The sequence below is a fragment of the Oryza sativa genome, chromosome 2, assembly GCF_034140825.1.
Source record: "Oryza sativa Japonica Group chromosome 2, ASM3414082v1".
Lineage (NCBI taxonomy): Eukaryota > Viridiplantae > Streptophyta > Magnoliopsida > Poales > Poaceae > Oryza > Oryza sativa.
Genome location: NC_089036.1, coordinates 19,785,489 through 19,854,970, shown reverse-complemented (window position 1 = coordinate 19,854,970; position 69,482 = coordinate 19,785,489). Strand labels below are relative to the sequence as shown.

General features: G+C 44.0%; 7 protein-coding genes and 1 non-coding gene across 21 annotated transcripts in view; 6 read left to right on the top strand and 2 right to left on the bottom strand.

The window, feature by feature from the left end:
- Positions 1-563, bottom strand: part of LOC9271525 (replication protein A 70 kDa DNA-binding subunit B) — a 9,378-nt gene extending 8,815 nt beyond the window's left edge. For all 10 annotated transcript variants that reach the window (XM_066307797.1, XM_026023581.2, XM_066307798.1 and 7 more), the window contains exons 1-4: positions 475-563; positions 300-389; positions 144-213; positions 13-63 (exon numbers count right to left, since the gene is read on the bottom strand). The gene's annotated coding sequence lies outside the window, so the exon portion shown is untranslated. The remainder of the gene's footprint in view (positions 1-12; positions 64-143; positions 214-299; positions 390-474) is intronic.
- Positions 564-9,640: 9,077 nt separating this feature from the next.
- On the top strand, positions 9,641-21,264 carry LOC4329532 (1,4-alpha-glucan-branching enzyme 2, chloroplastic/amyloplastic). Its single transcript, XM_015772017.3, has 22 exons — positions 9,641-10,222; positions 10,377-10,504; positions 10,904-11,115; positions 11,842-11,940; positions 12,028-12,070; positions 12,271-12,330; positions 12,946-13,026; positions 13,111-13,227; positions 13,420-13,503; positions 13,987-14,108; positions 14,434-14,553; positions 15,605-15,734; positions 15,832-15,942; positions 16,083-16,211; positions 17,562-17,665; positions 18,152-18,296; positions 18,751-18,898; positions 19,040-19,140; positions 19,375-19,452; positions 19,954-20,109; positions 20,735-20,809; positions 20,888-21,264. Exons 1-22 carry the CDS (start codon positions 10,072-10,074, stop codon positions 20,969-20,971), a joined length of 2,478 nt encoding a protein of 825 aa, XP_015627503.1. The 5' UTR covers positions 9,641-10,071; the 3' UTR covers positions 20,972-21,264.
- A 908-nt stretch (positions 21,265-22,172) lies between these two features.
- LOC4329531 (uncharacterized) lies at positions 22,173-24,463 on the top strand. The gene is made up of 4 exons (XM_015769249.3): positions 22,173-22,567; positions 22,660-22,770; positions 22,914-22,994; positions 24,172-24,463. Exons 1-4 carry the CDS (start codon positions 22,310-22,312, stop codon positions 24,244-24,246), a joined length of 525 nt encoding a protein of 174 aa, XP_015624735.1. The 5' UTR covers positions 22,173-22,309; the 3' UTR covers positions 24,247-24,463.
- Positions 24,464-25,580: 1,117 nt separating this feature from the next.
- LOC9270933 (RING-H2 finger protein ATL80) lies at positions 25,581-30,270 on the top strand. The gene is made up of 3 exons (XM_015770321.3): positions 25,581-26,043; positions 26,139-26,251; positions 29,551-30,270. Exons 1-3 carry the CDS (start codon positions 25,840-25,842, stop codon positions 30,008-30,010), a joined length of 777 nt encoding a protein of 258 aa, XP_015625807.1. The 5' UTR covers positions 25,581-25,839; the 3' UTR covers positions 30,011-30,270.
- A 1,667-nt stretch (positions 30,271-31,937) lies between these two features.
- LOC112938062 (U1 spliceosomal RNA) lies at positions 31,938-32,097 on the top strand. Its single transcript, XR_003241112.2, has one exon. It is a non-coding gene; the product is annotated as a U1 spliceosomal RNA (small nuclear RNA).
- Positions 32,098-33,024: 927 nt separating this feature from the next.
- Positions 33,025-35,261, bottom strand: LOC4329529 (PAN domain-containing protein At5g03700). Its single transcript, XM_015770319.3, has one exon. The coding sequence runs from the start codon at positions 34,904-34,906 to the stop codon at positions 33,338-33,340; it is 1,569 nt and encodes a 522-aa protein (XP_015625805.1). The 5' UTR covers positions 34,907-35,261; the 3' UTR covers positions 33,025-33,337.
- Positions 35,262-44,943: 9,682 nt separating this feature from the next.
- LOC4329527 (serine/threonine-protein kinase CTR1) lies at positions 44,944-52,989 on the top strand. Of its 5 annotated transcripts, none has more exons than XR_010739362.1 (17): positions 44,944-45,624; positions 45,707-46,005; positions 46,087-46,234; positions 46,554-46,657; positions 46,994-47,202; positions 47,772-47,922; positions 48,010-48,125; positions 48,793-48,833; positions 49,106-49,174; positions 49,478-49,578; positions 49,682-49,766; positions 49,917-50,015; positions 50,463-50,531; positions 50,619-50,750; positions 50,838-50,932; positions 51,015-51,164; positions 52,469-52,989. XR_010739362.1 is itself a non-coding variant. In XM_015770883.3 (16 exons), exons 1-16 carry the CDS (start codon positions 45,091-45,093, stop codon positions 51,106-51,108), a joined length of 2,346 nt encoding a protein of 781 aa, XP_015626369.1. In that variant the 5' UTR covers positions 44,944-45,090; the 3' UTR covers positions 51,109-51,427. The 5 variants fall into 5 exon arrangements, 2 of the variants coding, with proteins under 2 accessions (XP_015626369.1, XP_015626368.1); XR_010739361.1 differs by having other exon boundaries at positions 47,766-47,922; positions 52,477-52,989; XR_003241054.2 differs by having other exon boundaries at positions 47,766-47,922.
- An 11,035-nt stretch (positions 52,990-64,024) lies between these two features.
- LOC4329526 (heat stress transcription factor A-3-like) lies at positions 64,025-67,480 on the top strand. Its single transcript, NM_001416632.1, has 2 exons — positions 64,025-64,671; positions 65,970-67,480. The coding sequence occupies exons 1-2, from the start codon at positions 64,294-64,296 to the stop codon at positions 67,086-67,088; spliced, it is 1,497 nt and encodes a 498-aa protein (NP_001403561.1). The 5' UTR covers positions 64,025-64,293; the 3' UTR covers positions 67,089-67,480.
- Positions 67,481-69,482: the final 2,002 nt, after the last annotated feature.

Here is a 69,482-nt window from a genome sequence, read left to right as displayed (position 1 = left end):
CAATGTCTTTACCTTGTAGCGCAGCCTAGCCGACAGCGTGAAATCCCTTCGAAGAAATGTGAGCTGCAAAACAAACCAAAGAAATAAACCAAGAAGCTATAAGCAGGCTACGAATGTAGAACCTCAGAAGCAACAAACCTCACCTTCAAAGACAGAAGCAGCACAGCAAGGAGCAAAGAAGAGGTTGCGGGATGTGGAACCAATAGAGAAAATCTATCCAATACAACCAAAAACCGAATAAGATCAAGAATCGTAACAACAACCGAAGTGAACTAAAAGAATCACATCCAGCGACATACCTGGTCTAGAGCATGCAAGATCCTGTCAGCTAACTCAGGCGGACAAATCAAGCAGCAAGAACCACACCAACACAACAAAACCGAAAACCCCTACAGAGTAGAGAAGACAGAGATGAGCACATTCCAAAGAACACATCGTAGCAAGAAACATTTAGCAAAAGGCGTCAGCACACACCAAACGATGGCCATTTTTCGCGGAAGATGGCTAGCGCAAGGGATCGGCAAGGAGAACACACAAGCAGCTGGCAAATTAAGAAGAGCTCTGGCTCCCTTCTCACCCACACCACGGCTGCTAAAAGCACACGAAAGCAACAAATCCATCACTTTTAGCTGTATAAACCTTGTCTACAGCATAGCCGCCTCAAGACACATGCACATGGCCCACCTGTCATGGAAACCAATGCTGTGAACCGAGCTCACAACGCCGAGCGCACCACAAGCCTTCCACAGTACAAACAGCCATGGGTACCAATGTGTTGTCTCATGGTTGGCTGTGTGCACGATCTCCCTCTTCACCCGGTCCAGAACCCACGTCTCAATGCAAGAACCGGATGCATGGTCACGGTGCATCTAGCGCAGCCCATAGAGCCATAACTGGACCCACATGTCAGCGGCAGAGAACCACGGACTGGTCCATGGATGCTCCGCACGTAACGAGGCAGTGGCGTACACCCCCGTTCACTGCTTTTGATACACCCGTGGATTTCTAGGCGTCGAGTAATTGCACACCTGGCTCACGAAGATAGATGATGCGTGGACCCACTCGTCATACGCCGTGCACCCTACGGCAGCGCATGCACCGTGCCCACGCACGCACACTCTTCTAGACCGTCACGCAACACGCTGAAATTTTAGGCCACTACCCTACTCCACAGCCCTGCATACACTCGTTGCACAGCACCCAAACACACAGGGCCCACATGGCATGGACTAATGCAAACCACACAGGGTGCAGCAACCAACCAGCAGTTGTAGGGGCCTAGGCTCACGTGTCGACCAATCGTTGGGACACTGCCTAATGCCTAACATAACATACCAGCACATCACAGCGTTTCGCGCGCGATCCGACGGCCGAGAGCAGCGTGAAATTGGAGCTTGGGCAGGCCGTCTGGCTGGTGGCGCGTAGCGACGTGGATAGCAGCGGAATCGAACACGCAGCCTCAAAACGCTCTCAGCGCGGCAACTCCAGGGAGGTTTTAATCTAGCCGATGTGATATTGTTGGAGCATGTCCTCTACAAGGAAACCATCATTGTGATGCGCGATAGCGTCCGATTTGTGCAACAGCCACGAGATGGCTCTCACCATGGCTAGGCTTATCCTGCATCATCCCCCTATATATGAGGGTCAAACCATGGACAAATTGGGGGCGATACAGTACTTTGTTCACCCCGACGGCATCAACCCCTCGAATAGGAGTTGGTCACAGCGCCACAATTCATGATGGGGTCACCGACTCACCGCTCGCTTGATTCGGTGATACGAGAAGAGATACAAAGAGAGGGCCTTGGAGGGAGAGAACATTCGAGAAGAGGGAGCTGGTCAGCATGAGGTACAAGGTAACAATAACTAGCCTAAACTGAATCAACTGGTAAAGATGTGTGGTTTAAAGTGAAAATGTTTGTTTTTCCCCGGTCCAAATTGCAACAATGGCAAGAAAAAGTGGTCTAAGGTGTAATTTACTCTTTTTTTTATTAATGCCCAAACACCCCATGCAACACCCTATATAATACCCGATGTGACACGCCAAACATTTACACCAATCAAACGTAACGATACAGGTTAACAGAGAAGAAAGTAAATAACTTGGACTCATTTGGATCCAACATTGAGCAATTCAAAACTTCTATCGATGCATTTCAGTGGCTTTCTTGCGACTAATCGAGATATTTTTTGATGTACAGGGTAAAATCGTTGTTTGAGAACCTATTTTAATCTCTCAAGGAATGTCCATTTATTTACTCACATGCTATCTAAATAGTTTTGAAAATTTGTTAAAAATTAACAACAATAGTACATACGCATATCTCCCGTCACAAAATGTTAGTATTTTTTAAGTTAGGCACAAACATTAAAAAAATATGTGAAAATTAGAAAGTAGTGATTAGTTGATAATAGAAAGTAGATAAAAAATTAAAAGAAGAATGATTGTGATTGATCGAGATAAGGGACATGAGCTTTATTTTAGAACACAAATAGTTAATTGTAGACGAATGGAGCAGTAACCTATTACTTTCTTCATCTCAAAATATAAGAGATTTGAGTTGGATGTGACACATACTAATACTATGAATATGGACTAGGATCCCTTGTATTTTGAGACGGAGGGAGTACAATACTATTTTTGAATGGAATAAGTGTATTTTAGGTCCCTTAACTTGAAAGCGAGTTCAATTTTCATCCTTCAACCGAAATACCAGATACAACGAGTCCTTCAAGCGTCAAAACCGGTGTAATATAGGTCCCATGGCAACATAGTGGGGTGGTTTTGTCCCATGTGGCAATTTGACCCAAGTCAAAAGCAATGATTCAATGTGGGCCCACATGTTAGACCTCTTCAGCTCTATCTCTTCACCCCTCTCTCTTTCTTCCTGCTTTGCCTCTGTTCCCATCTCAGTGGCGGCTGATGAGGAGGACGGCAGCCGGCGTAAGGTGGTGAGGAGGACGGCGGCGGTCTAGAGCAGAGGCCGGAGGAGGGCCCCTAGTCATGAAGAATCTAGGCCCCCGTGGTTAATTTTGGTAATTAATAACAAGCGCTAATTGTGGACTAACCGTTCTATTGAGTTATATATTTTGAGTTAGGACCACGTGATATGTGTGCATGGATGATTACCAAAGGATTAAAATTTGATGGTGCAAAGCAAAGGAAAGAAGACGGTAAACTAGTGTTTTAAATTTTAAATTGATCGAGAAGTTGGGCGATCAAAATTGTGCTAGTTTATTTATAGCTTTGCCGTACTATTAAGAGGGGTAATGACCTAGACAAAGAGATGATCAAAATGCCACATTAGGTCATTTGCATTTAGACTTGCTAAATTTATATTCATTTGAGACTTTCTGACCAGGGCCGGTCTGACCGAGGCACAAATGCCGGTCTGACTGACGGGTAGTGGCCGGTCTGACCGTCGGGTGAGCCCCGGTCTGACCGGCTGTTGACGGTCGTTAGCGATCAGTTTCGGCCATCAATATTATCAAAATAGAGGAGAACTAGTTATGTTTGCAATGCATATTTGAGTTAGAATAATAATATTCCACTAGTATTAGATTTACTAACCTTTTGCAGAGAATAACCATAAAGTGGAGGGGAATCGACATCAAATTAGACGATCGATCAATCGGACGATGTCGAGAATCAGACTTATGTATGAATGGGCCAAGAACTCAGAATTGAAACGACGAATTGGGACAAAATTCACAAGTCTGAAGTGAGCAACGGAGGAGGAGGCCGCCAGCCGAAAATGGGATAGATTGGGCCAGCCCATGGTTCGGCCGAACCCCCCTCAGCGCCGTTGGATGCAGGACTTCTTCTGGACGGTGTGGATTGCCTTCCTATGGCGGTTGGACGGTATTACCGACCTTAGCAACCGCCATAACCATCATTACCTGCCTGTTTAAGGAGCCCACTCTCTCCATTTCTACACACACTTCAAGCAAAAGCTTTCTCATATTCTCTCAAGTTTAGTTTAGTATTCGCAAGCTAGTGGAGTAGGAATAGAATAGAAATCGGAGTCCAGAAGTCTTTGGAAGAGTTCGGGTATGGATCTAGTATCTCTCCTTTCCTATTTTGTAAGCTTTGTACTTTATTTACAATATTCTTCTTTATACATTTTTTGTATTGAAATACTTTCCGAGTATATAAATGCCAATTTTACTTTATGTTCATGTTATACTGATTATATTGCTAGCTTATCTGGGAGATGCATAGGTACGGGTATAATGTTTGCTTATGCAATTATTCTATGTCATGACGATTTAGAGTAGTATCTGGTAGTTTAGGCGTGGTGTCTAGATTATTAGATATCATTATTTGGGGTTATATGTTGCGGATGAGAGGTAGGCCGCTGTTGGTGACAGCTCAACACGGTATTCCTCTACGCGTGTATATACTCCTAAGTTACTTTCCTGGAGAGGGTACTCCTCCGTATTTAGCCCTGTTTGTATGGTCATGACGGGCTGTCGTGAGGAACTCGACAGTAAGGGATGGCTTCTCGAAGTACTAGGAGGGCATCGGAAAAAGGGTATTAGCTAGTTAATCATATAACTAGAATGTGTGTATACTATGTATATTAGAAGTATAGGAATAGATTCTTTTCTACTTTCTTTCCACTTAGCTTAGACAATTTAGTATGAGAATAAGTAGTTCTATGCTTGTGTGTCATTCTACCTTATGGATTATATTAACCCCTGCTTAGACTATGATTATTACAAGTAATATATAAGTTATTAGTATGGTTCTCTCTACTATAATCTTCCCACGGGATTAAATAAATACGATACCCTTGGAATACTCTCGGGTGAAATGCTACAATGGTATATCCGTGCGCTTGCGGATAAATTCTGTAACCATAATATACTAGGAGTATTTCTGCGCCATTGCTGGGAATTATACTTTTAGTAATGTCATTAAGAAATACCAATACCGGCCCCCTGGAGGCTGGCAGCTATGCTCTAGGGTAGCCAATCCAGAGCCGCAACTGGTCAGACCGAGCCGATGTCGGTCTGACCGAGGCGTGGCCGATCTGACCGGCCGCAGTACTGCGGTCTGACCGGCCTATTCAGAATTGCTCATTGATTGCCCTGTAATGGCTAAAAAACTAGCCGTTACATAGTAGTCCGGTCTGACTGGCCACACAATGGCAGTCTGACCGGCAGTACACTGAGTTAGGGGATTTCGCCCCCAACGACTAGTTTTAGTTGGTGGGAGTGTAAATACTCCCCCACCAGCAGCAAGGGAACTCTCTTGGTACTTGCTTCACTTACATACACCCCTTGCACACTCTCTCACACTCTCTAGTTCTTGTGTTCATCCATTAGGTGTGATTGAGGGTTAATTAGCCAAGAGTCGAGTGCATTTGCTTCATTGTAGAGCTAGTGTGGCACTTGATCATCTCCGAGCCGGGTCATCTCTTATTACTATTGGAGGTTGCCGTCTCCTAGACGGCTTGTGGAGGTGTTGCCCGGTGACCTCTCCGAGGAGATTGTGCAGGAGGCCCGGCGCCGGTTGTGAGTGGTTTGGAGTTCACCACCTTCGAAGTGAAGGAAGAACTACCCCTAGTGATTGAGGTTTGGGTAGTCCTCTCCGTGGATCGGCTCCCACCTTGCCCACCCCTTGACGAAGGGGGTGTGCGGTGGCTTCGTGGTTGAGAGGTGGAGTTGGGCTCGCCTCAACAGGGATTAGGAAACCGGCGAGTTTCCGAACCTCGGTGAAAAACTCCTTGTCTCTTGTCTCATTTATTTGTTGCATTTACATTTGTGCAATTTACATTCATAGAGACATATTTGAGTCCATATCACCCTAGGATTGCAAAAACTTAACTTAGGTGTGTGATTTACTTTCCTAGAGATATACTTGAGCCACTATCACCCCAGGATTGCAAAACATAACATAGTTGCTTAGTTAGACTTGTCCCTCACTGAGCCTAGCAACTTATGTTAGTTTTGATTAGGTGTCATTTAGTTTTTAAATCGCCTATTCACCCCCTCCCCATCTAGTCGACATCTCGATCCTACAAGCCGCCGGAGTTGGCAAGGGCAGTGGCCGCGACATAGGCGGCGTGAGGAGAGTTGTCGTGGAGTAGCTCGTCGTCATTTGCTGTCTACGCTGCGACGCCATGAGGAAGGAGATGACGAGCTCCACCCGCATCCATGTCAGCTCGTCAACCCATTACCATCTCTAGCAGCAGCGATGGCGGCGGGGAAGGAAGGGACTGTAAATAGTGAAATTTGGTAAGCCCTGAAGTCATCATTGGCATAAAGTCAATATCAGCTTCAGAGTTCTGGAATCGGCCGATGGGAATTATCAAGTCGTCACTATATTCGGTTAAGGAAATTAATCAATTAAACGAAGTTTATATATAAAATATCGAGTTCAAGGAGGATGTGGCATGATAATTTATCTATTAATTAGAAAGCATTTGTAGTTTCCTTTATCTTTAGGAAAGTGTGTTTAGTGTCCTATAAGGAGTTTATGTTTTCCTTTTATCTTTAGGAAAGTTTATTTCTTATCCAACAAGGACTAGTATCTACCCATGGGTATAAATATGTACACCCGGGGTCATTGTAAACTATCTTCACAATCAATACAATTTCGGCGCATCGCCACTCTTTTACTTTTCTACTTTTTCGATGAGTTTATACTTGTCATGGTTGCTTGCATCGGCGGGGCTAGGGCTTCAACACTCTGATCTTGTCCATGTAAGCACCTATCTATCATATATCTTAGTTAATCTAGTTTGATAGTTCGATTTACTTTTATCGGTTGAGATTCATTTTAGAGTTTATGCCGATATCGGCTAAATCGCTTTACCAGATTAGATTAGCTAAGGTATCTACCACCCTGAAAATCAATCAAGGGCTTGATTGTCTAGATATTATGTTTCTTTTCATACTTAGTGCTGCATCAGTTAAGTTCGATCTACTAAGTCGTGCTTCAAACCATAATCCCTAGCTTGCTTTTTGATTGCCAATAAGGGTTTCATCAGGGTTTCAGCCGATGAGTTATCTGGACGTTGCATTGGCTTACAAGGATTGCACATAAGTTGGATTTAGCGGACGGCAACAGACGTTTCACTGTTTATCTAATCTTGTGGATTTTATGACATCGGACTTCTAAGCCGATGTATGCTTTAACCTTTGGATCAGTGCTTATTATATCATATCATTATTAGCCGATTAGTTTCTATTGGATTAAATTGTTGTTTTCATCAGCTGATTGTCTTTATTTACATCAAGTGTCAGATTCTACATCAAACATATAGCTGATAGCTCAAAACCTTATCGCTATAGGCTAGTATCGGCATCGGCTGGAATTATTCCATCGGCTTGTCAGCCGATTGGCTCATTGATCTGCTATTTGTATATCTTGTCAGTTGCAGGAACAAACTGATAGGCACACCTGCATCTCATCAACTTTTGGACCTGCACTGGAGCTAATTAGATCTCCCTGGCCGTTGTGTTCGTTGACTTAGTTCGCGCCAACACAGACTCGGCACCATCGGCCGAGCGCGGTTTTTTCGTCAGCAGGGACCAACCGAGGCTGGCTAGTCGACGTGGCGGGGGTGGTGGATGAGGAAGCTAAGGAGGTGCAGGCCGTGGAAGCGGCGAAAGCAGTAGAGGAAGGCAGCGTTACGGGAGTGGTCGGGCTGGTGAAGGAGCTGGTGGTGTCGAGGTTTTCAGCTGTCGGGGTCAGGTCGACGAGTGCGGTGAAGTTGTCGTCGTTGGTCAGCACGGTGGCTGGCAGGAGAGGAGCAGCAAGTGACGGTGTTCGGGGGTGGAGCGGCTGGTCCGAGCGAGCGGAAAGGGAGGAGGCAGGAAGGCCTGCGAGCAGGGCGGGGACGCTGGTGAGCGCACACGGAAAGGGAGGCGGCGAGGAGGCCAGCGAGTGTCGCTCCCTTCCTCTCCTCCGTCGCCGCACCCCGCGCCGCTCCTCTCCCCCGCCGAGCATGCCCCCCTCCTCCCTCTCTCTGCGCGCTCGCTAGCATCCCCGCCCTGCACGCCGGCCTTGCTGCCTCCTCCCTCTCCGCGTGCTCGTTGACCTCCTCGCCACCTCCCTCTCCGCGCGCGCTTGCCGTCATCGCCGGCCTCACATGTCACCAGCTCCACGATGATGAGGAAAGGGGATAGAGAAATAGGGGAGAGAAGAGGGAAAAGAAAGGGTTGGCCGTGGGTTCCAATATCATTCTTTTAGTTTTTAACCAAACGCTCGATGGCATGAGGGTCCAACATTTTTTTGTTTTAATTTTTAATTTTCAAATTTTGCTTCCAGTGCCACGTCACCGCTACGTAGGATGAGGACCAAGTCAAACTTACCACGTAGATGCCACATAAGCCGAAATCACCATCCAAACCGTCTTAGGACCTTACTTGCACCGGTTTTGTCAGTTGAGAGACCCGTTGTATCTGGTTAGGGGTGGGCAGAAAAGACCAAACCGAAAAGACCAAGACCGAGAAATTCGGCCCTAGGTAGTGAAAGACCGAATTTTGTTCGGTCAATTCGGTTAGTCTCCTCGGTTAACCGAATAGACCGAAAAAACCGAATTATCAAAAAAACGTCTAAATGCAACCTACAACCCACTATGTTTAATAGGATTAAACTCTAATTTTCACATCCCTACTTCTTCTAGGTATGCAACCTAATAAGAGTCTTTACTCATAAGTGCTTACGAAATTTTTTTTGTGATTTTTGTGTTGAAAATTTCCATTATTTCTTTGCATATATGAAAATGTTGTTGAATTTCAGTCAAGACCGAGACCGAGACCAAGACCGAATTTATCGGTCCTAATATTTTGCGCTGAAATTCGGTCTTCACTTTTCAAAGACCGAAACCGAAATTTTCGGTTAGACCGAATGCCCACCCCTATATCTTATATTGTGGTTCAGGGAGGATAAACGGATTCGGTGTCAAGTTAAGGGACCTCCAATGAACTTAATCTTTTTTGAATTCTTAAGTACTCAACTCACACGTTTGGTGTGCTTGGTTTCATGGGCTGGCCCAACAGAAAAATCGCTCTGCCCAATCCGCTGGACGCACGCGGAGTCGCCAGTCTGCTAGAGGATGTGCTCCATTTTGGCAGCCCATTGTTCACCGCGAGAAAGGATGATGGACCACAGGCTACTAGGCTAGTCAGGTCACGCTTCGCACGAGTGCTTCTCCCTCACGTGCTCCTCAACGTTTACACAGAGGTGACAGAGCAGAACAGAAAAATGAAACAACAGAGCACCGGTGTTGCGTTCTTCCATTCACTGAGAATTTGTTTCGTGTAAGCCTCCTGGGTCCAGCCCAACTCCCATCTTCCCTTTTGTTGTTTTCCCTGGGTAACAAAAAGCGCGACCAAAGAGGACAAGGAAAAACAAAAAGAAGCACAGGAGTAGCAAGTAGCAGGGAGGGAGACGCGACGCAAGCGGCGTTACGGGTCGAGAGGGAAAGCCTCCCCGCCGTTGGTTTCCTTTTCCTCTCCTCTTCCTCCCCAACCCGCGCCGTGCCGCACGGCCCGCGCCACGCCAACTCGATCGGTGGTGACTCCGCCTGCCTCCCCGCGCGCGCGCGCGCCGCTGCCCTCCACCTTCCACCTGGCAGCAGCGGCTGGCATGGCATGGACGCGCTCCTCTCCTCTCCCTTCCCCCGCAACGCAACGCGACGCCCGGGCGCGCACGGGAAACCGACGCTTTCACCGCGAGGGGGGAGGGGAAAAGCCTCGCCCTCCGCCCTCGCCGCCTGACTCGCGTGCGCCGCGGGTTGGACCGACGCGCAACCGCCTCTTCCGCCCCCGTCCCCCCAGTGCACGCATCGCACACCCACCCTCGGGCGGCCTCGCTGCCACTCTCGCGTGAGGGGTTCGCTCCATCAGGACCAGAGCTCCTCCTCCTCGTCCTCTATATAGCGCGGCGCCCTCCGCTCCTCCTAGCTTCAGCACCAGTGCACCCGCACGCGCGCACACCCACACACCGACCACCAGGCAGCGCCTCCTCGCTTTGGCTCTCGCGTGAGGAGGGTTTAGGTGGAAGCAGAGCGCGGGGGTTGCCGGGGGATCCGATCCGGCTGCGGTGCGGGCGAGATGGCGGCGCCGGCGTCTGCGGTTCCCGGGAGCGCGGCGGGGCTACGGGCGGGGGCCGTGCGGTTCCCCGTGCCAGCCGGGGCCCGGAGCTGGCGTGCGGCGGCGGAGCTCCCGACGTCGCGGTCGCTGCTCTCCGGCCGGAGATTCCCCGGTAATGATCCCGCGCCACCTTGTTGTTCTCGTCCGCCGCGACGCGCCACGCGTGCGCCTCGGCTCGACCAGGTGGCGTGCCGTGTCGCGTCGCGCCGCGGGTGCGGTAAATCGTCGTGATCTTCATTTTGGTTTTGCCTGCGTCTCGTGTCCAGGTGCCGTTCGCGTGGGGGGTTCCGGGGGGCGCGTGGCCGTGCGCGCGGCGGGCGCGTCAGGGGAGGTGATGATCCCCGAGGGCGAGAGCGACGGGATGCCGGTTTCAGCAGGTTCAGACGATCTGCAGGTGCGTGATCATGATTCATCCTGCCTTGACAATACTATTGCTACATATCTAACAGCATTTTGCATGTCATGTTTGAAAATGGAGACATGTTCTTGTGCAGTGCTACCTTACGAGATCATATACATTTCACGCAGTCCACGTCTTGAGACGTGTTGATTTCTGTTTGTGACGGGATTATGATATATTCAGTGATTCAGTCCTTTTTTATGTACTTAGTCCATACTAGTTGTCTGCGTGCATAATGATAATATGATCTAGGTCTAGAGCACCCTATATGAGGCCTCAAAGGGCACACCATATGCGTAGGATTGATCTAGAGTCTTGCTTGTTGTCGCTCATTCCGTTCAGTTGTCATTATGTTTTACTTCTGAACATTTTATCTCTTGTACATTGTTGTAGTTGCCAGCCTTAGATGATGAATTAAGCACGGAGGTTGGAGCTGAAGTTGAGATTGAGTCATCTGGAGCAAGTGACGTTGAAGGCGTGAAGAGAGTGGTTGAAGAATTAGCTGCTGAGCAGAAACCACGAGTTGTCCCACCAACAGGAGATGGGCAAAAAATATTCCAGATGGACTCTATGCTTAATGGCTATAAGTACCATCTTGAATATCGGTATGGCTTTCCGCCCTTCTTTATAGATCACATAGTTTCATTAGGTTATGTTTTTATTATTCTCCATCTGTTCAGTCTTTCACAAGATGTATGCAAATAACTACTTACGTGTCACAGCTGATGAGACTCTTGAAGTTTTATCTTTAGTCCTGCATATATACTCTGATCTGTTCTCAAATGGAAGTTGTTTTAGAAATCATTCAGTCATGCTTTAAAATTTAACAAGAGTCCTAAACTACTAATGTGCGAAAAAAAAATAGATTTACCATTATAAGAATTTTTAAGTCAACATATAGTTAGAAAAAAAAAGTTAATGGTCAAATGAGTATATTGGACATACATAGTAAATAGTACTAATAATACATAGATAGTACTCTTCACAGTGGTTCTGGGTTGGGGCGGTACTGCAAACCAAACAAAAGAGTGATAGGATGGCGTCAGAACTAAGAAATGCAATATTAATTTTGCAAATATTTAATCTGAAAGTTATCTATGATGTAAAATACATAATGGGTTTTAGACCTTGCTGACGTCTGTCAACTGGACAACAACTTTATTTCCTTTCTTTTATATCATTGTTATACTCCCTCTGTCCTAGAAAAAACAACTTTCGTACGTGAACTTGGAAAGTTGATTTATTTTATGATGGAGGGAGCATAGATGAAGTCAATATGCCCATGCTAACTCTACTAGAAACCTGATTATGCTTTAATTGATTGAATACAGATATAGCCTATATAGGAGACTGCGTTCAGACATTGATCAGTATGAAGGAGGACTGGAAACATTTTCTCGCGGTTATGAGAAGTTTGGATTTAATCACAGGTATAGTTTCTTTTACATTGTAACCGCACATCACTTCTCTGGGTGTAACAAAATAACTCAGTGATATTCATCCTTCTTCCCATGTAGTGCTGAAGGTGTCACTTATCGAGAATGGGCTCCCGGGGCACATGTATGTTCTTTTGATAGTCTCACCATTTACCTAAAATGCTACATTATTAGTTCCATATTTCTAGTACATGTAGATATAATTACCATGCCATATATTCTGAGATATTCCAGATTGTATGGAATTTATAATTCTCAGATGAACAACTTGTCAATGTACTTGACTAGACGTTGTTAAGAACTAATTTTTGCTTCCAATTGCAGTCTGCAGCATTAGTAGGTGACTTCAACAATTGGAATCCAAATGCAGACCGCATGAGCAAAGTAAGCCCACAGGCTCACAAATATGCCCTTCCTTTCTTCAAAAATATTTTGTTTACATTTCTTTAACTAATTTATTTGGTTATAGCATTGGTTTCATCTATACTCTAGAGTTGAGCTAGTGATATATCATGCGAACGCATGTATAGCGCAGTGGTAAACCTGACTCGAACCTGGATTTTCGCACAAAAAAAATTAAATCCCTCCTTGCAAATGCTGGCAGAAGCGTGCTCCCCATGTGAGGTTGAGCAATCCCGGTTGTGCGATGCGTTCAGGGGTGGGGTTCTCAACTTAGCTTCATGCTGCGGGCCATCTTAACCCGCCGATTGAGTTTTTATATATATATATCATGCACACTCTTATATGTTATTGACTGTTGCCATGAGTTAACTGTTAGTTATCGGTTTTGATGCTACTGTAGTGGTAGTACATTAATGTTGTGTATGTTACATGTACATTCTTTAGTACCTAGATGTATTTTGCAGTTTTTGTGGACTTGATAGGAGAAGATGAGTAGCTTGAGGTTGTAACTAATAATGCATGGACCTAGTGTTGTAATTCCATATGATTGGTAAGTTGGTAGTTACCGATGCTCATATCTAATGCAACTGTTTCCAGAATGAGTTTGGTGTTTGGGAGATTTTTCTGCCTAACAATGCTGATGGCTCATCTCCTATTCCACATGGCTCACGTGTAAAGGTAATTCCTTATCCTGCTTGGCCAGTGTTTTAGCTCTGGGCCTGTGAGCATCTCCCTGTATCAAGCATGCCTTTTGTCATCTAGGTGCGAATGGAAACTCCATCTGGTATAAAGGATTCTATTCCTGCCTGGATCAAGTACTCTGTGCAGGCCGCAGGAGAAATCCCATACAATGGAATATATTATGATCCTCCTGAAGAGGTACCTCCCCCCCCCCCCCCCAACACGTGCACACGCCATTTGAATATGTTCTTGTTCCTTGAAAAAAGTGCTTCATTTGTACTTGTGAATACTTCTGTAATGTCCTTGGACTCTTGGAAATTTCTCTTTTTGTTGGCATCTTTAGATTGTTCTTTTTATCTAGTTATTAAAATGTTTTATATGACTATGCAGGAGAAGTACATATTCAAGCATCCTCAACCTAAAAGACCAAAGTCATTGCGGATATACGAAACTCATGTTGGAATGAGTAGCACGGTAATGCATCTTTTCTTTTAATTACTAGCCATATACAGTTCAAGTTAACTTACATTCTAGAATTATATTAAAGTGCTGTTAGCCTTAATTTTTATAACTGTCTACTTCTAAGCAGTGATAAGTTGTTACAAGTTTCCTCTGTAATAATATATTAATACAATCAGCACATTTTTTGCACATTCGTCAACAATTAGCCGTTTATATAACCTTTGCTGGATGGTTGATTCAAATATGATGTTTTGAAACAAATTACTGATATTTACACTGATATAATTTTTGATTTATGTTTTCTGCTAACATAGGGTATATTTAATTAATCTATGTTTGTATTTCTTACAAACGGGTACGGTTATTATTACATAATAAAAAATAGCGAATAACACCATGCCTACCATTTGTATACATTTTTTTTTGGGCGTCTGTTGGTAATTTATGATTTTCCTGTACTATGCTGGCTGGTATTAATTTTAATATTGCAATCAGGAGCCAAAGATCAACACGTATGCAAACTTTAGGGATGAGGTGCTTCCAAGAATCAAAAAGCTTGGATACAATGCAGTGCAAATAATGGCAATTCAAGAGCATGCATATTATGGAAGCTTTGGGTGATCAAATTACATATTGCTGGATTTATTTCTTGTCTTTGCAGTTTACATATATATGCTTTTAGACTTTATCTTTCATCTTCCTTGTTCCCTTTGTATAATGTGATAAACTGCTTCATCTTTCTTATCATCTTTATCTTCCTTTTATACTCATGAAACAATGCTGTTACTGACCCCTTTTGTTTCCCCTTTTGTTTTGGTACAATTGAACTGTAACAAATGACATTCGCCACCTTTTGAATGAATGGCTATTGAGATAATTTTCAATTGTCAATTAAGACTTTTATTATGGGTGAGCAATGCAGATTTTTTACTTTTGTTTCAGGTACCATGTCACCAATTTCTTTGCACCAAGTAGTCGTTTCGGGACCCCAGAAGATTTAAAGTCATTGATTGATAAAGCTCATGAGCTTGGTTTAGTTGTGCTCATGGATGTTGTTCACAGGTAATTAATTACTCCCTCTGCTCATTTTTATAAGGCATATTTTAATTTTAGAAAGTATTTATGACTGAAATTTGACAATTAATTTCTCATAAAATATATTTATCATAGCTATAAAACCAATATAATGTGAAAATACTTTGAGGTATGAATCTAGTGGTATATGTTTTATACTCTAAATATACTTGTATATCAACTAATTATTGGTCAAAATCTTTCGAGTTTGACTTTCTGAAATCAAAATATGCGTTATAAAAGTGAACAGAATGAGTATTTGTTAACTGGTCTTTCATATCTAAGTTAGTAAGGCGTGGCCACAGAGATAAAAGAAAGTCCTTATAATATAGAAGAAGGCTGTGGTGGTAAGTCTGCCATTATACCACCACCTCTTGAGTTTGTGGGATCTTCTGTGGATAAATAGATCATTTATGCATGTGGCTAGGCTGTTTGTGGATTAATGTTTGGTTCCAAATTGCTTACAAATTACAATTTTTTTCCTGAGAAGTTCATGCATAGTTCATTTCATTTTTATGATATTTTTTAAAAAAAATCCACTTCTACTCATGGGTATTTAGCTAACGGTATGATTCTCTGTTCTATAAAAAAAAAGTACATCTAGCCCTCATGTTGGTGAACCCTAATTATGACTAATCTACAACCGTAGATCTTCTCTCTTTTATGCAACATGTTTAACTTGAATTATTGCAGTATAAGAGTTTTCACAATTTAAATTGGCTAGCATTCGAGTTTATCTTAGGATGGGAAGAAAATGAATTAAACAGTTTCATTCATATTTTCTATTCAATTATTGAATTTGAGAATTCAAATTAATATTTTATTCGTGACATCTTTTGTTGGCTTTCTGGTGGACAACAACTAGAACTAATTTACATGCCAAAATTTGTCAATCACCATGGCCCAAAGTTTAGCTCATTGGCCTCTGGGTTCTAAGCCCTTTTGGTTTCAAATATTAACCTTTGTGTTGATTTACTAAGTCCCCTTTTAGCTGCATACCTAATAGCTTTACCTTTGCCCCTTTTTTTTCCTTTTGCAGCCATGCGTCAAATAATACCCTAGATGGGTTGAACGGTTTTGATGGTACAGATACGCATTACTTTCATAGTGGTTCACGCGGCCATCATTGGATGTGGGATTCTCGCCTTTTCAACTATGGGAATTGGGAAGTAAGGAACACGTTAATCGCTACTTCCCTTTACAAAGTATCATTATTCATATGCATTAATCTCTATTGTGTTTGCCAACATTTTTATCCTTATACAGGTTCTAAGATTTCTACTATCCAATGCAAGATGGTGGCTCGAGGAGTATAAGTTTGATGGTTTCAGATTTGACGGTGTAACCTCAATGATGTACACTCATCATGGATTACAAGTATATTGCTTCGTTTTCATTACTTTATCTTCACTACCTTCTTAATTATGATGGGGTCAAACCTAGCAGTTGCTATCTGTTACAATTTCATATTTATTTGCGTCATAACCTTTATCTTATGATTCCACCCTCTATTTTAGGTAGCATTTACGGGGAACTACAGTGAATACTTTGGATTTGCCACTGATGCTGATGCAGTAGTTTACTTGATGCTGGTAAATGATTTAATTCATGGACTTTATCCTGAGGCCATAACCATCGGTGAAGATGTAAGTGCTGACTATATTTGTCTTTATGTACTCATTTCTTTAGCATGCATTTATAGCAATATTTTGGCATCTAGACATGCTTAAGTAAGAAGTTGAAAGCTTGCACTGCATATTACGCTAATGTCAGTTTTGCCTTCTCTAGTTCATAATGTTGTATACCCAAAGCTTAGCTTTCCAATCTTAGTGTTACATATTTACTATTAACCCCATCTTGATAGTTGATCAAATTATGTCGCTGGTTCAAGAAATTGTTTTCCTTGGGCTTAGAAAACAGCAAGGAGTAATGATAGTTACCAAAGATTAGTGACCACCTGGTCTCTAGTACAGAAGTTGACCATCAATGTTATACGAGTATGTTAGTAAAGAATTATACAAATGTATTGTTATGAAAAAAATTCGTGACGAATATAATGGCACCATTTGCATGTGAATAACCTGATTGTTTTTATATATTATTCTGAGTTAGAGAAGTTTGAAATATGAACGCGTGCATTCTAAAAATTTACATATTTCTGAACAAAAAGAGTACATTTTTTCTGTAAAAAAAGAGAGTATAATTGTGTCCTCAAAAACAGCTGTGCATGTTCCATGGTGCCATACTGTCATAACCTTTTCTTCTCTTGGGAAATCCAGCCTCCCTGGAAGTTTGTGAAGTACAAAAAGCAAGTTATACAGTAGCTCTGTATGGTCTACATTTTTTTTTGGGAATACGCAAAATGCGTATCTTTTGTATTAAGATCGGGAAAAGTTGTTAGAACAGGCACAGCAACTATGTACAGGGAGAAAGGAAGAAAAATGGGTGTGGGAAACATATAGTAATATCTCGCGGAACAATTTGATGACCAAATGCTCCACCTAGATGCGCGCTCCTGCCTCCCTCCAGGGCGCGGCCTCCGATGCCACTAGCTCCGCTATCTCCTGCATGGTCTTGCATTGACCATTGAAAACCCGGTTTTTCCACTCCTTTTGTATCGTCCAGGCCACCAGGATATGATGATGGTGTCAAACCCTCATCTTTGGGCCGCTATGATTTTGTCTCGGCTGTCGCACCACCATACGAGGAAGGGCTGCTCATTTGATGGGAAGCAATGGGATTGGCCAATGCCGCATAGAACTGTCCACCATAGCTGTAGTGTTTCTGGACATTGGATTAGAAGGTGGTCAATTGACTCCACACTTTGATCACAGAAGACACACTTCTGCAGACCACTTGCTCAGCCTGTCGCCTGTATGGTCTAGAGTTGCAATAGTAGTAACAATACTCTAAATCCCATACGTAAACCTAACTCTATTGCAAAAGATAACTTAATTTCAACTGTTCTGTGGTTAAATGGCATATAACTACTTCAGGTCAGTGGAATGCCTACATTTGCCCTTCCTGTTCAAGATGGTGGGGTTGGTTTTGATTATCGCCTTCATATGGCTGTTCCTGACAAATGGATTGAACTCCTCAAGTAAGTGTTTCAAATTTTGGTTAATAGAAATACTAATTACATATCTAATGAACATAAACTGTTTTCTTGTGTTAAATTCTTTTTTGTATACATTGGTTTCCTTGACCATGATATCTCTATTTCTCTTCTGAAGTTAATTGGCATAACTCCTGCCCTTGATTTTTTTTTAAAAAAAAAAAAGATCACTCATATATAGGGTTATAGGCATTTACCAATGTGATGTGCTGGATTTGGTCATATGAACAGTGGTCGTGTGAGTTCCATTATTAGTATAAAATAAGATGCAACTACCAACTTATAGAGTTTGACTTGGCAACGTTACATTTTTAATGCTCCTTTATTATGTGGTATAAAAATGCCCATGCTCATCGTATCTCACTTTTTTGTCAGCTGTTTAGCTTTTATTTAGAAACTGGGAAAGATTGTTATTTTGTATCCTTTAATTGAAAGATGTGGTGCCAGAGTTTCAATTTTTATTTTACACAGGCAAAGTGATGAATCTTGGAAGATGGGTGATATTGTGCACACACTGACTAACAGAAGGTGGTCAGAGAAGTGTGTTACTTATGCTGAAAGTCATGATCAAGCACTAGTTGGTGACAAAACTATTGCATTCTGGTTGATGGACAAGGTTACCACACATCAATCTCTAGGTTTTAGTGTTTTACTGATTAGGACTGTAACTAATGGCTCTTTAATATATCCTTGATAATTATTTGTACTGATTTTACTCAAATATACTCAATGCATTCATTGTGGATAGTAAGAACGGTATGAAAACCACAGCTAGATCAGTGTTTTAAGTTGGATAGCTTTAGGCTTTCTGCAGTCTACACCCAGTTTTTCTTGTATTAGTTGCAACATGTATTTATGAATTTTCTATTCTTTACTAGTTCTTTGGAAAATGTTATTTCCTTGTTTTAATACTTAAAACATATTTGTGTATCAGTGTATCACCGTACTATTCTTGAGATAATAGAGTTGTTCTTTGAGTTTTAATTGTTGAGAAAATGCATATACATGCAGGATATGTATGAATTTTAATGAATACTGGCATGAGAACCTCACATACTGTACTTATGCAGGATATGTATGATTTTATGGCTCTGGACAGACCGGCAACACCTAGCATTGATCGTGGAATAGCATTGCATAAAATGATTAGACTTATCACAATGGGGTTAGGAGGAGAAGGCTATCTTAACTTTATGGGAAATGAGTTCGGACATCCTGGTGAGATTTAATAACAATCACACACCATGTTTGTTTCTTATTTTATATCAACTTCTCATTTGATGACAATGGTTCTTGTCACCTAGTATTTTCTGGGAAACAATTGGCTTAAAGGCCATTGATCTACCTTTTATTTTGCAGAATGGATTGATTTTCCAAGAGCTCCACAAGTACTTCCAAATGGTAAATTCATCCCAGGGAATAACAACAGTTATGATAAATGCCGTCGAAGATTTGACCTGGTAACTTTCTTTGCTCTGTCACCTGATTATTGATGAAAATAAGTTCTGCATTCCCTGGATTCAATTTAGATATCTTTTTACCCCCTTCTGCAGTGTTTTAATCATGAAGGTCCCATTATGACAATTCATCTAATTCATCAATTCCTTTTTATTCACATTAACATTTGTGCGAGGCCAGCAACATTGAACCATGATTTTGTTATGGATCAGTAAGTTTTTTCATTGCTTTGTCAGGGTGATGCGGACTATCTTAGGTATCGTGGCATGCTAGAGTTTGACCGCGCGATGCAGTCTCTCGAGGAAAAATATGGGGTATGTTGTATTTATCACTTATCTTTTTCTGGGGGTTGCACAAATATGAGCCATTATGCTTATGTCCTGTTACTGATACTTGCTATGTCAACTATTTATCCAAAACCACTTGAAATATATGGTGAAATGACGAGCTGCACTTGTGCATTATGCAATTATGTCCAATACTCTTAGGAATAGCTCCCATTGTCATTATCTAGGTGCATCATTATGTTTTCTCATGTCTTCCAATCATTGCAATAGTAATCAATACTGTTAAATAATGGACAGCTTTGTTCGATGCCAATTAAATTATTTTGTCTTGTTTGCATGGGCTATGTGGACAGTAATTTTATATTTTTATTGATGAATAAATGCATTATCAATAATATAATGCATATATTTCCCTTCATAGAATTTCTTTTTTGTATTTATAGGAAAAACTTTGCAAGTAAAATGATGGTTTTGTTTTAACATTGCTCTGACACTGATGGGGGTTTTCTTATGGCTATGTTATTTCAGTTCATGACATCAGACCACCAGTACATATCTCGAAAGCATGAAGAGGATAAGATGATTATATTTGAGAAGGGAGATCTGGTATTTGTGTTCAACTTCCATTGGAGTAACAGCTATTTTGACTACCGTGTTGGTTGTTTAAAGCCAGGGAAATATAAGGTATGCAGCTATTTGTGCATTGCCCGTGATCAATTATAGTTTTTGTTCACTAGGTAAGGCTTTACCGACCTTACTGTTAACCAAGTAGAAAATGGCAAAATGCCAAAAAAATCGGATTTGTATGATTTCTGCCCAAGAATAAAATAGATTGACAACTATGCTTGCATATGCACCCCGGTGGTCAAGGAGTTGCCTTTGTTAGCGATAGTCCTAGGTCTGGATCCTCAAATTGCAACCATTCATTTTTTTTTCCTATTCAGATTAAAAAATATTGAATGTGGACTAAAAAAATTTCATGTTATGTACGTCTCCAATTGTACTGTAACTAATATTTCTCCCTGGGTCTCTGGGATATGTCAAGTGCCATTATTTATTGATTGGTGTTAAATCAGGAATTACGAGCAAAGAAGTTCTTGGTAATCATCAACACTTCATATTTACCTACACTAGTCGTGCCCATTATGTTGACCCTGCCATAGTTTACTCCTTCCATATATTTGAAAATAACCAGTAAAAATTACTCAAAAGTCCTCTAGTCAGTTTTGCAGCGCGTTCATGCTTCTTACAGACGAACTGGATGTGTTGGTTGCTGAACTGCAAAATAATTTATGTTGCTTTCTATCAGGTGGTCTTGGACTCAGATGCTGGACTCTTTGGTGGATTTGGCAGGATCCATCACACTGCAGAGCACTTCACTGCCGTAAGTCTTGCTCAGATGAAATTGCGTACCGTATATTGTGTGCTCTTTATTAACCTCTGTTGTGCTCATTCCTTGCAGGATTGTTCACATGACAACAGGCCCTACTCGTTCTCAGTTTATTCTCCTAGCAGAACCTGCGTTGTCTATGCTCCAGCGGAATGAGAACACCAAGAGGCAGCATGCAAGTGTGTGCGGCTGCTAGTGCGAAGGAGCAAGAAAAACTAGTTGCCAGCAATCTGTGAACGGCTTTCCTAGGTTCTGCTTCGATGAATGCCGGATAGACTAGACAGCTTGCTTTTGTGCTTTGCGCTCCCAATTTGTAGTTTTAGTTTGTGAGGGAAAGAAACGTTTATTTGTAATTATCTATGGCTGTCGAACGGCGACGAAACCATGAACCCCGTATATTTGTTGGTACCGTTCGAACTGCCAGTTATACATAGTTCTGCACTTCTGTACATCTTGTGATGCTTGAATCTTGATGCTTAGTTAATTAGAATCATGTTTATCCTTTCAAAAAGAAAAGTTAGAATCATGTTCGGGGCTTAGCCATCATTAAGCAAAATGCTTTGAGTTCCAGTGATTTCAAGGTGAGATTTTCTAGTAGTCAAAGTTTGTTGGCCATGTCAGCTTCTAAACAGGTCGTGTGGTCCTACTCTGTTCTGCTTATCCTTGACTGCTACTTCATCTTGAGTACTAGCACAGCTACACAAATGTGTGGGATGCTTCATCACAAAGCACCAGCACTCCCATCCCTGAAGGCTGAAGAGACATCTCAGCTTTCCTCTCCGAGATGTTAACCCAATAACAACGCAAGGACATATCAAAATGGAAGAGGAAAACAACTCTCGAGTCTCTGATGCTGCAAGGCCAAGTCAGAGATGGATACACCTGCAGCAAGCAAAATGAAAATGGAAGCAGCAGGCAGGTTGCAACCTGCAGTGCACATGTAGGCATTGGCTCACATGAGAATGAAACACTTGGGCGGCTTGCGCAGGAGTTACTTCTACTCGACCCCTGACACAGTGGCCTCACCTAACACAGTTTGCTCCCCAGCTCACATCACATGTACGTGAAATCATGCTGTCCTCTCTTCCATCAAATCCCTAGTAGATAGTCTTATGATATCATTGACATGAGCTGCTATGACTGACACATGCATGAAGATATAGTCAGATTAAGCCATTGATAAACTTGTTAATACGCACTGCCGCTGCTTGCTTCAAGGTTGAGACTGCAGGTAGGACACTTGTACTCAACCATTAATCCTCTGCAGCAAAAGAAAAAAAAAAGGTGCATATCAACATGGCCAAGCGGCAGCAGGAAGGAAGATTGAGAAGAGATAAATAGGCTTGGAAGGTAGAGGAGTTGTTAGCTTAGGGTAGCTACTGCTAGTTCCTACACATTGCTCGCTGCGGTAAGGTTAGCATTGGTTGGTGAGAGAGAGAGAGAGAGAGAGAGGTTGCAGCTAGCAGCAGAGAAGCACCTGCAGAGGCGAGAGGCATGGAGTGCGGCGGCGGCGGCAGGGAGCAGCAGATGCAGATCGTGTGCGTGCGGGGCGGCGGCGGCGGCGGCGGCGGCGGCGGCGGCGAGGAGGATGGGTCGTCGGAGTGGGACCAGTCGTCGTCGCGGTCGGCGCTGTCGCTGTTCAAGGAGAAGGAGGAGGAGATCGAGCGGAAGAAGCTGGAGGTGCGGGAGAAGGTGTTCTCCATGCTCGGCCGGGTCGAGGAGGAGACCAAGCGCCTCGCCTTCATCCGCCAGGTCAGTGTTCGACTGTTCGTCCGTGCATGCCTGTGTCCGCCATGGCGATCGATCATCTCTGATCGCAAGCTAAACTGTTGGTTGATTTGCAGGAGCTGGAGGTGATGTCGGATCCGACGCGGCGGGAGGTGGAGACGATACGGAAGCGCATCGACAAGGTGAACCGCCAGCTCAAGCCGCTCGGCAAGAACTGCCTCAAGAAGGTGAGGATGCCATTGTGTTTTTTTTTCTTTTTTGCTGCTTCTTCTTCTTCTTCAGCAATATAGCTGTACATACATGTTTGTTACGACGAATTCAACCGCATGCGCCGGGCGTTAACCCTTTTTTCCCCTCTAAAAACAAACAGGAGAAGGAATACAAGGCGTGCCTAGAGGCTTACAACGAGAAGAGCAACGAGAAAGCAACGCTTGTGAACAGGTTGATGGAGGTGAGTGACAGAAGAGCGGTTTTCAGTGGTTTTTAGCTACCCAGGAAAGATAGCATATATATTCAGTCAAAATAGTTGTAGGACTGACTTGAATTTTGATCAAATTTCATTGAAAAGTTCAAAATTCTTTGAACTATTTGGAGCAAAAAAAAATTGTGATTCCAATTATCTAAATATAAAATGGAAATGTTTGCATAAAAAATATGTAGGAAACTAACAACCGTAGTACCATTTACTCCATCCGTTTTTAAATATATGACTTTGATTTTTCGACATGAGGTTTGATAATATATTTTATTAAAAAAATAGTATAAATATGTAAAAAGATAAGACATGATTAAAATACCTTTATTGATAAAACATATTTAAAAAACCGAAGTAGTTATATGAGAATAGTCCAAGGTAAGGGTGAGAACAAAGAACAGCTAGCTTGATACTACATTCGTACTAAAATATAGTTATTTCTAGTACTTGTCTCAAAATGAATCTATTTCTACACCTTTTTTTTAGGGAAGCTATATTTTTACACCTACCAACTTCTCTTAATCAATTATAACTATTCTCTATTTAATTTTTTTACCTACTTTCTTTTCTCAACCAATCACAAGAATCCTCCAATCATTTTCACCTACCCATGGAGTACCAAATGGAGGTTTCTGTTTTTTTTTTTGCGCCAAAATTGTTTAAAGTTGATGCCTACTTCCATTTCAAGGTCCAGTTATAATTTTCGGGCCTAGCCCAAAATTCCCAAGCAACAAGACAACATCCAGCCTTTGTCTCAAATCTTCATCAACAAGGTTGGGCCTAATGTATATTTGTCCAAAACTTCCTCTAAATGCCTAACCACCGTTAATGGAGCAAGATTCCCACTAGCAGATGATATATGTTAATTAATTAAGTTTTTTTTTTCACCATTTATAGCAAAGATAGACAGTGGAAATACACAATTGTATATCTTAATTTACTCGATGGATAAACACGGAACAACTTGTAAAGTTTAAACTAGACGAATAATATTGTGAAGTGGGTATTATAATACCCATTTCATAATATATTCAGAAGATCATTACTACACGCTGCAGTTCTTATAGTAATGTTTTTTGGTACATTATATATTTATTCTTCTGAATTTATTATGTTATACTCTCATTAAGTATTTCCATATGATCTTGAGCAGCTTGTGGGCGAGAGCGAGCAGCTGCGGATGAAGAAGCTCGAAGAGCTGAACAAAACGGTAGAGTCCCTCTACTAGACTTGGGCTTTTGGGGGCCCATGGCTGCCACCACAAAGAGCTTGTTTGCAGTGTGCAATTTCTTCTTTTTTTTTATGACACGAGGATGAGCCAAATTTGTGTGACCTCACATGTGTCGTCGCGTTTGATATAGCTGATGGGATCACGAGTTTATCTATTCTGTATGGTTCAGTTTAATTGCAACGTCATTGTCAAGAGAAATCCTTTTTTTTCCCAATTAGAGGGCTCGAAACAGGATTAATTTGGCAGCAAATGCGTACTAATTGACAGATCGTGTCATCAAGCTCTTTTTTTTTCCTCGGGGCTTTATTCCTGAACTGGATTCTTCAGAGGAAACAGTATCAAATACGTTGACGTATTCCTGACCGATCAGTTTTTATAAGTTTTCCAACCTCGCCTCATCGATCGACAAGTCCCGGGGCAGTTTGTCATACTACGTGTTGTAACCATCATGTTATTCTTGAACACGTACCTGGTACTCAAAAGAACTTTGGCGCTTCGATTAATGAAACCACAGTTAAAAAAAAAAGGACACCGTTTTTCACCCGCGATCCGCCGTGCCGTGCCATCCGCTCGATCCGGTTGTACTTGCCACGTCCGCACTCCGCACACGGATAGCCCACGTCAGCAAGGGCCACCCGTGTCACCGGCCGTGTGTAGGATATATAAGTGGGTTCGTGGGCCACTTACATTTCTACCTGGGTATGTGTAGTGGTGTATCTTTGAATCAATGTGTACATGTGTTCACGCGTGTGTATCTTCTACTCCCTCCGTTTCATAATATAATTTATTCTATTATTTTTTCATATTTATATTGATGTTAATAAATCTAGACATATATATCATTAACATCAATATAAATATAGGAAATGTTAAAATAACTTATATAATAAAACGGAGGAAATATGTAATTATCTAGATAAAAAACGAGGAGAGGAGGAGGCGACGGCGATGGAGGGGAGCGCGTGGACACGGCACGGCGAAGCAGCTAGTCGCTGGGCTAAACGCATCAATCACACACGCAACGTGGACGGGCGCGTGCATGGGCACCACGACCCCGCGAGCGGGGCGGGCCGCGGCCGCGGGGGACGTCTGAAAGCGAGGTCCCACCTAGCAGCAGCAGCAGCTGCTAAGTTCATTAATTAAACTAACCCATCCATTGATTGATTATCAGTGGGCGTAATCATCAGTCTAAACCCCCCCCCCCTTAACAATTGAGGATTATTAGCCTCTCAAGTCTCAACGATGATAGATTAGCGTGCAACTAATCGGCAGACGACCATAGATTATTACCAGTAGCGGAAACAAAACAATTTCCCTAGGCCGAGGCGGGTGCAGGCGAGGCGAGTACACACTCGCTGTTGCCGCTATGCGCTATGCGCTCCGCCCTTCTCATCCTCTTCCACTTTATTACGGCGGGGAGCTGTGGATTGGTCGATTGATTTGATTGATTGCTTGATTGGTTAATTGGTTGATTCTCCGACGGCGAGGAGAGGAGGAGGAGGAGGAGGATACCATCCAATCCAGAGCTAGCTGAGCTCGCGGATTGGGTGGTGGTGGTGGTGGAGCCCGGAGTGAGATGCTGGAGGGCGAATGTCCTCGCCGGCGGAGAAGTCGACGAGCGGCGGCGGCGGCATGAGCATGAACACGGTGACGACGGTGATGGCCTTCTCCGTCAGCGCCTTCTTCGTGCTCTTCATCTTCGTCAGGCTGCTCTGCGCCCGCATCCACCTCAGGGCGGGCCAATCCGCCGCCGCAGCCGCGGCGGCGCACGGCGACGCCTTCCCGGCCTTCAGCGTACGTACGCAGCAACCCCATCCTCTCGTTGATCGTTCGTGCTACGTACGTACGAGCGTGTTTGTGATCGGTTCGCATGGCGCGCGCGCGCGCAGGTGGAGCGCGGGATCCGCGGGCTGGAGCCGGCGGTGGTGACGAGCTTCCCAACGGCCAAGTTCGGCGACGGCGGCTCGCGGCCTCGCGCGGCGGCGGCGCTGGAGGAATCGCAGTTAAGGCACCACCAATTAATCCTTCCCTCTTTTTGTTGGGTTTTAAATTGGCTTTAATCTCACGCGCTCATGCCACGATTATTCGACCAAATTTAATTTCTCGTCGCGGATAATACCAACAACAACTAGCTAGTACAGTAGCTAGCTAGAAATGCATCACGTCAGGCGAGACGAATTCGCTTTGTGCGCGAGCGTATCTAGCGATGGCGTGGCGAAACAAAATTCGTGTGGCCCTTTTCCTTTTACGGCAGCTGGCCGCTTTCTTTTTATTTTTTAGCAGTAGAGAGCTCTTCTTTTTTCTGAATCATTTCTTTTTCTTTACGATCGATCACAACTTGCTGAATTTCGTTGACAATTACAGAAAGCTAGATTAAAAATTGTTTAGAAAAATAATTTTATTAATTCCTTAAAAAAATTGTATTTATGTGGGGGTCTTATTTGTAGTTCTATAAATATAATTAATATAATTATATTGTATATAACTATTTTTAGATAATGAATAAAAATACATGTATATAACCTATATAGATTGATCGATTTTTCAGGTTATAATCTAGATTCAATGCGATAAAATTTTACAAATATTTATGTTTTCCTCATATATTAATTTAGTAATTTCTAAGATCTCGAAACAAATGTGATGGTTCACTATCTTTTCTTAGCAATATACTCCCTCCATCCTAAGGGACGATTGTTCTAGCGAGTCAAAGGTAGATTAAGTAAGAGATTAAAATGTTACTTTGTTATTCATTAATGCGAAGAGAAAATGAGGACGACGAGGAGGGAGCATTGCTGGTTCAATGGCTAAACAAGAAGAAGAATATTGAAGTTGTATTAAAAATGTCTAATGGGTCCACTTAAAAGAAAGTTTTATGAGATAAATCTTTAGACTAAAATGGTAAATATTATTTAAGAACGGAGAGAGTAAAATAGATTGATAAAGAGATAATAGGTACATTGGCTGATAGCTTTCGCCCTGGTATAAATCACATGTTCTCTTAATTTAAATATAGTTTAGAGTGCAACGGTCTTGTTGCGCGGATTTGCTTTTTATTTATAAGAATTTTGCGGATTTAGCTAGCTTTACTTAAGAATCAAGATGATCTGGACTTGGCTTTACTTGAAAAAAAATATAATGTTCTGTAAGATCGAAGTCACAGAAACCTGTTTTTTTGCCATTAGACTGAAGTAGAAGTGCAAAATGGGGAAGATCACCTCGAAACTGGAAACTATATGATGGGTTATGGATATTAGTTAACAGAAGCAAGATAGTTTAGTGGTTCTCTGGGTTCGAACTGCCCTTATCTTACCAATAAAGGCCATGATGGCCTATCAATTTCAGAAATAGTCAATTGTGCATTTGTGCTTGACGTACCAGAGAGACAAAGTCAGATCGAAAGTGGTCACTAATACTATAATTATGGCTTATATTAATAGGGAGGGGGTTGTTTAGTGTACTATGTTGCCCTTTATTGTACTCCTACCAAAAGTTGTTTTGACTTTCAAAGTTAGGAACATATCACTTCTCTATAAAAGTAAATTTTGGGCCATCTTTTATATCGATATTTTGAACCATATTTTAATTAATGTTTCTATTTTAAACTGGATAATTTTACTTTTGTTGTCTTACTTTGAGCGTATGTTACCTTAGTTGCAATAGACATATTTTACTTTGAACTTACGTTACCTTTGTTGCAATATGACACAACCTGTAAAATTGTATTCCGTAAAGTTTTCACTCTCTTAGAGGATATATTAAAATACTGTAGTATTATACTACCAGTATTATTATAGATAAATTAATAATTTACTAATACCATGATTAAGAGTAACTATTACTTCCTCCGTTTCATAATTTAAGTTATTCCACCATTTTCTACATTCATATTGATGTTAATGAATCTAGATAGATATATATGTCTAGATTCATTAACATCAATATGAATGTGGGAAATGATAGAATGACTTACATTGTGAAACGGAGGGAGTATTTATGTATTATTTTTTCTTGGCTAAATCGTTCTATAATCATTCATTGCGATGGCTTTGCTCATATTCTATCGGAAAAGCTAAAAAGGGAGAAAAAAAAGTTTAATCACGGCTAAATGACAATTATACCCCTTTGCATCTTTCTTTTTATAATAATACCCTCCATGTTTCTACTATTGTTGTTTATTGAGGTGGTAGTAATATATCTGAAACCCTCTAATCAAACGAGATCAATGATTCAGATTGTTTTATACCAGTAGATAGTGCACACTACTTTTTCATAATGTAGTTCTTAAAATAATGGTTGAAGTTGTTAAAATAATGGTTGAAGTTGTCTCTTGGCAAATCTAAAGTAGTGAAAGAATTGATCTTTCTTGAATCCTAATTTAGCGACGTAAGCTGCAAATTGTCCACCGTTAGATGCAGGCAGCAAACTGTATGAACCGTTCGATTCGTACTTCAGTACTCAAAAGACGCTAGCAGCTTCCAGTAGAAGCCTCGCGAAGCTGCAAGCACCGCATGTTGGGCGGGCGAGTAAAAAAAATCAACGGCATAGTTACGTTCACACTTGAGTTTCATACCAACTTCACTACATTCATTATCTAATGGTGGAGCCATGGACGTCGCATTCTATTTAGTGTCATGCTTCTCGAGCTACATATGAAATTCTTAAAATATTGTTTTAAATCCATTTTAAATTTTATAATAGTTAATAAATTCGTGTATACTCTTAAATAAGTATCACCAATTATTCAACCATTCAATTTTTTTTTGCATATATCGTTTATATTCCATTCAGCAGAAAAAGGGCCTTAAAAGGAACCTGATATATCGTCATAATAGTTCATTAATTATGTGGTGCTCTAGAGAAGCATTTTATAGTGTCGTATTGTTACTTATATCTTAATTAAATGAATATTTGTATATACTGGTGAATTTATATTGATTGCCAATGAGAAATCAATACAATGAATTAATTAGCTTCCCACGCTTGGTTCCGTTTATCTTAACTCCTCTTTCTCTCGATAAATATGATTATTTTTTAAGTACTACTCATTGCACATATTTTTCACTTCAATATATATTAAATATTTTTTATGGGTGGGTATATGTTCCTTGTCGCACAAAGTGCCGAATTGAATTAAGAATGCCGTGAGCAAATAACAAAACTCTAAATTGTTCTAAAACAATTTATATCCTTTTTTTTATAGAAAAAGCAAGACAATACGGTTTCTGATGTCGGCTTAATTTGCTGTTGGGGGGGGGGGGGGGGGGGGAAAACTGACGTAATCTTGGCGCGCGCGCGCAGGTGCCCGGTGTGCCTGGAGGAGTACGAGGCGAAGGACGTGGTGCGCGTGCTCCCCTCCTGCGGCCACGCCTTCCACGTCGCCTGCATCGACGCCTGGCTCAGGCAGCACTCCACCTGCCCCGTCTGCCGCGCCTCCCTCCGCGCCGCCGCCGCCAACGCCAAGCACCCACCCCCCTCCCCCGCCGCCATGCTGCCGCCGCCCCTCTACTGCCCCCCCGCCGCCGCCAGGCCCTCCACCCCGGCCCCCGCGCGTGCAACCTTCCGGCAGCAGCAGCAGCAGCTCTCCGCCACCGCGTCCTCGTCGTCGGACGCCGACGCGCTCCAACCGGCGGCAGCCGCAGACGACCGGCTGGAGATCGTCGTCTCCGATGAGCAGCCCGCGCCGTCCGCCGCCGCCGGCGGACAGGCAGAAGAACATCCTCATCCTCCTCCTCCTGCCGCTGCCGCGGGCCATCGATGACTACTGTTGCATAGAGAGGCAGCGAAGCAGTGCTGTAGTCTGACACGTGTACCAGCTGTTATACGCCAGATGGATGGTTGGTCGAGAAGGGATTATGATGTGTTTAGGATCACGTAGGGGCCAGTCTTGTTTAATTGTTATTAACATTGTTTTTACAGGCTTCTGATTTCAGTTCTAGTTCGAGCCATGGTAGTTTTTTTTTCCCGCTTCGTAGTATACTTGCATGTACATTCTTGAATCCAATGGACTTGATTTGATCATTTCACATGTTGTCCTTATAAGATTGGAAAAGTTGGTATTTTTACTCGGAATAAGTTCACTTCACGACCCTACAAATGTGATCGAAATCTAATCCATGACCCTAAACTATAGAACCTGATATCTCGACCCTCAAACTTCTAAAACCAGTGCAATTTGACTCTCTGGGCGGTTTTGGGAGGCGGTTTTGCTGACGTGGCGCCACGTGGTGCCTACGTGGCAATATTGACTGGGTCTTTGTTACACGTGGCGTTGACGTGGCACATACGTGGCGGTAGAAATAAAAAATATACGTGGGACCCATTAGTCATTCACACAAAAAGAAATGTGGGCTCACTGACATGTGGGGCCCACATGTCAGTCCTCCTTCCTCCTCCCTCACTCCCTTCTCTCTCTTTCTCACATGTGGCGGCAGCGGGAGCGGCGGCGGCAGTGGGCTCGAGCGGCGGCGGCGAGCGGTGGAAGGCCGGAGCGGCGGCGGTGGCGGGCGCTCGAAGGCCGGAACTTGTGGCCGCCGCCGCCGCCGTCCTGCTCGTCTCGCAGCGGCCCCAAGTGGCCGCCTCCCTCTTCCACGCCAGCACGGCTGCGCCGCTGGCTTCGAGCGCGTGGACCGCCGCCTTCAACCTCCGCCTCCATCTTCAGCCATTGACGACGCCAAGGGCAACCCCCGCCGGTCGACTTCCTCCATGACGCCGACCCCATCTCGTCGATCAGCGCCATGAGCGTGACACTCGCCGGAGAACCGCTCCCCACACCCACAGCTACCACCGCTCCTCTCCGTCTCGTCCCCACGGCCACAGCCGCCGCTCCCCACCGCCACAGCCGTCGCCGCTCCCCTCCGCCTCGTCCCCACCACCATCGCCACTCCTCCTGACCGCCGCTCCCTGCCGTCACTCCCCTCCGCCTCGTCCCCACCACCACAGATGTCACTCCCCACCGCCTCGTCCCCATGGCCACCGACTGCCGCCGCCCCCCACTGCTTCGTCCCCACCGAAACAGCCGCCACTCCCTTCCGCCTCATCCCCACCGCCACAGCTGCCGCTCCCCACCACCTCGTCCCCACCGCCATCGACCATCACCGCCGCTCCCCACACCGAAGAAGGGGAGGAAAGAGAGAGAAGGAGAGAGGGAGGAAGAAGGAAGGAGGATGACATGTGGGGCCCATATGTCAGTGGCCCCCATATTTTTTATGTGTGAAAATGACAAACGGGTCCCACGCATATTTTTTATTTCTACCGCCACGTAGGTGCCACGTCAACGCCACTTGTAATAAAGACTCGGTCAATATTGCCACGTAGGCGCCACGTCAGCAAAACTGCCTCCCAAAACTGCCCAGGGAGTCAAATTGCACCGTTTTTAGGAGATTGGGGGTCGAGATATCCGGTTTTGTAGTTTAGGGTCATGGATTAGATTTCGATCACATTTGAGGGTCATGAAGTGAACTTATTCCTTTTTACTCTCTTCTGCTGCTCTTCGGGGTGTATGTATAAATCTGGCCCAAACGAGAAGGCCTGCACACAATACGGCCCATATGCTGTGTCCGGACTCGAATTCCCCGGCTTCCAAACCGCAGCACGCAGGAGCGTTTTTTTAGTACCACATCGCTTGTTCGAGGAGGCTGGGGCGGGAGAGCACGCTATAAAACCAAGGCCAGGTGCACCGTTGCTCCATACTTACCTGGACGGGGTCTATGGCCGATCATGAAGGGTCATGGCCTAGGCTAGTGGCCCACATTGCACTTGGTGGGTGCGCTGGCTTACCATCTCCCCAAGTGGGAGAGTGGACGTCATAATTTGTGGTAGAGGGGGTACGCGTTCGCGCGGCCCCTGCCAATTCTTCAAATTTAAATTTTGCTCCTTGGATTTTGCAGTTCAGCTCCTCGGCTTTTGCATAAAAGACCACTTTATTTCTTATAAGTTACCCTTATTTTAGCAGTTAGGCCCTTCCGCACTTTGCAGCAAGCACTGCCAATTCTTGAGTTCAAAATTTGCCCAAGTTTAATTAATCAGTCAAGTCCCCTGTGTTAGTTTAATCAGTTAAGCCCCTTGAGTTCAAAATTTGCCGAATTTAATCAGTCAAGCCCCCTGTGTTTTAAGTTCAAAATTGCTCAAGACTAATCAGTTAAGCTCCCTGTGTTTTAACGTTGGTAAGACAAGATTAACAGTTACTCCTTCCGTTCCAAAATATAGGGCACAACTACTTTTTAAAGGTGTTTTATAATATAATGCATGCATGTATGCATAGTAATTAATTAGCATCTCTCCTCTCCTAAATTATTGTTTTTTAAATGTACACTCACAATATGTTTAATTCTATTGGGTTCATGTATTGTATTAGTTGGATTGATTCAAACAAAGAGGCGATAATAATTGTTTTTTAGTCTTTGGGTCAAGGGTGGTTGTGTCTTATATTTTGAAATGGAGGGAGTATCCGTGTAAATTCTGACATTACAATTTTGCATGATGTATAATCTGACGGTAAATTTTGCATAATAATGACTTGATGAGATGGTATAATGGCTCCCATCGGATGGCCTAATCACCTAAAAAAAGCCAAATTTTGAATTTTCAAACTTAATTTTGAGATTGATTTTAAGATATTTTCAACGTAGTTTCTTTTATAACATTGGCTTTTAAGTCACAAACAACACATTTATAAAAGTTTCATCTATAAATTTATTTTTATTTTTTAATAAGTCGTTTTGGCTTATTAGAAATAAGCCAAACGATGGGGACCAATGTGTTCACAAATCACCATAGCATGGAAGAAATTTCCTTTTTTTAGATGGAGGGGCAAATTTGTACAGGAAAGAAAATGGCCCGAGGATAATATGATGGGCCTAACGAAAAGATCAAAACTGGCCGAAATCATACAAGAGACATCCCTCATTCCCTCCAAAAACAGAAGTAGCCCACTAGCCCAAGTCATCGCCACCGTAATTTGGGCCTGCCTCTTCCGATCAGCGGCCGCCGCCGCCGCCCTTTGCCTTGCCTTCTCCGTCCACGGCGTCTGTTTCCCAGCGATCTCATCGATCTAATCAATCACACCACATCTCAGGTGGCTGGCTGGCTACCTCCGGAAGGAGCTGGAGAGCTCGACGGAGCTGAAGGATCCGAGGTTCTTGTACGGGCCCGGCGAGAGCCCCTCGTCGTCGGCGACGACCTGCCGCCTGGCGTCCACGGCCGTCCGGCACCTCCGCTTCCACACCCTGTACGCCCCGAACGCGGCCGCGGCGACCAGCACCGTCACGCCGACGGCAAGCAGCGCCGCCTTGACACCGGCCGCCCTCCCGCCCCCGCTCGCCGCCGCCGCCTCCTCCAGGCTCCTCACCTTGAAGTACCCCACCTTCCTCTCGTCGGCGGCCACCATCATCTGCGCCGGGTAGTCCATGAGGTAGCAGTACCCCGTGCCGTTGCTGTAGACGGCGCCCCAGCAGCTGCAGTTGCGCGCGCACCGCACCTCGCAGTCCGCCGCCGACGGCGAGTGCTCGAACGGCAGGAATTCCTTGTTCGCCGGCTCCACGCGCTGCCTCCGCACCTCCCAGTACAGCCCGCCCACCTCGCCGCCCGTGCGGCCGCAGAGGCCGCCGCCGCCGCCGACGTTTGCGGCGGCGCATCCCGAGCCGTCCGTCGCGTTGGCCAGGCACGCGCACCGGCCGCTGGGCGGCACGCAGACGGCGTAGGCGCCGCAGGTGCTTGGCAGGCCGCACGGATCGGTGATGGCGGTGTAGTCGAGCACCCACCGGGAGCCGGTGCTGTCCCAGTAGTAGGCGCGGAGGTTGCCGTCGGCCTCGAGCGTCATGCGGCGGAGCGCCCGCACGCCATGGTTGAAGGTGTCGAAGGAGAGGACTTCGGCGGGTGGCCCTTCCTTCTGGTACATGGCGAGGTAGCCGTCGGGCTCCACGCGCGCGTACGTCGGGCCGCCGCCGTCCACGATCGCGGCCTTGGCCTGCAGCGCCGTGTGCTTCCAGTACATCGCTGCCGCGACGCCGCCGCCGCCGGACGACGACGCGGGCGGCTCGATGTAGAGCCCGAAGTAGCTGGTCCCCATCCGCATGGAGAAGCGGCGGTCGGAGGTGTAGAGCGCCGCCGCGGAGGTGAGGTTCTGGCCTTGCACGATGGTCTCCGATGGGGCATCGAAGCTCTGCCACACGATACCGGGCGACGAGCCGCCGTCGCCGCCGCCGCCGCCGCTCTGGATTTGGAGGTTGGAGGTGTTGAGGAGCACCACGCGGTCGCCGCCGGCTCCGGCGGCGGCCCCGGCGGACCAGAGGACCTTGTTGGCGGCGGGGTCGGTGAGGACGAGGTCGCCGTCGAAGGAGAGCGAAGCGGGCGCGGACCACTGCGCGGGGCGGTCGGGGATGGAGCTCCAGAGCGGGAACGAGGACGGGAGGTGGACCACGGCGAGGTCGAGCATGGTGGAGTTGACGCGGAGGAAGCCGAGGGCGAAGACGCCGGTGGGGTCGGACAGCACCTGCTCGAACTGCGAGTAGGACCGGTCGTGCGCCGCCGAGAAGCCTCGCCGCATCTCCTGCGCCGCCGCCGCCGCCGCCGCCGCATCAACCGCACCGCCACCCAAAGAAGCCAGCGCCGCCGCCACAGCCACGCACAACACCACAAAACACCTCACCGCTTCCATGGCTGTCCGTCTTACCAACAAACCTCAATCCGAGCTCGGATTTTTCCCAATGAGTGGGCAGCGAGTGAGGAAGAAGAAGAAGAAGAAGAAGAAGAAGAAGAGCAACGAGCTGAGCTTGGCGCCCACCAATGGCGGATTGGGATCGGGAGGAGCAGGAGAAGACAAAGAGCTTGAGGGGGGAATATTTATCTGTCCATTGCAATGGCGGAGTGTGATGCCATCGTCACCATGGTCGTGGCAACGATAGTGAACTCTGCACAAGTCAAAAACGGAGCATTTTCAGTACGGGACAAGGTGATCGGAGGTTTTGGTTGGTCAATCAGCACTGGTCGAGAAGCGAGCACACAGGCCGGACGCTCTGATGGATCGTGTTTTTGCTTGTTTATGTATTCAGTATTCCTTTCGCTCACCTTCCATTCCATGCAATTTTATAATCCTCGCTGCATTTGCCTACTTGCACTTGGAAAAGCATGCGATTTTATTTATAATTCTCACTGCATTTGCTATACTAGTTGCAGTTGGAAAAGTGCGGCGTGATCGCGTGCACGCCGACTAGAAGAAAGGAGATAGGCTACACACGCACGAGGGGCGCGCACTCACCGGGCAGAGCAACCCAATCCTTATGAAGAACGGGAGCAACGTGCTCAGGGCAAAGAGAGCCGTTTTCTACTGGTTCGCGAACCCTCCCCTCCCTCTTTGTTACTATTAATTATAGTTCTCTTTCTGCACAAATCGATAAAGGTTAAAGGATATGGTGTTGGTCACTTGTTAATTTTGGCAATCTCTACAGTCTAAACCACATAGTTTGCATAATAACAAGATAAAGTGGCTTTTCAGCCATGCATCAAGCTGGGTGCTGTAGTAGTCAGGGTTAGCAATCTCAACATTGTGATTTTTGCCGGGGGTGGCCAAAAGAACCAAAATCTCTGAAATTTCGGTACTTTTTTGGCCCCCTTTTTTTTTGAAAATTTGACGAATTTCGAATGAATTTGAATTTTTTTTTGACCAGTTTCAAAAAAAATGGAAAAAAAACCCGAAAATTTCGGGCGAAATATGTGCTTGCTGGCGGGGGATGAAATTTCATTCTGAAATTGCATTCACTGGTAGTATTTGATTATGTAGGGCAAAATGTAATTTTGGTTTGGTCCAAGCACACATCTGGATATTCCAACAAACAATTTGTACTTGTCTTACCTACTAATCTACCATTTCTTCAGTGTAGCAGTGTGCTATTGTAATCATGTTGGCCCAAACAGACAAATGCGATACTGGTTAGTTTGATACCAACCATACATACAGAATACAATATTTGGGTTGACTTGTTTCCCGACATATTGCATTCACTAGCAAATTTGGAAACGGCCCGTTGAGTTTGATAGGTTGTCCTTTTTCTTTCGGAATTGCACTATCGTCTCGAATTTCCACATGTCAAAATACAAAACAAAATCCTTCTGATGGGGAGATCGAACAAACAAGGTTATTGTTTCTTCTTTGGCGTTTGCGATTCAGGCTGCATATGAGCTGTTACAATTTTGCATGTGGCACTGAATTGATGCAAAGTCACGGGCTTTTTTCCCCTCTTTTGTCAAAGTGGTTCAACGCCTGCCATGGTGCTGATTCAGCAAGTCAAAGAAAGCTTGCCTGGTAGTAAGTAGAATCTTATCATCTTAGGGTAGTGACACTGAAACTACAATATTATTTTGGGAGCCCTATTATTTTTTGTGTATAAATGCATTGCTGTTTTGGAACAATCTTCTCGGTTCAGTTTGTTCTATCTGCATAGCTCATATTTTAGTTCACAGTTGAAGGAAACACACTGATCCTCATATTTTTCTTCAATCATGCACTTTATCCTCGACTTTGTCTGACTAATCTGAAGAACCCAACCGTTGGACGTTGGCATTGCCGCTTACCACGCACCGGCTCTCCACGAGTCCATGGACCAAGTAATATTTGTCATGTTATTGAAAGAAATTTGTTTGAAGTTAGTCAACTTCTGGAACTCTACACTTTATCAGTTATCAACACACGCAAAGAGTCCATGCTACTAGTAGCTTGGAGATCTTCTGCCGATCTTGCTGTTGTTAGGTCCAAGATAGATCTCATTTTATAGATGCAGTTGTGTTAATTCAATTGTTTCATACCAGTCTCCGTTGACATTTGCATTATCCAGACTAGCCTGCTCCCCCCTGCAATGCTCACCTGTGTGCAGCTTACCTGTTCTAGGAGTATTTTGCAGATGCAGTTTGCAGCAGCTGTAGCTGCCCCAGTGGGCGAGCTACCAACTGCACGCTCGCCGATTCAACTTCAGTTGACCAATGCTTGGTCGGTTTGCAGACACGCTCAAGTGCCCAACTGGTTTGCCGATCACCAGTTCAAAGGCTGCTGCGATATTCTGAAATTTATTTATGAACATGGTGACTACTGAAAAGCCACTTGCAATCTGCATTGCTGAATCTCTGTCTTTCTTGCTGTGGAACACTTGTCAAACAATGCGCAAGTCATCTGGATGCGTTTGAAGAAGAAGAATACGTCGATAAAGCTAAACTGAAGCGGCGTGTTGGTTATGGTGTTATGGATGTGGTTTGACTTTGTGCGGAGTATGTAAAAGCGACCTCTGCTCAATGTCAAATAATCGTTGTAAGTGTTTAATCACATGTCGGCGGATGCTTTGACTTGCTTTATACTCGCTCCGTTTTAAAATGTTTGGCACCGTTGGCTTTTTAGTACGTGTTTGATCATTCGTCTTATTCAAAAATTTTAAGTAATTATTTATTCTTTTCATATTATTTGATTTATTGTTAAATATAATTTCATGTACACATATAGTTTTACATATTTCACAAATTTTTTTAATAAGACGAACGGTTAAATATGTACTTAAAAAGTCAATGGTGTTAAAACGGAGGGAGTACTGCGGAGTATCTCCTTTCGGCCTTTTTCCTTTTCCAAGCTCAGCTCATCAGTTCGTTACTGATCGAGCGGGTTGCGCAGTAGACATTACGGTGCACCTCAATTTGAACGGATGAGGATTGGAAAGTCGACATTGCGGCTAGTTTACTTAACCAGGAAGTACGAAACTGGCCCACATAATAAACTAGAAAATCGGCGCATGTTAATTATGCCCGTATATAATGCTTTAAGCGTATTAGAAGTACAACATTATTTTAATTTATTTCTCTTATATATGCACGTCACCTAAAAGGTCTACAGATTCAAATATACCATACGCTTCTGGTATAGCTCATAGTTAAAACCATCAACAATAGGTATACCTATTATTGGTGGTTACACGTAGAGATGCAAACGGGCTTACCCACGAACCTACTTATTATCTCTTACTATAAATTTATAAGGAAAAAGTACGAATTATCCCCTAACTATTGCGGTCGACCGAATTACCCCCTGAACCACAAAACCGGACATTTTACACCATCAACTATTTTTACCGGGCAAATAACCCCTCTAATCAATCTGGAGTGGTTTTACGCCTACGTGACAGTCTAGACAGCAATTATTTATTAAAAAAGTCGGTGGGGGCCCACCTGACAGATTCTCTCTCCTCTCTATCTCTTTCCCCTCTCTCTATCTCGCCGCGCTGTGCCGAAGAACTCCTGCATGCGCTCGCCCGTCGGCCATCGGTGGAGCTCAGGGGATGCTGCTGAAGCACGCGGCGGCGGCCAGCCCGTCGAGCTCGCCAGCCGGGCCTCCACCTCCTTGTCGGCATAACATCGCAGCAAGTCGCTACGCGGTAGCGGAAGTACTCCCGCACGGCGGAGCTCGGGCGGCGGCGGCAAGCCCGTCAAGCTCGCCGGCCGGGCGTCCTCCTCCTTGTCGGCACAGCAGCACGTTGTCGGCCGAAGCACTCCTGCATGCGCTCGCCTGGCGGCCAACGGTGGAACTCGGGCGAAAGCGGATGCAACGGCGGCGGAGCCGGAGCTCGCGCGCAGGCAGTGACGAGCCCGCTGCCGCTGTCGTGCTTTCTCACACTTTGTCAGCCACGCCCGGAAAATCCTAACAACCTACTTCTAGCTGCCAACAAACACTCAGAAGATTGGATCAAATCAGTACACGGAGGAAGACGAGATTTTGGTGCCGCGTACTGCTGCTGCTACTTTTCTGGTTTGTTATCAACATAAATAGGAAAACTACATGCAGACTCGCCATCTTCTTGTGGGTGTCGTTCCAAGACGATGAGTCCGGCCGCCGCGCTCGCCATTTTCTCGCGCAAGTCCGGCGCTGGCTGCCGCTCATCGACCATCGCCATCTTCTTGCACAAGTCCGGCGCTGAGGCCCAGCTCGTGAGCTTGACTGGCCGGCGTCCACCGGCGCGCGCCTCATACTCGGCCTCTGCCGCGAGGAGGCTCGCAGCCGCCGGCGCGCCGCTCGTTCTCGGCCTCCGTCGGCGCGTGGATTCCTCGTCGGCCTTCGGCGTGAGAGAGATAGAGAGAGGTGGGAGAGGAAAGAGATAGAGAGGAGATAGAATCTGGCAGGTGGGCCCCACTGACTTTTTTTTAATAAAAAGTATTGCTGATTAGACTGCCACGTAGGCGTAAAACCACTCCGGATTGATTAGGGGGTTATTTGTCCGGTAAAACTAGTTAAGGGTGTAAAATGTCCGGTTTTGTGATTTAGGGGGTAATTTGGTCGACCGCGATAGTTCAGGGGGTAATTCGTATTTTTCCCAATTTATAACCCTGTAATTCTTAAAACTTAAAATTATGATTCTTAAAACTTAAAATTCAAATATGTTACATAATCATCCACTAATAATTAGTAGTATTACAGTTAAGCAATATGCAAGAATGCTATATTATCTATAATTGTATAATTTATTAAATTTTAGAGATTTAAAATGTAAGCATGTAAAATCATCCCACACAATTCATATAATATTTCAATATATCTCTCTATCATTTTTTTATAATATCTTATATACCTATATAGTTCATCCTCACTTAATTAATGTTATTTCTCATTAAGTCATATCGCATTAATTGTTTTTAGTCTTTAGATGATTAATCTATGGTTCAAATTATCTATCATTTTCTTATCTCATTAAGCCATATCATCTCAATTTTTTAAGCCCTTAGATATATGGTCTAAATTATCTTCCTTCTTTTATTCTCTCATAAAGCCACATCATCTTTATTTTTATATTTGAATCATCATTCTATATACAACTTAAATTTAAATCACATCAACTTATGTTGTTTAAGCTATATTACACATTATTTTTATCATAGTAAACTCTCGTAGCAACGCAGGGTTTCACCTAGTATGTAAAATAAGTGGTAACCAGTGGGTTCCACGTCGTGGACCAGCTTGCCGCATCTAGAGATACAAGTGAGTCGACCCATAAACCCATTTATATGTCAAATTAGTAGGGTTACCCACTAATTTTATCTACAAGCGGGTTCGCGGGTTGGTCCGTGCTTCCCTAGTTACCATGGCTAGCATGTCACTTTAAGTTCCAAACCGTCCACAACATCATCCTCATAGTTGGAACTGTTGGAAATATAAACACATGTATATTTAATTTATTTCGTAAATAGATCATGACATTAAACAAGTAAACTAGCATAACCGAATCACGTGATCTAGACATGTATACGAGACATCTACACACGAATAGATCGAATATATAGAACATGGTCGAAACATACCAACAATTCTAGTTCTGCTGCAGAAGAGGATCGGTTTGCCAAGGGTGGGGAGTAACACACACCACATGAACAACGGCGTGGTATAGGATGTTGATGACGACACGCAACATCCGTGTAGATGAAGACGAGCCATCGTGGAAGACTAGCAAGCAGTCGCGCGAAGTGCTTCCTAAAAACCTTATTAGCACCTTATCCCGATGCAGAGCGTCAAAGGTGAAGGTTTCGGAAACCCACTCTCTCGATCGCCAGTGCACGCTGGTGAGCGAGACAGAGTAGACTACGAGCGACGACACAGTACAAAGGAGGAGGCAAACCCTAGACAGTTTTTCACGTGTGTTGTGAGGAGACGACGACTCGGTTTATATAGAGATAACAAGAAGAGTGATCAGGGCGCCTGCATGATCTCCATAATGCGTAACCGAATCAGATAAGTCGCGTGTAACCTATTCGGACTTTACGCCGCTCCACGCATCAGAATATTCAATATGTGTGAAAAACTATATTTCCAAAAAAACAAACACCGAATTTCGTAGCAAAACAAAACTGCAAAAGGAAGCTGCCTCTCCTCAATTTTGGCGAACCATCCATGAGCGTGTCGCGTACGCGTGCTGCCTGACCAGGCAAGGCGAGGCAGCAAGAGCGTGCACGTTCTTCTAGTTCTTTCCACCACACACGTCTCAAGTGTCTAGCAAATCCACCTGTGTGCCCCGAAGGAGGTATATACCCCTCAAAATACAGCTCATTGCAAGCCCAAGAAGCCCAACATGGAGTAATAGTGGGATATAAAAGCTAAAACCTAACTCAGCATCTTAACAACCCTATCATCATAGCCTCCAACCCTCCATGCACTTCTCCTCACAGCCACCGCCATCATATGTGCTCTCCTCTCCTCTCCTCTCCACGACTCTACGCATCCATGGGCACCGACCACCACATGGCCGCTCCCATGGTCCAGCCTCCGGTCTCCCCACGTCGTTGTGCCGGGCGACCAGCGGCCAAGCAAACCAACGACGGTGATGGGCGTAGGCGGGCATCTATGGACTATGGTTCTCGCAGGTGGCAAGCTGGGTGGCATGCCAGCTGCGAGCGGGACGAAGCAGGGCTATGAGCAGGGTGGCGAGCGGGGCGACGCTCAAGCGAGTAGGATGGCCAGCCAGTAGGCGAGTAGGCGCACAAGCGAGCAAAGCATTCATGCACCGAGGAGGTATTTGTCAATTTATATTTCTGAATGTGTTCTTTCATTAGTTGGTAACATCCCCATGACATAGAACATGATTTGGTACTGCACTTGAGGTAGTTTTACATTGTTCGGTACATTTTAGATTCCGAGCAGAACATAAACTTTGTAGCATGGGATATTGAGGTAGTACTTAGAGATATTTATGTTTGATTGATCCATGTTTTGAACATCATTTTTTTGACAAAATGCCGAACCCTGCTGCCACCGAGGAGTCTTTGGCTGCATTGACACCAACTTCTACTCCGTGTTCTACTCCAAACGATGCTCCAAGTATCGAACAACAAGAACAACCTATGGATTCACAAGGTGCATAATTAGAACAAGAATATGAGAATAAGAGGCTGAAATCTATAGCATGGTAAGATTTTGTTAGTAAGAAAATTAATGGTGTATGAAAAACTAAATGGAAATGGTGTCACAACAAGCTTGGATCAGAAAGTAGAACGAGACTAAATTGGTTAGACTACATTAAAACTTGCAAGTCTAGGCTGGCTAGAAAAGGTTTAAATCAATCCAATTTGAAGATAGGAACAAATACGAAAAGGAGGGTTACCATAAGAAAATATGTCTTTGATCAAGTGGTTGCTAGGAAAAAACTTGCACTAATGATATGTCTCCATGATTACCACTTACTATTGTAGACCATGCTAGTTTTCGAAGGCTTCATGGTGCATTGCAACCATTGTCCAAAGTTCTGTCCAAAAACACAGTTAGGAACGATATCATTGAGTTATTTGGGTTAACAAGGTTGCTATCACTAATTATTTATACAAGCCTCAAAGCCGTGTTGCCACTACTACTGATTTATGGACAAAAAATCATCAAAAGAAAGAAGACATGGCAACAGCTGCTCACTTCGTCGATGATGAATGGAATGTGAAAAGTTTTATTTTGAGGTATATTGAATATGTGTTGCACATTATCACTCTGCTCGTGTTCGTAGGGGCGACAGACTCGGCAATGGGGATGCGCATGGGCGGTGGGCTCGATAGTGGGGAGTTGCTAGGACGGCGGGCTTAGCGAGAGGAATGCCAAGCTCCCTCAGACTTGTGTGCCCTGTGACGTCGGGTCCCTTGGCGCCGACGAGACGGTCACCATCAACATCACAATCTATTGGACCCCTTCGCCGACGAGAGAGATCAAGGAAGGAAGAAGCGGATGAATGAAGGAGCAATTTGGTCCTTCAAAAGGATAGAAAATGCAGCGAAAGGGATATGTAATGACATATTTCAAATTCATCTATAATTGTATAATGACATGGTTTTAAATAGATGAATACTACTTCCTCCGTTTCACAATGTAAGTCATTCTAATATTTCCCACATCATATTGATGTTAATGAATCTAGACACATAAATCTATCTAGATTCTTTAACATTAATATGAATGTGAGAAATGCTAGAATGACTTACATTGTGAAACGGAGGGAGTAATAGTATATTTTAAAACTATGAAACTTTTAATGAAATGGATCCAATTATAGAAAACAGCCTTATTCTTTGATGGGTTAATTGGATTCATGCCATTATAATTTCTGTGGTTTTGAAATATGCCATTACTATTCGATAATTAGAACCATGCCACTGCAAGAACCTAGAATTAGATACATGCCATTCTATGTAGATGGGACAATTTTTAAAACGTTTTTGGTCACCGTATTTTCATATAGGACCAAAATGCCCTTTCCTCCAACTCCACCTCCATCCTCCAGCTTCTATCGTTGTCGCCGGCCTCATCCTCAAGCTCCATCATTGCTATCATCACCCATCACAGCCGCAGTCTCCGCCGTTGCCGTCGTGCGCCACATCCTCCGCCTCCGTTGCTGTTGTGGGCCTCATCCATAGCATCCGCCGCCGTTGTCCGCCTCAACTACCACAGCCGTCGCACACCCCAGCCTCCGCTTGCGCCACCGCCACCGCCCTAGCTTCCGCCGTTTGTGGGCCAGTTGCGGCCTTGTTAGTGGCAGACCATCGGCCCCACCGAGCGCGTTGCAGGTGGTGGCGACGGCGAGGACGCGGAAGTGACGGAGGAGGATGGTAGCGGGATCGGCGACGGCGACTAGCAGACGTGGTTCCCCCCGAGGAGGCTGGCGTGGCTAGTAGTCGGGAATGGCGACGGCAACGGCGACCTCCACGCCCCATCCCCGTGCGCTACTCCATCCCACCACCTGCCGCCACCATGGAGTCCGGCCACCTCGCTAGATCCAAGCGCGAGCTCGGTGATGGGGGTTGGAATTCTGGTCGGCGGCGGCATCAGAGCTCAATGTGGTCGACGAGCTCTCCAAGGTAGGGCGGGAGGTGGTCGCCGGATCCGCCCTTTGTGCCGCTTCATCTAGCATGCCGGGAAGGAGGAGAAAAGCGGCGGAGAGCTCGGCGCGGCGGCGTCGGAGCTCTGGGAGGGGGGGGGGCTGGGCGGCGGCGTCGGGCAAGCAGGTGGCCAGCGGCGTCGGGCAAGTAGGTGGCCAGCGGTGTTGGAGCTCGGGAGGGGATGATGGTTCAGCGCGGCTGGCCGGCGGCCTCGGAGCTCGACGCGGAAGAGAAGAGGAGAAGACTCGGCTGTGGGAGAGAACAAACGGAAGACAGGGCCCATATGTCAGTGAGGTGGAGACAGGGGCATTTTGGGCTATACGAAATTACAATGGTCTGCATGTGGGTCCAAGGATCTACAGGGTGTAGAAAATGGCATGTCTCAGACATAAGCAGAATTGTAATGGCATATTTCCAATTAGGTGAATTGTAATGATATTTCTCAAAACTAGTAAATTTGTAATGGTATATATCCGATTAACCCTATTTTGATAACGACGTAATTTCGAATATTTGGACTGCACTTGTCCGCCGGGAGGGAGAGCAAGTGGTCGTGGGGGTCGTGGCGGACTCGTGGACGTGGCCCCCCGTGCACTCCAAATCTCCAATTCGTCGCCGTCGCAGATGCAATGCACCGGAGTGCGGGAGGTTCGTCGCCATCGCGCAAATGCAGTGCACCGGAGCGGAGGCACTGCGCAAATGGGGGCGCCCGCGCCCCCACTTGCCCACCCCCCGCCATCTCTCTGCCCGTGTCGCGTCGCGCGTGCGCTTGCCGCCCCCGGCCCCCCCCCCCCCTCTCCTCCCCTTCTCCCCTCCTTGTCATGCGGCCATGCCGTCCGTCTCGACAACTCCGTCCGCGAAGGAATCCCCACCCACGCGGCCACGCCCACGCCCACGCCTCGATCGCCTCTCCCGCACATGCGACTTCAGCGCAACTCCGCCACCGCCACGACGCAGCAGCGCGGGTAGACGATGAAGGCCGACGCCAAGTGGCCCGCGATGGTGCTCGGCGGCGGCGGCGGCGGCGGGAGGCGTGCCTCGCCAGGGTCTGCGCCTCCGCCCGCCGCGCCCGCTGCCGTGGCGTACAGCCTCCTCGCCACCTCCCCGCCCGCCAGCATCGGCAACGGTGGCGGCTCGCCGCACTGCGACGACGGCGACGCGTCCCGCGGGCTCGGCGTGGCGGACTGGCTGCGGCTGCAGCGGCACTCGAGCGGGAGCAGCGCCGGCGACGACGGGGATGGCTTCTCCTCCGTCTCCACCCTCGCCACTGCCGACAAGGGCGGCGACCCCGCCGATCGCCCGGCCGGCAGCAGCGGCGGCGGCGGCAGCAAGAGCTGGGCGCAGCAGGCGGAGGAGGCGTACCAGCTCCAGCTCGCCCTCGCGCTCCGTCTCTGCTCCGAGGCCTCCACCGCCCCCGACCCCAACTTCCTCGACTCCGCCGTGGCGGCGGCCGACGACCACCACCGCGACGCGCCCTCGCCCCAATCCCTCTCGCATCGCTTCTGGGTTCGCACTCACCGCGCGCACACACCAGTTCACCGAAAGATGTATACCGATTCTCCAAGTGACCATCTCGCTGTCTTGGCAGGTGAATGGCAGCTTGTCCTACTCCGACAAGGTCCTGGATGGCTTCTACCTCATTCATGGGATGGATCCCTTCGTATGGACGCTCTGCAATGACTTGCGCGATGGCGCCCGAGTGCCCTCGATCGAGTCGCTCAAGGCTATGAATCCCACCGAGTCATCCGTGGAGGTGGTCCTCATAGATAGGGTGGTCGACTATGATCTGAGGCAACTGATAAGCACGGCGATTGACGTTTCTCGGAGCCGCGCTGACTCAAGGGAAATCACCACTCGCCTTGCTGGCATTGTGTCCTCAAAGATGGGGTGAGAGACTGGGAGTTGATAAGGAAATTGCCACTTTTGGTACATTTTCTCTGTCTTACATGTGTCTCACTAATGTTGAAGGGGTTCCGTAGCATCTACCGAAGAACATGAACTGTGTCCCCGGTGGAGAGACTCTGCCGGGTTCCTGAAGATTAGTTCAGGTTCTGTTGTGCTTCCAATTGGGAAGTTATCAATCGGTCTTTGCCGGCACCGATCGTTGCTGTTTAAGGTCACCTTGCTTCTATCGCTATGTTCTAAAATCTATTAAATCTTCGTATTTAGTGGCAATATTTTCCATGTTAGCGCTGGAACTTTGTTTTTATGATTTTACAAAGCTCATCATGCAATATTCCTGATTGCCCTAAAATACATTAGATGGTGAATTATAGTGATATTGATGCACTCACAAGCATACATAGGAGCTGCACTACTTTAAAAGATCAGTTTCTTATGATCCTATTTCATTTTAGTTGCCAGTCCTGATACTCTCTTGTCTCTTCAATTTGTTTTTGATAATAATCCTATTCTGTTTTCTTTGGTGGGGAAAGACCTTAGCAGACACTATCAGTCTCCCATGTCGAGTTGTGAGGGGATGCAGGTACTGCAAATCTGCTGGTGCTGCTTCATGCCTGGTGCACTTTGGTAATGACAGGTTTGTAATCCTGATGAATGACTTGCACTATTTCTACAGATTTTGGGTCATCAAAGGTTAAAAAAGAGAGAGAATATGAAGAAAGAATTGTGCCCCAGTTACACCAATTACATTCCTTGTCTGATCTAACAATGTCATAGAAAGAGGGTATAACATTGTTATAAATGTGAAAATGGAAAAAATATAAATGGAACTTATGTTCTCAAGTTATCTGTACAATCTTGCTCCGAATATTCTTTATTTTTCCAGTTTTCTATGTTCTTTTACACTCTCCAGTTTTCAATGTTGAAATAGCATCTAATCACTTCTTGACTTCTATTTTATTTTTGGTATCAGGGAATATCTGATTGATTTGATAGGGAACCCAGGCTTCTTATCTGAACCTGACTCCCTCTTAAATGGGCTCTCATCCATTTCAGTTTCTTCACCATTGCGCCCACCAAAATACAATTCAGCTGATATTGTTAATAACTTCAAGTCATTGGCGAAGCAATATTTCCTTGATTGCCAATCGCTAAATATGATGTTCAATGATCCAGCAGCAGGTCAGATCATACTTTTCTGTCTTCTAAATACTATTTATTTAAGTACTCTTCACATGATGTGATATTAATAGTAATATCTCAAATGGGCTGATCTGTATAGGAAGAGATTTTGACATTATTAAACTTTTAAAATTAACAGCTGATGCTGCTGTGAGCATGTTGTGTTCTATGTTCAAATAGATAGTTTTTAGATTTTTTTTTGCTGGGAGAAACTTTATGTCATTGACATCTAGTTTTGATATAGGCAACAATCTTTCAGCACAATCATTTTAGATGTTAAAACTTAAAACTTTTTTGGATGAAATAGTATGGTTTACAATAGTTCTTAGCTGTAGTTTCACAATTCAGGTCTAGTCATTTTCTCCTGAATGGTCTTCAAAAGTTTTAAAAGAAAAGATGGAAAATGAACTGCCTACTATTCTAAGCAAGCAAACTGAGTAACTGACCAATTGATATTTTTTATCATCACTATTTCAATTCTTGAATTGGAATTTCAGAAAGCAGGACTAAAAAAAATATTTAAGATCTTTTCAAAAGATTGTGTCTTTTACTATTTTGAATAGTTTCAGGGACGGTTGTTGACTTAGATGAGGCCATGGGATCAAATATTGGTCCAAACTTATCGCCTGCAACAAACAGTGATTTTCAAGCTAACTTTTCACATCGTAGTCGTGGTGCCCAGTCCAGTGGTCAAGATGGCAATTTTCTTATTCAGAAGAGGTGCATCAGCAGGATCCTCCCTAAAAATTGTTATAGTTATTTCCACTTTCCATCATCCAAAGTTGATAATACTGATGAATATTTCAGTTCTCCTGAGGATACACAATCTGCACAAAGTGACCCCTTCAGTGATATATCTCTCGACATTGAAGACTTGATTATTCCTTGGAGTGAACTTGTTTTGAAAGAGAAAATTGGAGCTGGTACGTTTTTGTTTTTTAATAGTGTTTTTGTACGATGTACTTAGTTTTTTTTATCTCTATTATACTACACATGACCTCCAATCAACAAAACGAATTGTTCTGGCTTAGCTTTTTTTTTTAAAAAAAAAAAAAATCTCTATACCACATACAACCTCCAATCAATAAAGCAAGTTGTTCTGGCTTACATGAGCAAGTACAATGAAGAGTGACATTGGGCATTCTTTTGTATCATTTAGCCTCTTCTAACCCTACTAATTACATAAGCATGTTATTAATGAAAGTTAACCACAACGTTTAGTGTGAGACTACAAAGAATATTTGCAATTAACTCCATGGATTATAGTACCAATGCATGATATTAAATAGGGCCAATCTTGTACAAAACCACAAATTACTGAAAGTTCGGTATGCGCATCCAAGGCACAAGGCTAGAACTAGGTGCCTTCTTCACTAGAGTTTTACCACAGTTATGCACAAGGCTAGAACAAGGCGCAAGGCAAATTAATAGCATGCAGTTTTTATTTTACACATATTTTGCGAAGGTGAACAAGTTGAATATTTTGGACATCCGTGACCTCACATTGTGAAAATTAATGAATGATCATGAAGCTGCCTATTTCCAGATTTTGATATTTTTGTAGTGTGCACTAATTGAGAAAAATGACAGGCTCATTTGGAACCGTGCACCGTGCGGATTGGAATGGCTCGGTATGTCTCTTTTTATTACAAGCACATTTTACAGTGTGCTTATGTGTTACAAGTTACTACTTGAATAGTGACCGGTCTAACATGTACTGCATACAACTACGCCTCCTGTATTTCCTTTTTGGTGTGCCAATATATGATTTTAGGAGAGATGTTAACAAATGTTGTTTCAATAACCTGAAACACTCAACCGTCCCACAGTTATGTACTTATTCTTCATGTGAGGAATTGAGGATAGGAGAGCTCAATTAACACTCTTGCCTTTCATGTCTCAGGATGTTGCTGTAAAGATTTTGATGGAGCAAGACTTCCACCCAGAGCGTCTCAAAGAATTTCTTAGGGAGGTATAACATCAGAATTTCCAGTGGACAATTTATATTGGTCTTCCTTTGCGACTACCAAATCTGATAGGGATGAAAGCAGCAGCGCTTTGAATTTTCCTACATATAATGGACATGTTATACAACGATGTGCATGACTAGATGCTTCTGAACTGATCTTTCCTCTGCAACAAAGTTAATGCCCAGTATTCTTTCTTTTTTTAACAGAGAATGTTAAGATGTTGCCCCATTCAAGGTCACATGTATAAGTTGATTTAATCATGTAATGTCCATGTCACTTAACATGTTAGGTATTCTCCTCTGTAGGTTGCAATTATGAAAAGTCTGCGCCATCCAAACATTGTCCTTTTTATGGGTGCTGTTACTCAGCCACCAAAACTTTCGATTGTGACAGAATATCTATCAAGGTGTGTTGAACTTTCTGATTACTATTTCAAAATTGATGTAAACTATGTGCTTACCTCTAGTCTAGCTTGTAGTTCCCACATAAGTTTTTTTTCTTGAATGCAGAGGTAGCCTATACAGGATTTTGCACAAGCATGGTGCAAGGGAAAATCTAGATGAGAAGCGGCGATTGAGTATGGCTTTTGACGTGGTAAAATCATATATACTTATCTCAATACAGAATTTAGGTCTAACAGAATGACTGGACATATGCTTTATATAAAGTAAAGGTTGACCGTAGAATCAAAATTGTAGGTGCTTCTTTATAAAAATCATTGATTTTGTGTACCTTCGTATCCAGGCTAAGGGGATGAATTACCTTCACAAGCGCAATCCTCCTATAGTCCACCGGGATCTAAAGTCACCAAATCTGTTGGTTGATAAAAAGTACACTGTGAAGGTATATCCTTTTACCCATTTTGCCATATTTTAAGACCTGTTTGATTTCACATTACTCTTTGTGGTACTTTTTGTTATTTTTTCTACTTTGTTTTTGGACAAAGTATAACTTCCGGCCTCTGCCCCATGACTCCGCCACCACACCAATGGTTTTTCCCCTTTTAACCAAAGATGCACATGGCCATATTTGTGGACACCAGAATTTGAACTCTAGTGGGTGGAATCATGCACCCATGACTCCGCCACCACACCAATGGCGTTTCCCCTTTTATGAGAAAACTTTATCTTCAATTACTCTATGTGGTACTTTATTATTATTATTTTTTCTACTTGAATGGGTATAGTTGTTATGATCATTAGGATTATCTTTCTTTCTAATATAATTGGCAGTTGTTCCCTATTTAATCTTATCTCCAACTAACAACAAATTTCCCCTACAATGCTGCAGGTCTGTGACTTTGGTCTCTCCAGATTGAAGGCAAACACATTTTTGTCTTCCAAGACTGCAGCAGGGACTGTAAGTTCATATTACCGTTACTTTTATTTGTTGATTTTTTTTCAGCTAAATCGTGCTAGTAAGTGCTTTCGATGTAATATTCTCTAGCCTGAGTGGATGGCACCAGAAGTTATACGAGATGAGCCATCAAATGAGAAGTCTGATGTCTACAGCTTTGGTGTTATCCTATGGGAGCTCATGACATTGCAACAACCATGGAGTACTTTGAATCCAGCTCAGGTTTGTATCTCCTGTTTTCTTCATCACACGGATATTTTCCAACTTCGGACGAACTGAATTGAACAAAGTCTACCTGTTCACTTGCAGGTTGTAGCAGCTGTTGGTTTTAATGGGCGAAGGCTTGAAATTCCAAGTAGCGTTGATCCAAAAGTGGCGGCAATAATGGAATCCTGCTGGACAAAGTATCTATAATATACTGTTATATGTTTCTTCTCACAACTTGTAGCCAAGTTGGTTTGATGAATATTTTATTTTTATTTGCAGAGAACCCTGGCGACGACCGTCTTTTGCCAGTATCATGGAATCCCTGAAACCTCTAATCAGAACTCCCCATCAACTTCAAGAGGATATCAGTTAACGGTTCATGGGTACCTTCAAAACCCTGAAGATACGAGCCCTTGACAACTTACAAAGGTGACTAGCTATCTTAGTCGTTAACTTCTTAGGTTTGAATTCAGACATTTTTCTTTCTTTTGGCTTCCGATTATTGTCAGTAATATTTTTGCTCCGAAAGCTATTTAAGCTTATAGTTATATCTCTTCCCTGGACGGCTAAATTAGTTATTTCACTGGTAAAGTTCATTTTCATGATAATGTATATATTCATACCATGCTATACCGTACATACAAAATGAACAGACTCCTTAAATAAAGCCCATCATTTTTTTTTTTGCCTCAGTTAATGCTTTTAGGTGTATTGTTCATGCATGCTGTTGCTAGTATGATTGCTTGTGAAATTCCATTGCATTGTCTTTGGTCCCTAGCACTGTCTAAATTGTCCTTGAGAAGAAAAGGACTGTGTGTCTGTGTATGTAAAGATGTTTATGGAAATGTTCGATACAATATCCCCAAAATCAAAACCTTTTCACAACATATTTTATCTTTGGATTTAATCCATCTATCTTTTGTTCAAAAATCCTTTTAGCCTCTTTTTTGTTTTAATTATACGGTAGACACACGCGCGCACACACCACTACATACACAATGCAACACCAATGCAACACTTACATTCCGAATGCATCCTCGTACATATGCTCTAAGAGACTGAAACCAACGGTACATCTCCATTGAAAGCTCACTTGCATGTTTGTAATATTTGTGGGCACTAGGATTTAAACCCATCGTACCACTAGCCTCTTTAAAACATGGAATTCTAAAAAAAATAATACATTAGTAAAACACTGGATTAGTGTGTCATTTATTGTTCAATCCTCAGTAATTCTATAACATTTGGAATTATTACATCATGCTGCTTGGATGCTCGCCATTAGAAAAATACAGTACTTTTAGGAGAAAGGCGCGATGGAGAACTTCTACGTACCTGGTCATATCTCATGTTGGAGATCCTCAAAAGCTGTTACCACTTACCATCACGCGCACAATCACAAAGCATTCCCTTACCATAACTCACACTAAAAGTTTTTCAAAAACAGCCAGTCTATTTTCAAATTACTCTCCCTTGGTCCAAAAAAAATGAATTTTTTTAGTGTACCTTTAAATAAATATGGACCGTAGAAGATATGAGATCTAAGGGTGGAAATTCGTTGTTACTACACCTAGTATAAGGGTGTAGTAGTGTAGTACAAGGGTGACTGTGGAAAAATTATAGATGGGGTGTATTATGTAATTGCGCGTGCACTGCAATAGGGCCGGCTCAATTGATTCTACGTCCCGATTTGGGATTAGTTGATTAATTAACATATACCCGAGGAAAAAAAGGGCTGCAGATCCTCGTGGCTGTGGCGTTGGTCGTCGTGGATGGTTGCAGATCGTGCTGGATGTGGTGCATGCAGTGGAGGTCTCGACTGGCGGCGGCGACCAGATCGGCGTTCGCCTGTGGTTGACGGCGGAGGTGGAGATTAATCATCACCTGGGCTGTCAATAAGATGGGCCTCCCAAAGCACTGGGCCAGATGTACGTACTTGGACTCAAACTCCTAAATGGGCTCCACTGATCCAGCCGATAATACATGGACTCAAAATAAAATTGGACAAGCATCTTATCCTCGCATGTTCGGACCGGCTGGTTCCTCGCATGTTTGTAATCCAGACATAACATAATTTGTTCTAAAATGGTAGTTCTAGTTTAATTTATGTGATCACAACGAAAAATACGTGTTTTTGGTTGCTGACCCGATTCAGATAGATCGGATGAAATCCGGACGTAACATATATTGTCCTAAAATGGTAGATCTTGTTTAATTTATGTGATCATGAAAAAAAAACACGTGTTTTTGGTTGCGACCTGGTAGAATCTTGATGTAACATATTTACATATACTGTCCAAAAATGGTACTCCCTCCTTCTCAGGTTATAAGATGTTTTGACTTTGATCAAAGTCAAACTGATTCAAGTTTAATTGATTAAGTTTATAAACAAATATAATAATATTTACATTACCAAATTACTTTTATTAAATTAATAATTAAATACATTTTTATAATAAATTCATCCTAGGTCGTTAATATTACTATTTTTTCTATAAACTTGGTCAAACTTAAAAGTCAAAACGTCTTATAACATGTAATAGAGGGAGTATATCTTATTTAATTTATGTGATCATGACAAAAAAGACGTGTTTTTCATTGCCAACCCAGTCCGAACATACATGATGGAATCCGGACATAACATATATTGTCCTAAAATGGTATATCTTGTTTAATTTATGTCTTTACGATGAAAAAACACATGTTTTTTTGGCTGCCGACCCGGTCTAGACAGATCGGATGGAATCCGGACATTACATATATTGTCCTAAAATGGCAGATATTGTTTAATTTATGTGATCACAACGAAAAAACTGACTGTTTTTTTTTCGACACGGTCAGTACATTCCCAGTTGAAATCTAGCTAAATTATGACAAAATTCAAACCGAGTTTGAATTTTCTGTCAGCCATTGCCTCCACATTTTATATATGACTATCTGGAAGCTGTTTTCAACCGTGTTTCTGATGAGGGAGCCGCAGGCGGGGTCCTCGGTGACGCCGGGGTTGTGGATGACGACGTCGAACACGTTGGCAGCGGCGTCCCACGTCCAGGCGTACGAGTCCCAGCCGTTGCTGCTGTACATGGTCTGCATGGGGAGCACCGCCCACTGCCCCGACGCCGACACGTTCAGCCGCTCCGCCTGCGCGCACGTCCGCGCCGCGCTGAACGTGAGCGCGTACCGCGCGCCGCGCGCCGCGCCGGCGAGGCGCTGCCGGATCGACGCCTCGTTCCCGAGCCGCACCGCGTAGCTCCCCTCGGGGACAACCAGCACCATGCCCCCCTGCTTCTTCCCTGACGGGATGTACTCCACGAACCCCAACGTCCGCCACGACGGGATCGCCGACGCGCCGAACACCAGGTCGCGCTCGCGCGAAAGGGGAGGGGCGCCGCGACCGCGCGGAGGTGGAGGGGCGGCAACGGGTCGCGCAAAGGTGAGGGCCAGCGCGGTTGCGCGAAGGTGGAGGGGTGGCGCGGCGGCGCACCGAGTCGCAGGGATGGGCGGCGAGGCGCCGCGCACAATAGGTGGAGGGGAGGGGAGGCGATGCGCAGATGGCGGATGAAGCAGAGGAATGCGGGTCTAGCGAACAGTGAAAACGATTGGAAGACGAAATTACTGTAATACCCTTCCACTAAAATTAAGAGAATGACTAAAATGCCCCCAAAAATCAAAGGTCAGATCTAATCCTACCCATTTTTTTGACAAATTGACCCTTTTCAAAAACTTAATTCGAAACTAACCCCTGCCAAAAACTTCAACCAAAAATAGGCCGTCGGCTCAGCGCCAAGCGCATTGGCGCTGAGGTTGGCCGTGTCAGCGCCAACGGGACTGGCGCTGACATTGTGCCACCGTGGCGGCCGGGCCGATCCCCTAGCTGACGTGGCAGCTACCTCAGCGCCAACCGCTTCGGCGCTGAGGTGCCCAACCTCAGCGCCAGGTGGGCTGGCGCTGAGTTTCCCACAGTCAGCGCCATTATGGATGGCGCTGAGGTCCCAGCCCGCAAGCCATCCAGAAGGCTCGAAACGGCCAAGGCCCACCTCAGCGCCAGGTGGACTGGCGCTGAGTTTCCCACAGTTAGCGCCATTATGGCTAGCGCTGAGGTCCTAGCCCGCAAGCCATCCAGAAGGCTTGCTGGGCTGGGCCAAGGCCGAAACGGCCAAGTCCCACCTCAGCGCCAGGTGGGCTGGCGCTGAGTGTCCCACGGTCAGCGCCATTATGGCTGGCGCTGAGGTCCCAGCCCGCAAGCCATCCAGCAGGCTTGCTGGTCTGGGCCTTGGGGGTTGCGGCCAAGTCCCACCTCAGCGCCAGGTGGGCTGGCGCTGAGTGTCCCACGGTCAGCGCCATTATGGCTGGCGCTGAGGTCCCAGCCCGCAAGCCATCCAGAAGGCTTGCTGGTCTGGGCCTTAGGGGTTGCGGCCAAGTCCCACCTCAGCGCCAGTCCGGTTGGCGCTGAGGTAGCTGCCACGTCAGCTGGGGATCGGCCCGGCCGCCACGGTGGCACAATGTCAGCGCCAGTCCCGTTGGCGCTGACACGGCCAATGTCAGCGCCAATGTGTTTGGCGCTGAGGCGACGGCCTATTTTTGGTTGAAGTTTTTGGCAGGGGTTAGTTTCGAAATAAGTTTTCCAAAAGGGTCAATTTGTCAAAAAAAACGGTAATCCTACTACACTACTACACGTATAAGTGGAGGGTACTGTAAAACACCCAAAAAAAAATACAAGTACAATAGTGGCGTCTAAAAGGCAAATCAGTAAGAAGAAAATAACTTAGATACCCTCGTTAAAGGAGAATGGTAAGGAGTGTGAGGATGGTTGGGGATAAGTTGAGAAAAAAATTTAAATGAGGAATGATTGGAGTAGTACTTCAGAATTGTATTCTTTTGGCAACAAATTTCGAATGCAGAATTGCATTCTTTTTGAGGAGGGAGTGCACAGCAAGAAGGTTTGAATTACATAAGAGAATGCTGCAGAACATGTAAAATGCTTTATACAAACCTGTCCCAAGTGCTCCATACATGATCTGTTCCAAAAATACCTGTGGCTAGGATCTACTCGTAGACTGTGTTCGGGAGAAGGGGATGGAAACCTCTCTCCCGTGCACGGAAAACAGGTTTTTTATTAGCGCATAATTAATTAAGTATTAGCTAGAAAAATTTGAAAATAGATTAATATATTTTTTTACATTAACTTTTCTACATATTTTTTACCATTTAGTAGCTCGAAAAACGTGTGTATACGAAATGAGACAGCGGAGGTTGGAAAACTTGACTTGCGAACACAGCCGTAGAATGCTCTCATCCTTTGTATTTCATTCTCTGCACGCTGGAACTTTTCCGCCGAGGGAGGAATTGTCTGATCTCTCCGGAAGCGAAAAAGTATCCAAAAACCTCAGTACCAATGTTTGATTGCTCTAATATTTCTCACATTTGTTCCAGAGATGTTTGTCCTACTAAAAGAGCTCTTTCCTTCACTCCTAATGGAGCAGTTAATGTAACTCATGCTTTGTGTTTCTAAAACGCTTTCTTTTAATAAAGTGCATGAGTTCTCAAAAAAAAAAAAAATGCGCCAAACAACTACGATCTTTGCTGTATCAAAGATGGTCAAGATAGCTCAGGTCCAAAGCCCTAGTCCCCATGTCTGATCTACTTCAGGTCGGCTATTATTTGGCCGCAAGTTGCTACTGAATCGCATCAGGTGCCTTTCCGTTTTATTCGGCCATAGCATATGTGATGTTTTTTTTGTTTTTTTTTCTTTTGCTTCTTGTTTTTACACCCATAGCATGTGATGTTGTGGACTGGGAAACGGATCTCCTGACTTTGGATAGCAAAGTCACGGGCGTGCAGTTCTGCTCAATCCACCACCCGTTCTGATCCGACGGTGCACACTCTCTTATTTCTCAATTCCTTTCTTCTTGCTCCCTTCGCTCTGGAGTCTGCACCTTCACCTTCGAGGCCAGGCGCCATGACCGTCACTCCTAACCAGATCGCAATTTTAGCTGCTGGAAAGGTTTAGGCTATTTTAGTCAGATTGTCGTTGTAACAATTAAAATGGTGATAGGTGGTTGGTAAATCCAGTAAAAGCTTCTCCCTTTGCACGACCTCTACCCAAAGCACCGAATGTGAACATCACCTTCTGCAATACGAGCATTTTCTTCCAATTGACGGACTCTCACTGGTACTCAAACCATCACAGTAACAAGACTTCGTATATCGTAAGGCACATTTCATAATCAAATGTTCCGGTCATCGCTTCGTCGAGATGAATCATCTCTGTGCACACGGCTGCACCACTGGATTCGGATGCCAAGAAGGTAGAGACCGGGATGAGGTGCAAGGCCGAAAGATTTGCCAACGGTTAGTCCATTTCCGTGTTTCGTGTCGCTGATTACGAGATGGAAGGAGTTTTTGAGCAGATGATGGCGGCCGTGGCGGGCCAAGAAACTACCGAATGAAGCGAGCAAGAAGAAGAAAGGAATTGGGGCAACGAGTGTGCACCGTCGGATGAGAACGGACGGTGGATAGGATAGAACTGCACACGCATGATTTTGCATAGCAAAGTCAGGGGATCCACTTCCTGTAGACTGGAGAATGGCAATGCCCACCGGCGGTTCGGAGTGGGAGACCCTTCGAAGGACGGAAACTGACTATAGCGATGGCAGAAAACAACTGCAGCATAGTGGAAAAGAAAGAAAAACAGCGTGCTTGTTTGAGCTGTGAGTCTGACCGTAGCCAATTTTGAATTTTACAGCTCGATTTTGAAATTAAGGGCTTGTTACCACTTCCAACCACACTAAATTTTTGTCATTTTCATTTTTTTAAAAAAATAGCAAATCAAATACGCTTCAACCATTAATACAAATTTTGGTAGTTCTAGACACTTCCTCTCTTAAAACTCTATCGTTCGGGCCAGCAGGAGGGGCCCTGATCTATCAATTGAGGGAGCAAAAAACAGGCTTTGCTCCCCTTTTTTTAAATGAAGAAAGAAAGAAGGGTCGAAGTTTAGACCGCTCACAGTAGTTGAAAATTTAGCAAAGACTTCAAACTAAAACAAACGCTGCTAGTAAAAAGATTTAGCATTACCAAAATTTAGTAAGGTTGACTGTGGTAACAAAATGAAGAACCCATAATTAGATATATTGGCATTGTTTTCGTCACACTTGGCTCCGAATAAATAAGATGAAACACGGATGAATGCTGAGGAATGATCTACTCCATCCATTTCATATTATAAGTTGTTTTGATTTTTTTCTAATCAAACTTCTTTAGATTTGATTAAGTTTATAAAAAAAATTTAGCAGCATCTACAACACCAAATTAGTTTCATTAGATGTAACATTGAATATATTTTGATAATATGTTTGTTTTGTGTTGACAATATTGCGATATGTTCCTATAAACTTGGTCAATCTTAAAAAGTTTTATTAGGAAACAGCTTAAAATATAAAGCAGATGGTGTATGTTTTATAGACAAGAATTATATATATATGAGAAAAAAGTCAATTATATTCCCATGAACTATTTCGCTGAAGCACTTATGTCGTGTTTGATTTTGAAGTTAGAGGTCACCTTTTTGCGGAAAATTAGTACATGTTTAATTAATTATTAATTAATGTAAACTCGAAAAATAGATTTGTTTAATTTTTAAATAAATTTCTATATTGAAAATTTTTACTCAACAAATTGTTTAGCATTTTGAGAAGCGTGCTAATGGAAAACGAGGAAGTGGTCGGTTGGAGTTACTAAAAAGAACATGCCTTAACCCCCTAAGTAATTTTTCAGCTTATTTTACATCCCAAACTTTTGAAAATGGTCCAATTTACTCCCCAAAATTATTTCTCTTTTTCATTTCTACTTGTTACGATTGAGTTTTAGGAGGGAGGGAGAAAACTACCCAAACGCCTTGATTAAATTAGAGATGGTAGGAAATGGGAGGGTAGTTAAGGGTAAGAGGGAGAGAAAATTACCTAAGTGCTCCAATTAAATGAGGACAATAGGGAGTGGGATGGTAATTGAGGATAAGATGAAGAGAAATTTGAATGAGATGCGATTGATGCGGTAAGTAGTATGGTAAAATTGCATTTATTTTGGAACAAAGGTTGAATCTAGAAGTGCATTTATAATGGGACACAGAGAGTAGTTCTCAATACTTTTTAGAATTTTTTTATCACTATTTACATATTCCTTTTGTATCATGAAAAACGAACCTAGTACCGGGTGTGACGCATCCTAGTATGTCCAGATTCGTACTACTAGTATGTGTCACATCCGATATAAGGTTGTTTTTTATAGGATAGAGGGAGTAGGTTGAAAACACTTGCATGATTTAAGAATTGATGTTTTAAATTCCGAGAAAATATTCACGAACAATTTTGAAAATGTTTTAAAACTTTGATAATTGTGTCATCTACGTTTCTAAAAATGTTTATCTTAAACTACAACTCGTATAAAGAGAAATAAAGGAGATAAATATTATTAAGCAATAAATTGAATCACTAAAAATGATTTAGTGGTAAAATAAGGAAAAAATAGTTTAGGGTGTTAAGTTATCCAGTATAGTTTGCGAGAGTAAAATGGAAAAACCTGTTAGATGATTTAAAATAAACAGTCAAAGCAAATCTGTTGCAGAAAGTTTTAGAACCCCAGAAAGTTTTAGAACCCCCCTTTTTGTTAAAAAAGACCACTTCAGCACGTATGTGTTTGAAGCAAATTAACATGTTTTTGTAAATTGTAAGTCATGTCTTTACCTTTTAATTTAGGAGTACATTGTTGACACCATTTTTCATTCTAGAAATACAGTTGTTGATCAGAGTCTAAACGTTACCTTTCCGAGTTTCGCTATATGTAAAAAAAAAAAGAATCTTATAATACGAATTCAATGAAAAAATAGAAAGGAGAATGGAGCCACGTGGCAACACCGACTTCGCGGAAGAGGCTCGATGAAACGATCTTGCGCATGCGCATGCAGCGATCTAGGAACGCTCTTGCGTGCGTGCGTGCACCGGCCATCGGGTGTCTAGAAGTTTCTTCGCGGATATATCGATCGAGCAATTAGGCCCATAGACCTGGCTCAGCAGGCCGTGCGATGGCACAACAACATGTTGGGTGATTTAGAGAGACCCAGCTTTACAAGGATGATGAAATGAGATATTATGCGTAAATGTAGGATGTTCTATATGCAAACACCCGTTGCATGCTGATCGATGCATGAACTGGTACATTCAGTAGTCCGTACTCCCTACTTTGCATGCACAGCTCCAATTAATTACCACTTTCCTTGTTCCGCATTATAAGATATTTAAGCCTTTCAATCCCCTTATCTATATTCACTAATATCCATATGAATTTAAACACATATATGAAACACATATGTTGATCCATGTATAAATTTATTCAAAACCCCAAAAATCTTATAGTATGAAACATAAATTTATTTAAAACCCAAAACGTCTACACATACATTGATCCATATATGAATTTATTCAAAACCCAAACATCTTGTAATATGAAATAGATTTTTTTTTCAAAACCCAAAAGATCTTCTATTCGTTTGGTACCCCACTTGGCCCAATGGCCTAGGCTCATTATACCATGCATGGCTTTTGCCATGCGCTTTTTCTAGTGAAACATGAAGAATAAGTCCATAGCAATCACTTGGATAATATTGGTTTAGCTAGTTTAGTCTGTGATAACTCTACATCGGTAATAACGGACTGATTCGATTAAACACGAGTATTTAGTGGTTTTTTACAATAGAACTTAGTAGAAGGTAGGCATTTACACTAAAATTAGTTATGAGGTGGAATGTGAGTGGTTTTTAGGATTTTTCCATAAAAATACTACGGATTAACTGAGCAGTCCCTTTCGTCCCAATATAGGAGCAGCTTTGGTTCTCTCGTCCGTTGGCTCGTCGCGCACTGCTGGAGGTGCAAACATTTTGTCGGCAAACAGGAGCCTTCTCCCCCATTCTCGACGCATCTAGCTTCGTCGGCCCACTTGTTTTGAACCTTCACGACGATGCCCGTTAGGCATCTTCCTCCCCAACCGAATCTCTCAGTAGGAGATACCCTACCTTCTCTCCAGTTTCATGATTAACCCAGTAGTAGGCGCCACGTCATTTCAGTTGCTTTCACTGTGATTCTCATTTTAAAATATGATTTATTTTATGATACTTTTTACGAGAACTTTTACTTTTCACTGTGCTAAAAGGTGTCAAGTTGACATAATAAATAAATTAAATGCTTAGTACTACTAGTCAAATGAGACAGCCAGATAAACAAAATCATAGTACAGGCCCACAACAAAGTTTTTGTTGGACCAACCCTGATCGAATTGTTCATCTAGTACTCCTGCTCCATTCGTCCCAAAATATAAGTATTTTTAACATAGTGATAAGATAAATATTTTTAACTTTAACTATTAATAGCAAAAAAAATAAAAAAATCAATCATGTAAAAATGATGTTACTAGATTTATCATTAAACAAACTATCATAATATGCAACTCTTTTTATTTAAAACATCTTATTTTTATAGACATTGTTGATTAAAGTAGCATATCAGAAACTGTGTTAGAGTCTAAAAATAATTATATTTTGGGACGAAAGAAGTAGTTAATTAACTCATGCCAAGTGTCGAAACCAGGACATGTCTTATCCGTAGGAGTGCTGTTTATTGATCCTGCTTTTAATGGCTCCTTTGGATTCGTACCAAATGTATACTACTACTCCTTCCGTATTACTAGAGCATGGCTAATGATTTCGCCGGCAGTCAGCTGCAACGTGCGCCAAATCACCACCGTGTGGTAACGGACCCACTAGTATTTAATGCACAGAAACGAGCCTAATCCAATAGCAGCGGCAGTAGCGCGTATCCGCCGGCCTCAAGCAGGCGCGTCACGAGTCGCCCGTCCAGTTCTCTCTCTTCGTTTCTCCCTCCTCCACGTAGACATCAGTCTGCTTACAGCCTGTTATAATACTTGCTCTTATAAGTGGAGCCATAAGTTTTCGTGCCAAACGTTTCACTGTCCATTTTATTTAAAAAATTTAAAAGTTAAGTCACACGTAAAGTACTTTTCATGTTTTATTATCTAATAACAATAAAAATACTAATCATAACAATATTTTAAATAAAACAGTTGATTAAAATTGGACACTAAAACCCACAACTACGTTTATTATGAGACGAAGGGTATAATATTTGGTTCTTTAAATAGTGTATATGGTGGTTTTATTTAAACCTAAATCATTGACATTGTCAATGTTCGATTTAATGGGCATGTTTGGTAGCCCGTGCTCCTGTGGTTACACACTTGCACTGTAACAGACATAGCACTAAGATACAACTATCGGTTTACTAGTTAATGGTAAAAATCCCATCAAGCCACGCCTAATAGCGCCGATACTTTCAGGAATGTACTTAAAGCTTGGGTTTAAATTGGTTTTAAACCAAATAGAAACTCTACCCAAATTGGCGGTATCAAAATTTACTAGGGACCTGTTCAGTTTGTTACTGCTTTTAATCTTACTAAATTTTGGCATTACAAAATTTGTTGTAATTCATTCTATTCAAAGGATCTCTAAAACACCTCCAGAAGGGAGCAAACAAACCCGGAGGCAGAGCTAATTTCTGGACAAGACAGACGGTTGCTTGGATTCCACCACTATCATCTCTATTACATATAACTGTCGATACCAATAAAAATTAGACGACAGTTAAAAAAAATTCGGGCTTAAGGATGTCAATCAACAGACCTGTTTACCAAAAGTCATGTACTAAAACCGTGGTCACCGATCGAGCCAAGCCAACCCCACTCCCCCAGCTGCCAAGCTACGCGCGAGGCAGGCGAGTGGCGAGCGAAAAGCAACCAAACACGCACGCTAGAGCACGGGCGATCGCCCCGCGCTGCCCCCCGCGATCGCCCCGCGCTGCCCTGGCGATCACCCCGCGCCTCCTCCTGTGCTCCTCTCTCTTCTCCCCTTTCTTCTCTTTCTATTACAGTACACCATAAAATTTTTTAAAAAAATAAAAAGTTAGAAAAATTTATGTATAAAAAATTTGAATTCAAATTCAAATTTAAAATGGGTATGTAAACTTTTGACTTATAAACTTTGGTCTATAAACTTTAGGTGTATAAACTTTAGATGTATAGAAATACTATATATAAAAAAAATTTGAATCGGATATATAAACTTTTTGACTTATAAACTTTTGTTCTCTAAACTTTAGATATATAAACTTGAGGTGTATAAACTTTAGGTGCATAAATTTACTAAAATAGGAAAGTAATGCGGTGCCAAAAAAGGAAACCAGGTGAAGGGAGGGAGGGAGGGAGGGAGGGGGAGGAGGGGCGAATTGATCGCTGCCCCCATCTCCAGGCAAGCGATCGCCCATCAGGGGGCCCCCGCTTAAGGGGGCTAGTGAGAGACGAATTAAATTTTAAAAAAATACATTTTATTTAATTTTTCTTAGGAATATTCGGGATGTAAAATTTTTTACAGAAATATACCGTCGGTCTCGCACAACCGTTACGCGAGATGACGTGGTAATGACGTCGCGGGCGGAATCGCGCGGCGAAAGCGCAAGACAGCGCGGCCACGGCGCGAGACCGAACTAAGCAATTATCGATACCGGTGCCAGACGGAACGACCTCGCTCAAGCAATCAGCGATACTGGTGCCATGCCGATTTAATTAGCGGCTAATTATCCTAATTATTGATTTAATTAATCACTAATTATTATTAGTTAATTAAGTAATTAAGCACTAGCTGTTGGACTGTGTCACTGTTTGATTTGGCAATACCGAACGGTCTCGCTCTTTCGTTCCGCGAGACCGTGCGGCCTCGTGCCTCGTACTTTTACCACGCGATACCACTCGTGACGTCACGCCCACTTTACTTTCGCGTAACGGTTGTGTGAGATCGATGGTATATTTCCGTAAAAATAATTTACATCCCAAATATTTATAAGAAAAAAATTAAATAAATAGTATATTTTCAAATTTAATTCAGCGAGAGGCCGCCCGAGAGCAGCGTGCGTGTTTGTCGCCTTCCCGCTAGCGTGGGACACTCGCGCCGCACGCGAGCACGCACGTACGTGACTCGCGCGCTGACGTCATCCGGGCTTCCATCCACCCGGTGCGCGACGCTGGGCCAGCTGGGGCCAGAGCTTACGTGGGCCCCCACCCCTCCCCCAAAGCTCGCTGGCCCATCCCCTCCTCTCCACGCGGCCACAGCACCGCCCACCTGAGCCGAGCCCGCTGCAAAATATCCCCCCCGCAATCCATATCCTCTCTTCGCCACCAAGCAAACCCGACGCGGCGCCCGATCTCACCGGATATTTTCGGCCAGCCACCGCCTCCCCTCCCGCGCGTACGCCGCGGCCGCCAAGTGGTGGCCAGCGGCGCCGCGCCCCGGTATCCCAGCCTCCGGGCCCCGCCGAGATCACCTGCCAAAAAGGAGGTCACGCGCGCCTCGCCACGCGGGGCGCCCGTCGCCCTCGCACAGTATGTCGGTTTCGAACCCGAAGCCTATAAATTCCGCGCCACCACCACCTCCTCCTCCACAATGGACCACAACACCGACCCTCCTCCGACCACCATGGTGGACGCCGCGGCGGCGCTGCTGCTGGAGCCCAAGCTGGAGGGGTACGACGACGACGGCGGCGGCGAGCCGCTGCAGCCGGCCCCGTTCGTCTCTCCGCTGGACCAGCTGATGCAGCCGCCGCGGCCGCTGGAGGCGCTGCTGCAGGGGCCGCAGCTGCCGCCGTTCCTGTCCAAGACGTACGACCTGGTGTGCGAGCCGGAGCTGGACGGGGTCATCTCCTGGGGCCACGCCGGCAACAGCTTCGTCGTCTGGGACCCCTCCGCCTTCGCGCGCGACGTGCTCCCCCACCACTTCAAGCACAACAACTTCTCCAGCTTCGTCCGGCAGCTCAACACCTATGTGCGTATCAAAATCCCCGCCCCTTCCCCATCTCCCGTTCCATACCAGCGTTCTTGCGATCTGCTCGTGATGGATGTACTCTGTTTTCCATTGTTACTCTGTTTTGATTACTCATGAGCTGTAGAATGCGGATGAAGATGCTGCTGATTTGCAACTTGTTTTTTTTTCTCTCTCTCGTGTTCTTTTGGGTTTTTTCCCCCTCTTGGTGTTGGATAGTATCTTGTAAATTGAACATGTATGTGGAGTTTGTACTGCTCCTTTTCTTTTGTGTGCGGAATCTTGAAATGTAACTCGAAAATGGATAACTGGATTAAGATGATGAGCGAAACAATCCTGAGGAATAGATCCTGTGATGGGCAAGCTTAATCCGTTTGCTGGAATTCGCCGCTCTCGTAATTGAAAGGTAAGCTCCACGATCCACATGTGCATACGCAGTTCTGTTGCAATTCTTGTAGGATCTAGGATTGGTCTGTATAGTAATAGTATTGTACTGCGAAATTTGCTCCTTCTTGCCCTGTCAAATGTTGCAGTGTTCTTTTTTTCCCTTTTCTTTTCGGTGTTGTGCCGCACTATGTGGATATGCCTGTTCTTCCAGCTCCTCTGCCCTCACAGGTTTGGTGTAGTGCAGGTGTAGGATTGTTTTCCGATGTTTGCGCAGTTCCTATCTAAATTTCATTCAGCATTTCTGGCAGTTTGCACAGTTCTGTTGTTGTATTGCACTTCATTTCATATATCATAGAACAGTATGCATTTGGTGCAGTCTTTTTGGCTAACTTATTTCAATCAACTCATGATTTGGTTATTTTAGGACAAGGTTTATTTCCTTTCTATTAGTGGGATTAAAAGGGGAAAGTGTGTGAGTATGCACAGTTTGGGTCAGTCCTTTCAACTACCTGGTTCAATAGGCATAAATTCTAGACTCATTACTCCCTAGTTTTCAAGTTGGGGACTAAATAGGAGAACAAATGCTACAGTTATTTGGTTGTTCTTTCAGTTGCACTGGCATCTATTCAGCCAGTTTCTTTGTAAGACAGTACAGTCAGGTTAGGAGACTACTAGTTCTTTATAAGTTCAGTTCTTGCTCAGTGATGAGTGCAAAATAATTTGTTGATAGAGTATTAGAGTTTAGGTAGGTCGATGACAGTCAATATCATCACATCATTGCCATTTTGACCGCACCAATTGCAATCCGTGTCGAATGCTTTCATGCTAACTTGTACTGCTCTGCACAATCATGGTAGATCTTCCTATATGCTACCTCTTTTTTCCTGTTATGATTTCCTTCGTGATGTACTCAGGGTTTTCGCAAGGTTCATGCTGATAGATGGGAGTTTGCTCATGAGGATTTCCTACGACATAGCAAACATTTGTTGAAGAAGATTGTCCGGCGCAGGTCCTCACCAACACAACAAAGTGGTCTTCAGCCTGGCTCTTCTGGTGAATCCGGTTTAGACCCTGAACTCAACACACTGAGAAGGGAGAAGAGTGCATTGCTTCAGGAGGTGACCAGGCTGAAGCAAGAGCACCTTCAGACAATTGAACAAATGAGCACGCTGAATCAGAGGCTAGAATCAGCGGAAGATCGGCAGAAACAGATGGTCTCTTTCTTGGCCAAGCTCCTCCAGAACCCAACTTTCCTGAGGCAACTTAAGATGCACAGACAGCAAAAGGAAATCGACTCCACCAGAGTGAAAAGGAAATTCCTCAAGCATGTACCACATGGCAACATTGACTCAGGTGAGTCCAGCTCACAACACACTGGAGAGAGCAATTTAGATTTCTCCCCTACGTCCCTGGACCTTCCAGCCACGCACAGTGACATCTTAGACCTTCAGAATTTTCTTTTGGAAGATGGGGACCTCAATCTTGCCATGCTGCCAGAGAACATAGGACTTGATGGAATCGAAGCACCAGACGACATCGGGGCGTTGGTTCAGGGATTTGACACACAGGAGGAACTTGAGCTTGGTAGCGGAGTTGAGCTACTGGAAATACCTCCAGCTTCTGGTCCTCGTGGCCAAGATCCCACGATTGGCAGATCCAAGGGAAAGAATGTATTGTCTCCAGGATTGGATGCTACCTCTTCTGAAGCTGATTGCCTCGGATCATTTTCTGACAATATGGGGATGCTTTCTGACTCCATGTTACAAACAGCGGGTAAATTGATGGATGCAGATGATGACGAGCGAATTTGGGGCGTCGATGCTTCGTCGGCTTTACAAAGTTCTTGCAGTGGCACTAGTCAGCAAGCATATGGTAGTCTTGTTAGTGATCCCTATCTGATGGAGATGGCTAATAAGCCTGAAAAATTCTGGGAGCTCGATTTTCAGGCACTGGATGATGGAGATCTGCAGCTGGACAAGTGTGTTATCGATGACCCTGCTCTTCAGCAACAGAGAGGAAATATGAATTCGTAGATCAAACGCAGCTTGGGAGAGTAGGACCTGATGTTTTATCTACCTAAAAACTATAGTTCACTATGAACATTGCTATAGTTATTTGATATTCAGGAGGCTTGTTAACTCCTGAATATGCGCACTATGGCATTAAGAAGTAGCAGTAGCAGCAGTAGTATGGTTATGCTTTTTGTTTTCCATTCATTCACCCTGCTGTTTTTGAATGGAAATTGTTGTTGTGTGGTTTTCTCAGAGCCTCAGAGCAGCTGCTCTGGCCATTTTTTTTCTGTTGCCATTACAATTTATCCTCTTCTCTTTTTTTTGTTTGGCTAAATGCCATCAAATGAACAATGGAACTGAACCTTTTTCCCATTCGAAAAAAGAATGGATTGAAGCATCAGGTTTACCCCCCCAATCATCATTTTTTCAGGCTATTATCATTGTCCCCATATTTTTGACAGTGTCATGAAACGAGCAATTATATTGATTTTCTCACATTCTGAAGAGCTTTTGATAAATGTGTTGGTGTTGGTTTGTCTTGCTTTCACTGTGTTGTGGCGCAGTCATATGCAAGACAGAGTCAATTTGGCAGTGCATGTGGTCCCTGTGCTAGGACTCAATCCTTGCCTCACAAGCAGAACGTGGAATGCATTGTTTCTAGTGGGTACCTGAGGGATTTAGGGTCTGTTTGGTTGCTGCCCTGAAGCAAATTCGCCTGAGCTGAAGCTTGCCTGACATTTTCATTGGTCTGTTTGGTTCAAGTCCTGAGAAGGTGCTGGACACAGGCGTGGTTGCTCAGGCTCAGGCGCTTGAATTGGGTGGCCTGACTCAGGCAACCGAATTAAAGAAGGTAGATTATGTGAGGTTGGAATATTCTAGTTGCATGGCGTCATTTCAGAATGTTTACTTGTACTAACCGGTTGAGAATGCAATATTTTATATTTTCTTGTTTGCTTTCACATGGTTTCATGCTCTCAGGCTCGTTTCTTGTCCAGGGTACCAACCAAACAACAAACCCTCTTATATGCCTGATCAGGGAAAACATTTTATAAATTTTCTTCCACCCAGGCATGCTTTTTTCTCAGGCTCATCACTCAGGGCACCAACCAAACAGGCCCTTAGACATTTGTAACACGATTCAATCTCATTCGCCCGCATGTTTCGAATTATGAATGTTGGTAAGGTTCATGCTAGGCTTGTTTGGTTTATCACCGATACAAACTCTGGCGATTGCCAAAAGAATTTGTCAAGAGTGTCCGTTTGGGTTTTTTCAGAAGTGTGGCCCATTTTTACTGTTTTAGACTTTTAGTTGGGTTCCAGAATTTATCAATGCCAACTTTTTAATGGCAATAAACCAAATGATCAGTAGCTCAGTACTAGCGCTAGTGCTACCAATTTTTCAACATGGCAAGTTTAGGCAGAGCAGGTCCTTAGTTTTTCCCTCTGGGTTGTAAGTTGCTGTTGTGACTTGTGTGACAGCTCTATTTACTGAGCCATTGTTCTATTTTGTGTGACCTCGCTTCTTTTCGATTCTGGATGCATAGTAGAGCACATGCTTTCAACAATATAAGTACTGCTAAGCTTGAGAGTGGAGCAAGGCTACGCACTCAAACTTTTCTGAACCTCTATTTTGGCCAATAGAACCAAATAATTAGCAATAACCATACTTTTGCTTTGGTTTCTACTTCCTCCGTTTCACAATATAAGTCATTCTAATATTTTCCACATTCATATTGATGTTAATGAATCTAGACATATATATCTATCTATATTCATTAACATCAATATGAATGTGGAAAATGCTAGAATGACTTACGTTGTGAAATGGAGGGAGTAATATCTAATAATCCATCCGTCTCAAATATAACAAACTTTTAGAGTTAAAATTTTAATCAAACTATAACGATATACTTATAAAAGTTGACTCTTACCACTAAACTATCCATACTACCCCTACTATATATTGCCCTAACTAATTCGGACATATATCTCACCAAAAAGACAACTAAGTCTTCTTACCTATCTTTAATACTAATGCCAAATGCTAAAATTTACTATATTTTAGGACCCAGGCAGTACATGCGAAATCGAATTTGATTTTGGTTTGTTAAACCTAATAACCAACCATTATGGATGTGAGTGGAGGGAGGCGTCCTTTTCCTATATATCCTGGATAGATATTCTCTGTGTTCGCTGTTCCCAGATCCTGGATAGATAATATCTGTCTTGCTATGTTCAGCTGCAGCTAATGCGCATATTTAGGGTCTATTCACTTTGATGTCATTTTCAACCTTATAAAATTTTAGTAAAATTGCACAAAAAAAAATTGGCTACATTTAGTTTGCTGCCAAATTTTGGTAAGTATATAAGAAATCCTGCTAAAATTTTAGCAAGTATACCAAAATTTAGTAAGAT

Excerpts from the sequence above, each read along its gene's own strand:
- LOC4329532 (XM_015772017.3), top strand. The coding sequence starts at position 10,072 with ATGGCGGCGCCGGCGTCTGCGGTTCCCGGGAGCGCGGCGGGGCTACGG. Across the intron at positions 13,504-13,986 it reads ATGTTGGAATGAGTAGCACG|GAGCCAAAGATCAACACGTA; the intron begins GTAATGCATCTT and ends TATTGCAATCAG. Across the intron at positions 16,212-17,561 it reads CCATAACCATCGGTGAAGAT|GTCAGTGGAATGCCTACATT; the intron begins GTAAGTGCTGAC and ends TAACTACTTCAG.
- LOC4329531 (XM_015769249.3), top strand. The coding sequence starts at position 22,310 with ATGGAGTGCGGCGGCGGCGGCAGGGAGCAGCAGATGCAGATCGTGTGC. Across the intron at positions 22,568-22,659 it reads GCCTCGCCTTCATCCGCCAG|GAGCTGGAGGTGATGTCGGA; the intron begins GTCAGTGTTCGA and ends GTTGATTTGCAG. Across the intron at positions 22,995-24,171 it reads TTGTGAACAGGTTGATGGAG|CTTGTGGGCGAGAGCGAGCA; the intron begins GTGAGTGACAGA and ends GATCTTGAGCAG.
- LOC9270933 (XM_015770321.3), top strand. The coding sequence starts at position 25,840 with ATGTCCTCGCCGGCGGAGAAGTCGACGAGCGGCGGCGGCGGCATGAGC. Across the intron at positions 26,044-26,138 it reads ACGCCTTCCCGGCCTTCAGC|GTGGAGCGCGGGATCCGCGG; the intron begins GTACGTACGCAG and ends GCGCGCGCGCAG. Across the intron at positions 26,252-29,550 it reads GCGGCGCTGGAGGAATCGCA|GTGCCCGGTGTGCCTGGAGG; the intron begins GTTAAGGCACCA and ends GCGCGCGCGCAG.
- LOC4329529 (XM_015770319.3), bottom strand. The coding sequence starts at position 34,906 with ATGGAAGCGGTGAGGTGTTTTGTGGTGTTGTGCGTGGCTGTGGCGGCG.
- LOC4329527 (XM_015770882.3), top strand. The coding sequence starts at position 45,091 with ATGAAGGCCGACGCCAAGTGGCCCGCGATGGTGCTCGGCGGCGGCGGC. Across the intron at positions 48,126-48,792 it reads GAAAGAGAAAATTGGAGCTG|GCTCATTTGGAACCGTGCAC; the intron begins GTACGTTTTTGT and ends GAAAAATGACAG. Across the intron at positions 49,767-49,916 it reads TGAGTATGGCTTTTGACGTG|GCTAAGGGGATGAATTACCT; the intron begins GTAAAATCATAT and ends CTTCGTATCCAG.
- LOC4329526 (NM_001416632.1), top strand. The coding sequence starts at position 64,294 with ATGGACCACAACACCGACCCTCCTCCGACCACCATGGTGGACGCCGCG. Across the intron at positions 64,672-65,969 it reads TCCGGCAGCTCAACACCTAT|GGTTTTCGCAAGGTTCATGC; the intron begins GTGCGTATCAAA and ends TGATGTACTCAG.